The sequence below is a fragment of the Macrotis lagotis genome, chromosome 6, assembly GCF_037893015.1.
Source record: "Macrotis lagotis isolate mMagLag1 chromosome 6, bilby.v1.9.chrom.fasta, whole genome shotgun sequence".
NCBI lineage: Eukaryota > Metazoa > Chordata > Mammalia > Peramelemorphia > Peramelidae > Macrotis > Macrotis lagotis.
The window spans coordinates 62890120-62962208 of NC_133663.1; the positions used below are offsets into that span (position 1 = coordinate 62890120).

The 72089-nt window shown below is 35.4% G+C and overlaps 1 protein-coding gene across 1 annotated transcript; it reads left to right on the forward strand.

Annotated features, from left to right (window-relative positions):
• Positions 1–13252: 13252 nt before the first annotated feature.
• SCG2 (secretogranin II) lies at positions 13253–18873 on the forward strand. The gene is made up of 2 exons (XM_074192546.1): positions 13253–13315; positions 16615–18873. Exon 2 carries the CDS (start codon positions 16629–16631, stop codon positions 18501–18503), a length of 1875 nt encoding a protein of 624 aa, XP_074048647.1. The 5' UTR covers positions 13253–13315; positions 16615–16628; the 3' UTR covers positions 18504–18873.
• Positions 18874–72089: the final 53216 nt, after the last annotated feature.

The window sequence follows — 72089 nt, forward strand, 5'->3', positions numbered from 1 at the left end:
ACAAATAACAATTTGCAAATAAGCTATACACAGGACAAATTTTCTTTATATACACAGAGAGACTAGCATTAAAGGAGGAGTCAGGAAAGGGTTCTTGTAGCTGAAGTTGAAGCTAGGAGACAGAGATGAGGAAGGAAAATATTTCAGGCATGAGGAATAATAGCCAGTGAAAATGTAGTAAGGCATCTTTTGTGAGGAAAAGCAAGGAGACCAGTGTTAATAGATTGCAGAATTATGTGATATGAGAAGACTAGAAAGATGGAAGTTGGGGGGCCAGGTTATAAAGGACTTTCAAAACCTAAAAGAATATTGATCCCAGAGGTGAGGGAGTTAATGGAGTTTGTTGAGGAGGGGCAGGGGGGACATGGTCAGATCTGAGTTTAAAAACATCCCTTTGAAAGGTGAATGGAAGATGAAATGCAGTGAAGAGAAACTTGTATCAGGGGAAACCAACCAGGTAGAGTGGGATGATGAGGGCATGTACCAGATTGGTAGCAGTGTCAGGGAAGAAAAAAGGATCATATTCTAGAGATATTACAAAGGTAAAATTGATAGGTCTTGGCAGGAGATTGTCTGTGTGTGTGTGTGTGTGTGTGTGTGTGTGTGTGTGTGTGTGTGTGTGTGTGTGTGTGTTTGTGAGAGAGAGAGAGAGAGAGAGAGAGAGAGAGAGAGAGAGAGAGAGAGAGAGAGAGATAATGAGGAGGCAAGGATGAAACATATGTTATGGGTTTTGGGGACTAAGAGGCTACTCTTCTTTAATTATTGTGGATTCTTTGCCTAGTTGCACATATTATTACCTATGCAAAAATAATAATCTAGTTCTTATAATTGCCAGCTAACACCCTTTCTCCCTACTTATGCCCTCTTAATTATGAGAAATTTAATGCTCAGAAAGTCATTTAAGTTATAGTAGCATAACTATCCAAGGACAACAAGAAAGAAAAGAAAATATTAGAAAAGAACCTAAAAAATGTAAGAAGTAATATTATCTTAGAATGGTTGATTATGTAATCACATGGCTTTAGAGCTGGAAAGGACCTTAGAAGTCATCTAGGCCTCCCTTTTATAACCTTCATTTTTTAGATGAATAAACTGAGGTCCAGAGGAGTTTAAGTGATTTGCCAAAAGTCACAAAAGTAGTAAGCATCAAAGGAAGGATATTTGTGTTTTCTAAAAAACATTCTATTTTTTAAAAATTACATATAAAATAATTTTTACATATATTCTCCACTTGACGGCATCTCCTCAATATTCATTTTTTTTTGCCACCACAAAAAGAACTGCTATAGTATTTTTGTACATATAGGTCCTTTTCCTTTTTAAAAAAATCCTTTGGGATACAGATATATAGTAGTGGTATTTCCATTTTAGAAGTTATATCCAGTTTTAAAACACTGTATAGATCCAAATTGCTTTCCAGAATGGTTGGATAAGTTCACAACTCCATCAAAGGCTCATTTAGGATCCCAGTTTTCCCACATCCCTCTCCTTCCCACATTTGTCATTTCCTTTTCTATCTTATTAACTAATTTGATGGGTGTGAGGTGGTACCTGAGAGTGATTCTAATCAATTGTGACTTAGTGTATTTTTTCCATATACCTGTAGATAACTTTTATTTCTTCACCTGAAAATGGCGAGATAGGAGTTTGCTATTTTTTTTTCTGAATTTTTACAAAAATGTTTCTCTTTTAGCTGTTGGTTCAAGGCTAAGTTCTGCTGAAACAGGTAGGGGGAAGGAATCTCTTCAGGAAGGAATGTGATATAAGAATAAAAGGTATCAATAAAATGTAATTAAGTAAAATAATTAAAAATAATTAGACAAAAAATAAGAATACCATAGGAATCTTTGTAACACTGACTTTTAAGAGAATTAACCATCTGATCTAACTGGGTTATATAAGATTTCTGCTGGAGAAAAACCATTACATTTCACTTCCATGACTTCCAGCAGCAGACTTGATGATAACCATTAATTGTGCTTGATTTTCCTATATTTTAGTTTATTATTCCTTGATTACATAGAAACTTAATTCTTCTTACCCCTTGCTAGTTTTCCATCCTGCCCCACTACCTATACTGGCTTCCATTGTTAGATGGTACATTTATCTTATTTCTGTCTTATCTCATTGAAATTTAGATGTATTCTTAGTCCAGTGCCATGTCATTGATACCTGCATAAAGCAGTTTATTATTCAATGCAAGAAATCTGATTTTTAAAAATGGTTGGAAATTCTTTGATCAGTTAGCACTTATTACAACCATTAATAATACCCCAAACACCCATCACTGTGAACTCATGCACCTTCTCCCTATTAAGGTCTTCTAATTATGAGGAATTTAATGTTTATTTAGAAAGACATATTTAGTTATCCTCAATCCCTTAAAATGCAGTACAGTTTATTTCCCCACAACAGCATTGAAGCTAAAGTCCTCAATAATCTTTGTATCATGAAATCTAAAGACATTTCCCAAGTCCTCTCTTTCTTAGTCTTCTCTGCAGATATTAATGTTGACCTCCATCTGACTACGCAATTTCATCTGCCTTGGCTTCAGAGATAATACGCTGTCTTAATTCTCCTCCGATCTCTCTGACCTATCTCCTTTCCTGGTTTCTCACTCTTTCAGACCTCTTAAGATGAATATTCTCCAATGTTCTATCTCTGACTAACTTTAGTTTTTGCTATATATTCCATACTCCCTTCCTTGGCACTTAGCAGATGACTCACAAATCTCCATAAAGGTCTATATCTTCTCCCCCCGCCCATATACAATTCCACATATGCAATGAAATATAATAAAATGTAATACAATACCCATTTACCTAACACCTACTATATATAGCACATGTTGTACAAAATATTGGGAGTACAAATCAGAAAAGTCTCTGCTCTCAAGCACCTGAGGAAACACACACAAGGAAACTAAAAAGCTGGAAAATTAGGGTGATGGAGTAGAATCCAAATAATCAGTTGAAGGGAAATGCTTAGGCTTCTGAGTTCTCTTTGTAAGGAGAATATGGGAAGAGAATTTTTTTCTTTACCCCCAAGCCTGCTCTCTCTCTCTCTCTCTCTCTCTCTCTCTCTCTCTCTCTCTCTCTCTCTCTCTCTCTCTCTCTTCCTCCCTCTCACCCCACCCCTATTTGTAGGAAGATGGTGGCAATGGAATTCATAGGAAATGAAGAGAAAGCTGGGCATTTGAGCCTTCTTTATAAGAGACTTTGGGAGGTGTAACTATTTTCTTTATTTCAAGGAAAAGTTCATGTAAAGGTAAATGACTTACAATAAAAAATAAAATGCATCAATTCATATTAAAAAACAGAAACAAATGTAAGGAATATTTAGATTTCCTTTACACAGATTGGACTAAACTGTATAGAGACTCAAATCTTCAGGGCTGCTGCTGGGGCACAAACCAAGGATCTTGACTCTGTCCTCTGTTTCTTATACTGCCATAGACAGTGATTTCAAGTGAGAAGCTGACAATCAGATGATTTAAGAGTTTGTTCCAGGAAAGAGCATTGAAAGAAGGACTATAAATGATCATTCCAACCCCTACCCCCCTTCTCAGCAATCTCCTAATTGGCCTTGGGACCCAAACTGCTGAGATCTGGGAATTAATCAGAATTTTCAGATCTTTGAGTGAGGTTGGATTCCTGATTCCTCAGCAATGAACTCATCTGCCTATCTTCATTGCTGCAAATATGCCAATCTCTCATATCAGAGAGACTTACAACAATGAAGCCTTGCTCTAGGGCCTCATGAGGACTTGGCTGAGCAAAAGATAATAACTAATAGTGATGCTTCTCTGAATGAATAATCTCAGATTGCTGCTGTTATCCTTCTCCTGTACCTCCCTCTTACCAAAGTGTACAGAAGCACAAATGATTAAAAGATGAATCTGGCTTTGAGCTTGGGAAGGAATCAGGCTGACTGTTTTGAGGTGCTCCCTTTCATTCACGTTGGCTGTCTATTCATCTGTTCCTTTCAGACTTGGCAGAGGATGACTCATTGTCTTCTTCCCCCTAACCATGTGTGTTTTGCCTTTCAATTCGGCTGTCTGACGCCAAGCAATGCTGAAGTCATGGCAGTTTGAGCCAGCAGCCTCCCTGAAGAAACCTGAACATGTCTGCATTGGAGAATCGGAGCACTTACGCAGAGCTGCTATAGATTTGCCTTTTTCTTTCTAATTGAAGGTCAATAATTGCAGGGTTCACAAAGGCATCTAACTCAGAACAGAGAAATCAATTCTTAGCACATCAGCACAAATGGCATTATTTTTTATCTTGGCTACAATTTTTGAACTGATATATGGTAGACCCTCTTTGACTGAATCTCCAGGGAAAGGAATTAAGTAACAATAACAAAGATGCTCTATATTCATTGAATCCTTCATGTTTTTCAAAGCCTTTTCCACCTACTGTCTCACAAGATTCACTTAAGAATATATGATGGTTATCGGGGCATTGTACTTTTAGTGTAGGAATAAACAAAACTTCTAATGAACATCTAATTAGCAAGACATGAGTTAAAAAATCAGCCCATTAGTCAGACACCTATCACACACACATATATATATATATATATATATATATATATATATATATATATATACACACATATATATGTTTTTGCAAGGCAATGGGGTTGTCACACAACTAGGTAATTATTAAGTGTCTGAGGCAGGATTTGAACCCAGGTCCTCCTAATTCCAGGGTTGATACTCTATCCACTATACTTATCACTTATTAAGCACATTAGGTTCCAATATGTTGTTCACACTCTCACCCCTCCATGTCTTATCTATTGCCCAGTCTAACTGAATCTACCTTTGCAACATCTCTCATGTATGCCTTCCAACTTTTTCCTTGGACACTATTACATTACCCAGGGGCATGCAAGTCTTCATCATCTCTTATCTAAATATTTTAATAACCTATACTAAATTCTTAGGTTAAAGAGAAAGACAAAAAGAATCCCTGTCTTCAAGGAGTTCACAAGGAAGAGACAACATGTGTACAACCATGGATGTATAACATATATACAGGATAAATGAAAAAATTATCTCAAAGGGAAGTCAGGAGCATTAAAGAATGCCAGAAAAGGCATATTATAGGAAGTGAATTTTGAGTTGAGACTTGAAAGAAGTCAGGAGGCAGAAGTGAAGAGAAAGAGAGAGACCAGACAGATGACAGAGAATCTGAGGCAGAGGAAGCCAGTGAGAACTGACAGTCAGGAGGAGTGTTTGGTGAAAGGAACAACAGGACTGTTGCTACTGGGCTATAGAAGGAGAAGTGAAAGAAACAAATTTTTATTATCAGTTAATATGTACCAGATACTATTCTATGTGTTTTTACAAATATCTAATTTAACCCTAGAATATGTGGAAGGGAAGAAAGTGTAAGATGATCAGAAGGTAAGAAATGAATCAGTTAGAATGGACTCAAGAGAGGAGTCTCTCTTTGATCCTGAAAGGTATTAGGGAGTCCCTGTGTTTCATTGAATTTGGGAATAACAGGATCAGATTTGAACTTTTGGAAGATTGCTTTGGTATCTTAGTGGAGGATAGATTGGAGTGAAGCTACCTGAACCAAGGAGATCATAAGAAGGTTATTAAAATATCTATATATGAGGTTCTGTGTATCCCCAGGTAGTGAGTGTAGGAGTGAACAAGGAAAACCTTGGAGGGCATACATGAGAGATGTTGAAAAGGTAGAATCAGTAAGATTCAACAATAGATAAGACATGAAAGGGTGAGAGAGAGTGAGCAAAATATTAAATAGTCCCTACCCATGTTCAGACATACACATTTCTACTTATAACTCTGAGGGTAAATAATAGTTTTCTGTTTAACTGATAAAAGGACTGGAGGTCAATCAAGCCCTAATCATATAACTAATAAGAGGTAAAACAGAATCTAGGTTTGATACCCTTTTACGTTATGCCACCTTTTGAATTAAGAGGAAATTTGTAGTCAAGGGACATGTATTTGAACTCTAGCTTCCAGACTTATTGCCTTGTGTATTCTTGGGAAATTCATTTAATTTTAAGAAATCATTGCCTTCAGATATGATGCCACTGATAGCTTATGTAAATGGAATAGATGAGCTCTAAGGTCCCACCTAGTTTCATCTCCTATGATAATAGAATTCTAAAATGATAATAAACTTAAGATTTTTTTTGACATTTTAAGCAATGCTTTAGGTATCATTGAACTATCCAAATGGAATGTCCTGTAGACAACAAGGGAGTGTGAAGAGTTAAGTGCAGGGTTGAGGCTGGAGTTGCAGATTTCAATAATGTTCACACAACTTTAAACTATATGATCTATAAATTCCCTGAATTTAATATTTCTCAGGTCCAGTTAATACCACAGAAAAACTTTAAAAAATCATTATCAGTACTCTGATGGAGCTGTCAATATTGGTCATTTACACTTTTATTTTATGCAATTCTTGTCCACATCAAAGATGTAGGTCTATTGATAACTATTGCCCCCTCCTGCCACACTGCTATCCCCATAGTGGCTGGCTAGTGTTGTCAGGCTAGTTTGCCAGTGCTGCTAGTCAATACCATTGACTACAATAACTTCTTGTTGTCCTGATCTCTCACCCTCAGGTACAGTCAATTGGGAAGGAAATGTTCCTATGGAAGTAGTTATATCTATGGCTTCATTTCCCCCCTCCCCAGCTTTGTAGCATCTCAAAATACATCTCAAGACTTCAAGCTTATGTCTTTCAACTTAATGGGGCTAGTCCTTGGTAATATTCATACAGTTCATAACTGGCACCCAAACTTGTAGTCTTTCTAGCCTGGGGAGAACCAAGATATTTTAGTTTCTATTGGCATAACTTCAAGAAACTGGGGTTACTTCTATCCTATGACAAAGGTGTCAGAATGAGGCTTTAATTGAAAAAACAAGTATTATATAAATGACAGCTCTAAATACTTCTAAACCATAAGTAAAGACTACATAAATAAGGACCTACCAATAGCTTCCATAAAACAAAGTTTCTCTCTCCCTCTCTCTCCCTGTAATATATATATATATATATATGTATACATAAAAATAGGATACACACATATAAATATACACACAATATTCTTTGAGAATAAGTGGACAATTCCTGCAGGGATACTTTTGAAGATGGGAGAAAAGGAAAAGTGTTATAATTTCTAAATAATTATGGCATGAGCCAGCTACATATCTAGCAACTACGTGGCAAAGTAAATGGAGCATTGGGTTTGAAATCAGGAAGAAACATCTTTTTGAATTAAAATCTGACTTTAGACACTTAGCAGCTGTGTGACCCTGGTCAAGTCACTTAACCCTGTTTGCTTCAGTTTCCTCTTCTGTAAAATGGAAAAGAAAATGCCAAGAAAATCCCAAATAGGGTCATGAAGAATTAGACATGACTAAAATAACTGAAAGAGAACAATAAGAATGAGGACAACAAATTATGGCATCTAGAAAATGAGCTTTTAAATAATGGTGACAATATATGATATATAAACCAGCCAGTTTCTGCAGTAATTTGTTCTGTTCGGCTGCTCGTAGAGGGATGGAAGCAAAAAAAACCAATTTGCTAAGGTCTTGAGATAAAGTCTAGTTTTGTTTGTAAGCAATCCTAACCTTTAATAACCCCAATTATTCAAGGTGGGAAAAAGAATGAATTACTCTTTCACTGACTTTAGTATTAAAAGACTAGAAGACTATTCAGATTCAGACCCTCCATTCTTGGAGACTTATAGGGAATCAATTAATTTTAATTTCCATTGGAAAGTTATTAGAAGAAATAATTTTTATTACAATAATCTTTCAAGGATACCCATGAAATCAAACTATGTAAGCAACCAATTAATTTTTTTGTACCTATCAGTTTTGATGCATCCAATGCTGCTGGAATGGTGCCTGGTGGCCTCACATGTGAACTGCAGGAATTGTACCTAGTATAAGCAATACTGATCAATGAAAACCAATGTCCATTCATATGGCATAACCTTAGTATTATATCTAAGGTATCTTCCTCCCCTATTTTCTACCACTTGATGGGTTCCTTTTTTTAAGATCCAATACCAGAGTTTTGGACTATTATTGACCAGGATCAAATGCTGTATTCTTATAATGTATCTGTCTTTTTTCTCTTGTACTTGTCCAGTCCCCAATCCTGCCTCATTCTAGAATATTAGACTGGTGCCAGCCTTTGTCTTAGGGCATTGACCCTGGACAAAGTTTTTTATTTTTGATTCTGGAAGAACAGGGCTTTCATACAAAATGTTATATTTGTATGATATTGTCTTATTAGCAGGACCATATTAGTCCTTGATGATTTTTTCTCTGCAGGAAAAAGCCTGAAATATCAACTATTCCTATTATACAACTTCCACATCTAGGTAGCTTTGTATTTCTTTTATCTAGAGTACTAAATGTGAGAGAGATTGAGTGACTTTGAAGAATCAAGTAATGAGACAATGGAAATCCTGAAGACTGACTATAACTTTTCACCTTGATGAGTGATACCTACCAGTTTCTAAGTTTCTTGTTTGAAGGGAGAAGGGCAGTGTCAGATGGTAGTGGGGAGAAGTTGCTAGAGTGGAAAGTACATTTTTATTGAAGTATGTAGTGCTCTGCATACAGTCAAAGAACAATGATTTTTTAAAAAATTGAATTGAATTCAAAGAAAGGCAGTTTAATATAGTTATAAAGAATGATAAACCAGGAATTAGGAGGTCTAGGTTTGATTTCTGGCTCTACAACAAATTTGCCTTGTGACCTTGAGTGAATTATTTCCCAATTCTTAACTCCAGCTTTCTTCTTTGTTAGATTAGAGGGCTAACTATTACTATGGTCCTTTTCAAGCTTCAAAAATTCCATCATTCTATGAGAAAATCATTAGTTATACTGAAAATTCAATTTATAGAAACATCATGTTAGGGTGATGGGAAGAGTGAAAATGAATTGAGAAGTTTGGTTGAGGCAAAGAAATTTGCTTCCAGAAAGTAGTCAAACATTCTTCTCATAAAATTGTTTGTTCAGGAGTCCAAAAAGATCCAATAGAATAAGAGGAAAGAGAGACCCTGTTTCCCCCCCTTTCTCAGTGCAAGGTGGTTCTAGAAGAATCCAAAGGAATTTCTTTGATAAATAAAGGGAAACCTCTACTTTATTTAATTCTGTTAGTTGCAAAGTAGGTACTCATCTGAATTGACAGAAGGAGTTTCCTCACTGTTTCCTGTCAAATGAGATTGCAGATACAGGTAAAAACAAGTGTTTCTCACTTTAAGACCCATATAAAAAAGTCACATAATTTGTTTCTGTCCCTTCCCATAATATGTATATCAGATACCCAAAATGTAAAGACAAAACTTTTTCTTTCCCAGAATTCAAAATGAAGAGAAATAGAAAACATGCAAAAAGTATAAATAATAAAGATTACTTTTAAGTTTTATATAGATATGAATGGTAAATCTCAAATTCTAGAAAAATTTTTTGAAATAAAAAAATCTCAATTATATATGAAGCCATATTTACATGCATGACTGCATATATTATATACATATATCTTTATACACTCACATATATACATGTGCATGTTTGTATATTAATACCCATATATTATCATTTGTTTATAAATATAAATGCTGATGAGAAAGTTGGTGAAATAGAGTGTATGTTTATACATAGAAATAGTACACATACAAAAATGGTCATGTATATATTGTATGAGTTGTATGCATATATATGGACCCATATGTGTGCATATAATCTGCTCTGAAATTTTCTCAATGTCAGACATGTTCTGTGCAGTTTATGTTTGAATATGCATAGCGCACATATGCCTTCTGAACACCATTATCAATGTCAGTGTCAGATTTGTACATGCTGGCAAATAGATAAGAAAGGTGGTTCCCTATATTCTCTGATTTGAGTGGAATTTATTAAATATTTTTCTTCCCTTAATAATTCTTTCAAAAAATAATACCCATCTTTATACTGTCATAAAAGTAATGAAGTGGTTGTGGGGAAGAAAATAGAGATAAGGGATAGAAGAGAAAGGAGAAGAGAAAGGAAAAAAGGCAAAGAAGAATGAGAAAAGCGATTGGATGAAGGAGAAAAATAAATTATCTATCAATTCACCCATTTATTATTCCTGTGTTGAAGGAAGTGTTCTCCTCAAAAATCTCAAAAAGAAAAGTAATTTGCTATATGCCTTCAGTTTCCACGAATAACAATTCAGAATGATTAACAAGAAGTAAAAAAATACACAATAGGAAAGTATAAGCTATTTATGGCAGTGGAAATTGAAATGGAAAAAACTTAATTTGGAAATATAGCAGTTGCAATTTCTTTCACTAAAAATAGAATACATGCTATTCTTAATTTTCATACTTTTTCAATGTAACTTGAAGTAAATCTTCCCCTCCCTCTTCAAGAGTAGTTTAGAGAACAGCTTCACTGAAAAATGAGAGGAAAAAAAGAGGTATAACTTATAAGAGAAGAACTTGGAAAGCAATGAACATCTTTTCCCCCTAAATCTGTTCACTGTAACAATTTAAGGATATCCAGGATGGAAGGATCTAGGGAAGGGAGGGAGGGGAAAAGATGATAGAAATATGGAACATGAGAAACAGGAGAAAGTGTGAAAGTAAAGAAGAGAATGAGAAAGGAGGAAAACAACCTACCATATAGTTATCCATGAAAATATTCAAGCAAAGACTAGATCATTGTTTGTCAGGGGGTATCATAGAGGAGATTCTGGCAGACAGTGGGAGATGCGAATGAATGAATTCTATTATCTTTGTCTACTCTAAGAGACTATGATTCTATGGAAGAGATTTCAAGATAGGGAAGGGGGAGAGTGTGGAGGATAGGAAGGAAGGAGAGAGCTGAATTTTGTTGAGTTTTCTAGTGCTTGATTGCTTTCATGTAAATATAAATTCTGATGAGAAAGTTAATAAAGTAGAAGAAAGAGGATTTGAGAGGAAAGAACTTGATTAAAGGCAAAGTGGGTATACAAATGAGAGCAAAATTAGAATCTAACAGAAATATGAAGTAGAAAAATGGTCAGTGCAACAAAAGGAAGAAACAAAAAACATCCCTCAGTTTCTAATAGAGGAATAGATCAACAATTAATTTGGATTTAAATTGCAAACAACTTCTTTGATTTTAGCAGTCTCCAAACAGGTTATGTGAGTGAAAGTCCTTGCTCAGAAATAGAACATAATTAGTTTGAAAATGCTCAATACACAAGCTTTGCTTTCTGAGTAACTATAATAGCTAGCAATTTAAAGATTTCAAATAGGGATCTGGAATGTCAAAGAATGCTCTTAAATGATTCTTTTCATCTTATTTTCTTTGATGAAATAAAGCAGGATTATCCTGGGCTTGTGATATTTGCTCTGTAACAAATTTTTAGTCAACATAAAAGGTGATTTTCAGATATATTACATTTGAATTTTTCCTCCAGATGGATTCCATTGAAGAAAAGTAGTTGTGGGGAATGCTGTAACATTACTATTACCACAAATGCCTATTAGTAGATATCAGTCATTTAAATCACAAGGTTAGCAAGTATTTTCAAAGTACTTACTATGGATAAAGCATTATACTAGGCATTCTATTTTGACATAGGTAAACTGATCACTTATATTTTAATACGTGGAAAATAAATTGAACAAGAAATGAATGAGAGAATATAATATATGAAAGTCATAATGACTGACCTAAAAGATATTAGAAGATGGTGAGTTCTCAGGTGGCAAACCTGCCTTTGGGCATCATTTTGAGAAATAATGGTGAGAAGAGGCTGAATATTTTCCCAGGTTTACCATAGTGTGATAGAAAAACTGGGTGTCATTAAATGGAAAAAAAAAGACAATGCAAAATGCCTTCCAAAAGGATTAAATATTACTGCAGCCCAACTAAATTCTAGGAAACACTGTTCTTTATATATTCTGAATGTATTTTCTCAGAACAGAAAAGTTCTCTATATATTTCCTGTTCAATCTCAAGTTGATTTATATGCCCCTGGTCCTTGTTGAAAGGATCACGTATATCAAAGGTGACAGTTATATGCATAGTGGTTGTAGGAGACTGATTTGGTTACTATTGCATTCTTTATAAAAAGAAATAATTTATGTGGTGATTTCTTCTTTAAAATGGCTTTCAATTTCCATAAAACATTTAAGTACTTCATCTACTGAATAAAACTAGACAAACCTGTAGTTTTACATGATTCATATAAAGAGCATAACACTTGCATGTGTCAGTAGGAAATAAAGATTATAAGTAGCAAATTCATATACTTTTGCTTAGTTGAATTTGTTAATATGGAGGTAGTCATTTGGTGGTTCCCCCTTATTGCACTATTATAACTGCACACCATGTTTGAAAGGAGTAAGTAACAATGTGTCTATTCCCTCTTTCCTTCAGTGTTAGAATAATCCTTAGGTAGATTTCTTGCTTACCTATTCCTGAATTGGAAGATCTGGTTTTTGTTCTTCAGGAAAAATCAAAGTCACTTTATTGGTTTACAACATTTTTAGTTTTTTTTGGAAATTAGTCAATGTAAAATACAAATTCAGGTTGATGCAAATCCAGGACTGCATATAATCATGCATGTGGATGATTTAAATCTTTAAAAGACAAGGTAACTTCAAGTTTGATAAGAAAAATGATTTTTTCCTTGAAGAATGTTCAGTTCAAGATATGAAGAAGTGTATGAATAATCCTTTCTTTTAGTTTCATTTCGTAGTGATAGTGTGAGAATAATAATATATTTTCTTTGTATTCAAGGAATGAATACTTGCCTTTAAAACTTTCTCATGAGGAAAAATATCAATCCATAATAAGTTACCGGAAAAGCGGTAAGATTATCAAATAACTAACTGTAGTTGTCTGACAGATTTCTTTATTTTTGCCAAGGGATGCTGCACATAACATTGACTTTAAAGGGTTAGTGGAGGTTTTTCTGCTTTAGATCAAATTGAATAGAGGAAAACTGCAATTTTCAACCCAAAAAGACAGGTGGCGTAAGCATACAACAGAATTAGACTTGTTTAAACACACACACACACACACACACACACACACACACACACACCACACACCTCCTCAAATGATTATTTTCTCTACTGTTCTTTGCCAAGCTCACTTGTGCTTTGCTTGTGTGACCGAGTACAGTGACGTCAGTGTGGCAGTGCAGAGTCAGGTGGTGTTCTGTATAAGCAGAGGGAGCTGTCCGGGTGCTGAAAACAGTCCGTAAACTCCCAGCTGACAGGAAGATCATGCTGTAGATGCACTCGGCTATCTAAATAACAGGTAAGGCTGTATTTCTATTTAATGTTATGAAAAGTTCTCTGTTTTCTTCTGTGTTTCTAGGGAAATATGAAAAGGTTGGTCTAGCATATGCATTTCAAGTAGTAGTAACTGAATAACAACCTGCTGCACATTTGACCATTATGAGAATACTATTATTCTGATGACGGAACCTCTCATTTTTGTCATATATGATTAGGGTAGTGGTCAAGATTCAAAGTAAATTGAAAACCCATGAGAAATAAGAAGGGATTTGAAAAAGTTAAATATCTTGATGACAATGTTCTTATTTCTGTTAAGCTTTAAAATTCTAATATTCTGTTATTTTTGTTTTTATAGAACCAGTTAAAATCCTAGAAATGTTATTAATATATTTAATGTGCTAAATGGCATGTTTCCTAGGTTACAAATATAGTTTATCAGCATTATCAGACTAGTTTGCTTTTTTTGCATCTATCTTAGAAGACCTTAAATAAACCAACTATGTAGAATCCTCATTGGGGTGACATACCCTGAAAAGAGCTCTCATATTGCTTTCTAATTTTAATTCTGGGAGGTTAAGATGAAAGTGCCAATGAATTTCTGGGTAATCTTTAGTTTCTTAAAGGACTATTCATTTGAGATAAATTTTTACATGATATTAGACATTCTATGGAAATATTTTTTAAAGTGGGTAAAAATACTAAAACTGTTGTTTCTATTGTTGAGGTTTAAATGGATGATTTAAGGATCATTCCATTTGTTGCTCAAGATCTTGACCCAAACAAGGATTTCTTTTTCCTCAGATTCAAGCTGATCAGATTGTTCAGTTGAGATGAATAGAAATACTAGGGAGTAGAAATCTGAGTACCAGGCTAATACTATGTGATGTAAAGATATAAAGGGAAATGTCTTTTGATCAGCTAGCTGGGTTTGAGATGATTTAATCTGAAAATAGACAAAATTCTTTTAAATGACCACAATGAACTTTTTTGGTTCAGTTTTCATTATTTAAGAAGGACACAGAGTGGGAAGGTAGATTTTGATTCTTATCCATTGACCAAATGGAATCTGCAAAAAAAAAATGACTAATGGTTAAGTTGTTAAATGTTAAACATATTGCAGTACTTACCCAAGGGAAAACCATAAAAACAACAATTAAGGAAAACACAGTACCCCGAAATGAGCATTTTAAAGAAACAAACAGTTCTAATTTTAAGTATGTCAGAGAAATATAGTTTAAAAGGAAATGGAGCCGAATTAGTTTTCCATTATATTATGTGTGCAAAAAGTTGAAACTGATACCTGAAGTGAAATTAAGCTTAGATAATATGACAAAGTTCTTATAACCTAATTTAGTTTAAATCCATGATTTTTTCATAATGTACTCAATGATAAAAAAGACAGTAAATATTTCTATTTAGAAATACTTTGCATGGTGATCATTTTACTTTTTACTTTAATGAAATAAATAATAACCTAGACACTGAAATTAATTTGTAAAGATATAATTTAGATGATCAAAATCAAAGAAGTTCTTATAAAGAACAAATTGAACAATCTAGGGTAGTTAGGATGAAAGTTGTCTATAGGCTAGTCAAGATGAAAGTCATTCAGGAATCAATGCCAATCTCTCACAATGTTAGGCACTGGTCAGCAGAAAATTATACACATGTATCTTGTTTGACTGGTTCACCTGTTGCCAAATCAGAACAATTTTTCCTATAAGAAGAATATTGGATTTTCTACCAGATGCCAGAAGCAAATAAGGCAATCCTTCTTTATATTTATTTCATGAGACTAAAACTAAGTATTGCCAAGTATTAGAAGGAAAATGTTCAGTAGCAGCAGTGATAAAATCTAACATTCTAATTTTCATATCAGATTATAAGATCATTAAATTTAGTAAATTTAGTAATGAAATATTAAGAATGATAAATTCAATGCACCCTCTTTGTTCTACCTAAATTAGGAGAGAAGTAGTGGTTATTTTAAGAATTTTAGCAATATGAGTCATTCAAGAGGATTTTTTTCACAGGTCCACACCAAAATAGATAGAGACATTGAACAAACTGGTTTTGTATGCTTATAAGGACAAAAATAGACTAGTTAAAAACTCATGCTTCAGCTGGAGCATCTGTGATTATTTACTATGTCGTATTAAAAACTGCTGAAATAATTTGAAGTAAAGTAAAGAAATGATGGTTATAGTTAATGAGTCAATAAAGATAACAGTGACCTCATTTGAATTCCTATGAAGTACAGAGAAATATATATTCACATTTTTGTCTTTTTAAAAGTAGAGTTTTTAAAATTTAAACTTGTTTAGTTGAGATCTGAAAGGTACATATTATGAAGGTAACCAAAGCTTTAGTCTTCCTAAATCATGTGTAAGACTTGGTACTGATGTGAGAAGTTATTGTTGGAATGGAAAAATATTTGCATAAGGGTCTTATTCATAACTGCACTTAGCTTGGACTTGTGATACTATGTTATAATAGGCTATCATATTCAGGAATATCACTGTAACACTGGCTATATTATTCCAAGCAAATTGGTTTAAAAGTGAAAAATCCATTAAATTAATCATCTATTTGGTCAATACAGTCTCCAACAGTTGATTAAAATGATTATTTTCAATGGAGTGATTGTTTTGCACAGTTTAGACACATCAGGGTGAAATTACCTGTAAATTCTTCTTTATGATTGTCATTATCACTCTTTGTGACCTTTGTAATTGTTGCAGCACAAGAAAAATGTTTGTTTCTTTGGAATGGTCATTTCCAAAATTAAAAGTTTACAGTTATATTTTTAGTGTATATACTAGAGATGCTTATTACAGTATATTTGTTAATTGGTATATTTGCTTGTTTGTTTGTTACATGGTCTGAACCTGTGATTTCATTTTTGTAGAGAATACCTCAACATAAATTCCCTCTACCTATGCAGATCATCAACTTCTTAGAAAGTTACCTGAGGCAGTGAAAGTTTAGTTAATTTGTTTTTGTACAGATCAAGTAGATGTGTCAGAAACAGGACTTGAATAAAGATCTATTAGAACCCAAGGCCAGCTAATTCATTAAGTTATGCTGGTTTCCAGGGGTTTTTTCTTTATGGGGTTTATTGCCAAGAAATATCCCTAAGGCTTTATTAATTTTTCTTGAAATTCCATTGATACCCTTGATTCATTTGCAAGACTCACTTAGAAATACTCTTATTTTTGGCTGTCAAAATTTATTGAAAAGGGAGCTATTAACAAAAAAGGAACTTGAATTTCCCTACTTTGATTTATTTTTGTTAATTGTTCTTTTCTTTCCTTTAAGGAAATCATTCAAACATGACAGATACTAAGATCTGCTGGCTTGGAGCAGCTTTGTCTCTCACCTCCTTAGCTTTCCTAATCTGTTGTGCTGATGCAGCTTCATTTCAACATTACCAACTGCTTCAGAAAGATCCAGACTACAGATTAAAAAACTTTCAAAGATTTCCTAGCCCTGATATGATCAAGGCTTTGGAGTACATAGAAAACCTTAGACAACAAGCTAACAAGGGGGAAATCAACCCGGAATATAATTCGTACCAGGGAATTCCAGTTTCCCTTCAACAGAAAGAAAGTATTGATCAAAGCCACTTGCCAGAAAATTTAAGGGATTCATTGAACGAAGATGAGTCACATTTGTTGCAAATATTACTGGAAGCCTTGAGACAAGCTGAAAAAGAGCCTCAGTCTGCTCCCAAAGAAAACCAACCCTATCCTTTAAATTCTGAAAAGAACTTTCCGATTGATTTGAGTGACGATTATGAGACCCAGCAGTGGCCTGAAAGAAAACACAAGCATGCCAAGTTGCCACGAATGTATGAAGAGAGCTCCCGAGACAACCCTTTTAAACGTACTAATGAGATTGTGGAAGAGCAATACACTCCCCAAAGCCTTGCCACTCTAGAGTCTGTGTTCCAAGAACTGGGGAAATTGACTGGGCCAAACAATCATAAGCGTGAGAGGGTTGATGAGGAGCAAAAACTATATGCAGATGATGAAGATGACATCTACAAAGTTAACAACATTGCCTATGAAGATGTCGTTGGTGGAGAAGATTGGAACCCAATAGAGGAAAAAATAGAGAGCCAAACTCAGGAAGAGGTAAGAGACAGCAAAGAGGAGATTGACAAAAATGAAGAAGAGATTGATGATGAAATGAAGCGCTCAGGTCAACTTGATGTACCAGATGAAGGTCTTAGGAAAGAAAATAAGGATCAGGTCTCAGATGAAGTGTCTAAGCTAATAAACTATTATTTGAAAAAGTTAGTGAATGGTGCAGGAAACGGGAAGTTCAGGGTTGGAAAAAATGAAGAAAAGAGAGCAGCCAAGTTTTTGGAGAAACAATTTGATCCTCAGTCAATTTATCAACTAATTGAAATATCAAGGAATTTACAAATCCCACCAGAGGATTTACTTGACATGCTCAAAACTGGAGATAAGCCAAATGAAAGACTGGAAACTGAGCAGGAACCTGAACTGCCAGATGACCTAGAGGAAGTCTCAGAAACTGATGTAGAACATCCTGATTTGTTCCAAAATAAGATGGTCTCCAAGGGTAGCTATGGAAAGCAATCTGGACATGGTGTGACAAATTCCCTACCTGAAGGTCTTAATATTGAGGACATTTTAAATCTTTTAGGAACTGAGAATGCAGCAAATCAGAAAGTTCCGTATTTTGCCAACCAGTTTAATCGAGAGAATATTCTTCCTAGGCTCCCCTATGCTCCTGGAAAAATTAGAGGACAACAAATTCCCAAAGCTGCTTGGATTCCAGATCTGGAAAGGAGACAAGTAGCATATGAAAACCTGAAGGACAAGGATGAAGAATTAGAAGATTATTTAGCTAAAGTGTTAGCTAAATATCCTGAGGTTATGAATTCAAACCAGATGAAGCGGGTTTCTCTCCCAGGCTCCTCAGAAGATGACCAACAGGAAGAGGAACAAATTGAACAGGCCATCAAAGAGCATTTGAGCCAGGTGGGATCTCAAGATTCTGATAAACTGGGCTCTGTCACCAAAAGGCTCCCTCTGGTTACCCAGGAAAATGATGAAACCCAGAACAGGCAGTATCTAGATGAAGATTTGTTGCTGAAGGTTCTGGAATACCTCAACCAGTCAAAAACAGAAAAGGGAAGAGAGCACATTGCTAAAAGAGCAATGGAAAATATGTAGGCTGCTTCTGTTACTTGCCCTGCCTTCCCCCATTTGCCCCAAGATTATTTCTCTTCTGTGTGTTGCCCTTTTCTCCTCTTCATTTGTATTTTCTCTAAGTGATGTATAGGCAAATGGCTCCAGGCCATTGGAGGGTTTGCCTAGCGTATCCTGAGCTCTTCTCTTGTTTATGGATATGTGTATATGTTATGACTCCTGGATAGAAATAAATAATGTCAATTGTTTTAAGAAAGAAATATAATATTAGTTAATATTACATCTCAGAAATCAATGTCTGAGGTATTGTTAATGGCTACAGAAGATGAAGTGTGTTCTGATATCTTGAAAATTTTCAAAACTAATTGAATTATTTTGTTACTGTCTGTAGTGTTTTGTGGAGTACTGAAGAAAAAATAAAGCATTAATATATATATATATAGTTTTATTTACAATGCTTTTCTATTGTGTGTTTTACTGTTGACCAATAAATATTATTTCTGGTTAATGTTGTTCTCTTCATTATAGTTAATTAAAGGCTTATGGCTCTGGGGCAGAGTATCCAGCCTCCTCTAAGGACTTGTAGAACCTCTAAAAAATATGGAAAACAATACTCTTTTCAGTTAATCTGAGAAAGATATTGTAGATTTATATAAGCATGCTGTCTGCTCTTAGGACAGCATCTCTGGATTTTATGTTCTTTAATTCCTTTCTATTCAGCAATCAGAAATGATCCCAGGTCTTGAAAAACTTGGTAATCCCAAGGCTATATACATCTATGCTAAGAGAGGTATATCTTACTTCCTATTGAGTAGCATGAGTTTCCTTATTTATTTGGAAAAGTCTCTTTTTTTGATCAGCCACAGAGCCAGAAATCCTTATTACCACAGTTATTCTTTTAGTTAAGGCGTTATGTCCATAAGAATCATAAGGTTAAAATGCATATTATCTAGAAATGTTAAAACATAAGTAACTTAAAATATAATAGTATGGATTTTCTGTCATTCTCTCCATGACATAGAACAGAATATTTTAAAGGAAAAAAGGATTTTAGTGGTGCTATCCAAAGAGTTCTGGGTGAGACTCTAGAGTAGGAGATCCTAGGAAGATGGTTCTAGTAATGAAACTTCCTTTGGGAGCTGGGCAGGATGATAGGTGGGGAATGGAGAGAAGGGTGGTTCTGAATTGGGAGTAGGGCAAGTATAATATCAAAAGTGAATATTTTTTTAAAAAGTAAGGACTTGAAAGAAACTTTCATTACTTTTGTCCAGGATGTCTGAAATCATACAACTTTATGGAACCACAGAATTTTTCTTAGAAAGTTTTCCTCAGAGTGACTGATCTATGCCCAAGAAGTTCCCTTCTTTCTCCTTCTTCCCACCATCCCCCCATTTAGGATCTATATAAAGACTAGTTCTCAAATTAAGGATCCTAAACCAAAGTGGCAAGCAACACTTGAAACTGGAAAAGTTGTTTAACCCCATTGAGACTGCTTTTTCTTGAGGGACTGGGGTAAGGGCGCGGCATTCTTCTTTCAATGCCTCCAAACAAAATAATATCTGGAAATCTGGTGGTGGGGGGGAAGAAAGGTGATTTCACAGAACAAAACACACTATATCTTTTTTCAACCCTACTCCACTTCTGCATCCTTGTCAGGGTTTTTTTTTAATAACAAATTTCAAATGAAATGTTCTACATTGGATTCTCAGATCAGATGTTGAGTTTCAAATAAACCGAACTGGGTTTGAAAACCACTGGGCTTTATTTGTTTCCTAGCACAAAGTCTCTTCTTGTATAGTTCCATAAAAGAAGCCCAAGACGTGGCAGTTAATGCAGAAAGAAATAGAAACAATTTGTTTACTTTCCCCTTGTACACTGAAGCAAAAGAAAATGTTTGATTTTAAATTTGGCTCACTGGGATGTTTTGACTAGTAGCATCATTGAGAAATGAATCAGATATGTTCCACAAGCATTTGGTAAAGTTGCTATATGTAAAGCATGATCCTAGGCTCTGAGGATTAAGTGCACACACATACACACACACACACAAACACAAGGAGTGTATATTATACAAAACATGTTATTATACAGGAAACAATGCTACCTTGGAGAATATAAACAGGATTCAGTAACTTGTTGCTATAGATACCAATTGTCTGAAAGGTTGATAGATCCAATAAGATCATAAAGCACTTTTTTGCAAAACTATTAATTAGCCATTTCAAATGTCACACCATGCACTGGAGAGTGTCTAGAAAAATAACCAAGTTTCGTATTTGTCCCAGTGCCCTCACTTTTCAATGTAAACACCTTTTGCAGTACCAGCCTATTCTTCTTGTTGCTTTAATCACAACCTGATCATTTGGTTATTAGATCATTGGACTTTTCAATATCACACAATCTCCACTAAAGGAAAGGAAACATAAAAGAAGTGGGGAACCCAGATATTCCTAGTCCAAGCTAGCCCTTTGACACTAACTCTCACATGGGAAAGATTGCATGGATAAAAGATTTCACCTTTTCCTCACCATATACTAAGTCACATTTTATAATTTGGAGAACTACAATCAGGAAGTTCAATTGGAAACCTCCCTTCTTTATATAAGGTCAAAGAGCTTCAACATTTCTTACTTATAGAAAATCAGAGGACTCTCTAAAGATGAGTCATGATGACTTCAAATTTCCATGTGACAGCCAACAGCAGAGAATACCTGGACATGCTCTAGTGCATGTTAATGGAGGACGACAGGTAATGGGGAAAAGGCCCTCTTATGAAGGCATTATTGGTTCAGCACCACTATAATTATCTTTCTTCTTCAAAAATACAATCAGAGCTTCAAAGAACACCATAGTAGAATCTCTTGATTCTTCCCATTAGTTCTCCCTCCTCCAACTTTGTGCTTATTTTGCATATATCTTGGGTTTGTTTATCTGTGCATATGTGTTCTTTTCAGTAGAATTATAGACCTTAAAGGTAGGGACCCTCATTTTTGTCATTCTCTACCCTGAGTCTTACTATCACAGTGCCTGGCCTTTAGTAAATATTTTTTTGAATTACACTGCATTGAAATCTACTATGGTTTCTAAAATGGAAGACTAAGATAGAAGTGTTATATCTTTAGTACTCACAAAATTTCTAATACTTTGGTTTCATGACTACAATTTAGTGATAGTTAAGGATCTACCCATTCAAGACTCAGAAACTTCTTTTCTCAATATTTCAGCTTCCATGACATATAAAAATCACACTGGACAGGACAACAATTTTGGAGAAAAAAATAAAAAAAAAATTAAAAATCTGGAAAAGTAATATTTTTCCCCTCAAAGAAGAAAATAGTGGATGAAGTTTGGCAAATGGAAAAGTGATGCTTGAATTTGATATGGGAGTCTGAATTTTGTATTTTGACTCTGAATCATAATCTGAGTCATAGTCTTTGCCAGGAAAAAGTTGGTGATAAAGTATTGTACTGCTAAATGCCCATTTCAACTGTGAATCTTGTGAAATTATAAATCCAAGGAAGGAAATGTCCAGAGAGATTACATGTATATGTATATATATAAATATCTGCATCCAGAGAAAGAAATGATAAAAAGGATATATAGTATAAATTTACATATATATGTACATACACAATACATACATACATTTACATGCTTATATATTTATGTGTGTGTGTGTGTATGTGTGTGTGTGTGTGTGTATGTTTAATGGTAGCCAGGTGGCACAGTAGATAGAGCTCTGGTCTTGGAATTAGGAGGCTGGAACTTTGAATCCAGCCTCAGATAATTGCCACTTACTAGCTGTGTGACTTTGGGCAAGTCATTTAACCTGAACGCCTCTCATCCAGGGCCATCTCCAGTCATCCTGATTCATACCTGGTCACTACACCCAGATGGCTCTGGAGAAGAAAGTGAGTCTGGTGAATTAGCACAGCATCCCCTCACTTAAATCCAATTTATGTGCTTGTCATGGCATCACCTCCCTGATTTTGTGATCCTCTTTGAAAATGAAGGACAAACATAATGGTGACCATTTCTAGGCAGGGGCAGAGGTAGGGAAGAAGAAAAAAAAAGGAAAAAAATACTTTCATGATAATTTTGTAGTATATTTGAAAGGAAGAGCAAGGTGTGCATAGTAGATTTTCAGTTTCATATGGATTCTTCTTTTTATTGTTCTTAAGTTATGGAAATGTTTATTTTACCCCATCATTAAAAATGAAATAATTAAAAATATATTTTTTGTATATATACACACTTACATATATATGTGTGTGTGTGTGTGTGTGTATGTGTGTGTATTTGAAGTCAGAAAGACACATAATCAAATATCACCTTAGATACTTATGAAATGTAAATCTAGGCAAGTTATTTAGCCTATCTATGTTTTAGTATCCTTATTTATAAAACTGAAGTGGATGTATTAGTTATTGGTCTATATTGTATGAATTGGTTCTAAATTTATGATCCAGTGATCCTAATCATTGTGACATTGTAACATGTGACCATGTTACAGTTTTTTGAGTTCTCAAAGTCTAATTTTCCAATTGGCATCGTGTGACTTTTTCTAGCAGGCATGAAGCATTTAGATCATAGAGATAACCCCGGCATGGCAATCATTCTGAAGGGCATAGCAAGGAGAACAAGGGTAAAGAGATTTAATAGTTGAAGACACTGTGCAATTTAACTGGTCAAGTATTGAGCTAAGTTTGGGGAGAGAAAGAAGTGAGATCGTCTCACAGGAAGAAAGGAAACAAAGATTTATTAAGTACCTAGGAAGACTTAATAAGTACTACTCTGCAGGTACTGCTAAATAGCTTTAAAAATTTTACCTCATCTGATCCTCACAACAACCCTGACAGGTAGGTGAACGTGAGGAAGGTTTGAGCATGAAGAGTGACTTGGTCAGGGTCAATACTAGTAAGTATCTGAGACTGAATTTGAACTTGGGTCTTCCTGACTTCAGACCCAGTGCTCTGTCCACTACATTGTTTAGCTGACTGCTAATAGTTAAGAAAGAGTGAGGCACAGAAAGATATTCTCAGGTTCTTTTGCAGGATAACCATCCATGTACCACACCCTAAATGTAGCTGTGACCCAAGGTTTTGAACTAAACTGGTTCTCTCAATGATTTTGGTTCAACTATGATCTCTATGAATTTGACTCCCAGACTTAAATATGGAGTCCTAGTACCATACTAGCAAGTCCCTACTAGGTAATTCCACCTGGTTGGTAGGGATCTCAGAATGAACAGGTGTAAAATATAATTCATTATCTTTCTCTCCTCCCTCAATCTAAATTTTCTTATTTCTATTAAAGCATCTTAACCTTTTAACCAGGCTCACAATCTCAGTCATTCTCACTTCTTCCCTTTCTCTTACTATTCATATCCAACAATTTGCCAAACTTTATTGACTCTATTTTTGCTTTTCTTTTAAATTTTTTTTTGCATGGCAATGGGGTTAAGTGACCTACCCAAAGCTACATAGCTAGGTAGTTATTGAGTCAGAGGTCAAATTTGAACTCAGGTGCTCCTGACTCCAGGGCCGGTGCTCTATCCACTGCGCCACCTAGCTGCTCCTGGATCAAGAACTTCTTGACCCTACCTTCTAGCTCCCTCTCAGTTCTGGGGTTAAATCCTTTTTTTGTTGTTGAAATTTTGGTCATTTTTAAGTTTCTGAGATTGGATTTGAACTCAGGTCCTACTGATTCCAGGGCTGGTACTCTATCCACCTAACTGCCCTTTATTGACTATTTTCACAATATCTTTTACATTTTTCAATTTCTTCAAACTCAAACCTTCCTCATTTCTTTCATAGACTATATAAAATCCTTCCTTAAGTTTCTCCCTGTTGCCTTCCATCATCCAAGTAGTGGTCATCTTGATAATTCTTTTTTTTTTTTGTCCAGTATTCCCCCCCTTTAATTTATTTACACATTGCTAAAATATCATTGTTTAAGAGTAAACATAATCCCCCCCCACTAAAATATAAAACCTTATGAGAAATATAGTAAAAGAAAGAGGAAAAAAATGCATTTCAGTCTGTGTTCTGATAACAATAGATCTGTCTTGGGTGGATCACTTTCTTTATGGAAAGCCCATCATAAAAGTTACTTCCGTATTTTCCACGGTTGCTGTTGCTGATTGTAATTCCCTCCATCCATTCCTCCCCACTACCATTTATTATATTTTCTCACTCCTTTCACTCTGTCCTTCTTCAAAAATGTGCTGTGGGGCAGCCAAGTGGGGAAGCCAAGTGGCGCAGCAGACAGACCACCCAGCCCTGTGTTCCCAGACAGGCCAACCAATCCCAGCACCTTGCAAAAAGTAAAAAAGAAAATGTGTTATATCTGACTATCCTCTTCCATGATCTACCCTCTCCTCTATCATCCACATTCCCCCCTTCCCTTGCCCTGTCCCCCTTCTCTCCTTTTTCTTCTAGATGTCTATACCCTATTGAGTGTGTATGCTATTTCCTCTCTGAGCCATTTCTGATGAGAATGAAGGTTCACTCATTCCCCCTTGCCTTCCCCCGCTTCCATACCATTGCAAAAGTTACATGAAATATCTTTTATATGAAATATCTTAGCCTATTCTACCTCTCTTTTCCTTTCTCCCAGTACATTTCCCTTTCACCTATTGACTCCATTTGTACAAAATATTATATCTTCAAATTCAGTCCTCTCCTGTGCCTCATCTATAAAAGCTCCTTACACCTGCTCTATTAAATGGGAAGGTTCATATGAGTATTATCAGTATCATATTTCTGTGAAGGAATACATGTAGTTCATCATCATTAAGTCCCTCATAATTTACTTTTTGTCCACCTTCTCTATGCTTCACCTGAGTCCTGTACTTGAAGGTCAAACTTTCTTTTCAGTTCTGGTCATTTCAACAGGAACATTTGAAATTGCCCTGGTTCATTGAAAGTTCATCTTTTCCCCTGAAAGAGGATGTTCAGTTTTGCTGGGTAGTTGATTCTCGGTTGCATTTCAAGCTGTTTTGCCTTCTGGAATATTATATTCTAAACCCTATGAGCCCTTAATGTAGTTGATGCTAAGTCCTGTGTGATTCTGACTGTAGCTCCATGATATTTGAATTGTGTCCTTCTGGCTGCTTGTAATATTTTCTCTTTGACTTGGGAGTTCTGTAACTTGGTTATAATATTCCTGGGGTTTGTTTTTTTATCTCTTTCTGGGGGAGATTGGTGGAGTCTCTCAATTTCTATTTTGCCCTCTGCTTCTAGGATATCAGGGCAATTTTCCTGTAGAAATTCTTTAAAAATGAGATCAAGGTTCTTTTCCTGATCATGACTTTCAGGGAGCCCAATAATTTTTAAATTATCTTTTTTTGGATCTGTTTTCCAGATCCATGAGATATTTCATATTTTCCTCTAATTTTTCATTCTTTTGGTGTTGAACTAGAGTGTCTTGATTTCTCACAAAGCCATCTGATTCCTTTAGCTCTATTTTATATCTAAAGGATTTGTTTTCCTCAGAGAGCTTTCTCATCTCCTTTTCCACCTGTCCAATTCTGCTTTTTAAAACATTCTTCTTGTCAATAACTTTTTGAATTGTTTTATCCATTTGACCTAAACTGGTTTTCATGTTTTTCCTGCATCTCTCTCATTTCTTTCCCCAATTTTTTTCTTCTATCTCCCTTACTTAATTTTCAAAATCTTTTTTTGTCCTCTGTCATAGCCTGAGCCCAGCTTTCTATATTTCTTAGATGCAGAAGCTTGGACTTTCTCATTTTCAGATTGAGTATTTCAGTCTTCCATGGGACCAAAATAATTGTCTATGGTTAGGTTCCTTTTCCCCCCATTTACTCATTTCTCCATCCTGTGCCTAGTTTGGGGGGTGCTTCCATAGCTTTTGAGTATTATTGGGACTCCCCCCCCACAAGGACCTCAGTGACGAGGCTCTGACTGTTCTCCTGTTCTCCACAAGCTCACCCCTCTGCCACAGGACTATGAGGGGGGTCCCTGCTCTATGCGGGGACTAGACTGCAACCGGGATCTGAATGTGGTCAGAGCCCCAGAGTCCTGTTCCAGGGACAGAGGAAAGACCTTAGCAGTCTCCTTCCACTCCCTTACCTTCCGTGGGCTGAATGCCCTGGAGGAAGCTGCCTGGAGGCTCCTGTTTGGTGGCTCCATAGGCCTGCTACTATTTCCTGGGATCTGGCCTGCCCCTGCTGCTGAGGGCCTGGGCTTTGTGCTCACTTTGACAGAGGTCTCTTTTGTGATCTTCCAAGTTGTGCTTGGTGTTCACTGGGGTGCAGGTCAGGAAACTGCTTCAGCTGCCCAGAGCTGGCACTTCCAGGTGCCCTAGGGCAGTTTCTGGGAGCCTGAAGTTCCTTCACTCTGGTGCCACCCCTCCAACCCCATGGAACACAGTTTTCCCTCTATTTTCCAGGTTACCTTGGGCTGGAGAATTGTCTCACTGGATCTTTCTGTGGGGTCCCTCTCTCGAAAATTTAGTCATAATTATAAGTTTTTTGAAATATTTTGGATTAAGCTCATAAGAGAGACTCTTCTCCTGTTGCCATATTGGCTCTACCCCCCCCCCAATAATTCTAAAGCATATGTCTGACCATATCACCTTCATTTCCAAAACAGTTTTAGTCCCAAGTCATACTCTTTTTGCCTCTAGGATAAAACTTGCAGCTTGGCAATTAAGTTTCTGTGCCATTTGGTTCCAGCCTATCATTCCAGATTTACTATACAATTTTTTTCATCATACATTTTATGCCAAAGTCATACTAGCCTACTCCTTGTTTCTCAAAGTCAGCATTTATTTCTCCTGTCTACATGCATTTTCACAGATTTCCTCTCATGCTTTCCTTTTAAAATCTATAGCTTCCATTACAGCTCAAATCAAATGCCATCTCTTAAAGCCTTTCTTAATCTTCCATAGTCCAATCAATTAGTTAACAAGCATTTATTAAACACCAATGCATTATCAGACATTGTGCTAAACTTTGGGGATATAAAGAAAGGCCAAAGATATTGTCCCTCTTTTCAAGGAGGGGGAAACAATATGCACATACATAGTTGATTTCTATGGTCTCATATTTAACAATCATCTCTTCTGAATTGTGTGTACACACAATTACATGCCTTTTCAATGGCTATTTCTCAAGCATGGAATGTTTTCCCCCTGACTTTCTTCAAATCCCACCTTTTGTAAAGGACTTTTCCTGGTCTCCTCCTTACCCATCCCTCCCAACTTCTTGTGGTTCTCTTCTGAGATTGCCAAGGGTGTGCTGGCAAATATTTAGCAATTGGCTTTCTGAGAACACGAGATGCATTGTAAATTTTAATATAAATTATTGACATTTTCTTCATCATTTTATTAAGTCTATGAGACCAGTAAAACAATGAATCAAGTCCTGCATAAAGATCCCTAGGGACTGCATTTTGATTTAGAAAACCACATATTAACATTATCTATGTTCTGTTATGGTTTTATTTATTTTGTTATTTTGTTTTGTTATATTTCCCAATTTCATTTTAACCTGTTTCATCTGAATTACTGAATATTCCAGGACAACATGTCCCATGGGTAACATATATGACACCTCTATTGTAGAGCTTCAGATGTCTTCTTGAGATATTGCTCCACTATTCTGTGATGCTCTTTCCTGGGTCTTGTATCTCTGCTCTCTTTTGGGCATGGATCTTGAAAGGGTCTAAAGCCTCTAGTATGCACCAAGTTATTGCAAGAACATGTGTTTGAACCCAGGTCATTTGATTCTAAGTTCAGTATTCTCTGCTTTTCCTCCTATGGTCTTTTTCAACTATTACATTAAGGTCTCCTATACCATTTTTCTTTTCTTTTTTTTTTTTAGATCTTTCAAGGCAATGGGGTTAAGTGGCTTGCCCAAGGCCACACGGCTAGGTAATTATTAAGTGTCTGAGGTCGGATTTGAACCCAGGTACTCCTGACTCCAAGGCCAGTGCTCTATCCACTGCGCCACCTAGCTGCCCCTTCCTATACCATTTTTCAAAGTGAAATTTAAGAAAAGTAAATAGTGACTTAGATTACTATATTCCTGATGTGGGTATAGAGTCATCCACCTTCTCCTCCAGAAAACATCACAGTTGCACCTAGTGCTGAGACAACTCCACTGGTCCCTCTTCCTTAATGGGACAAGGAACCAAGTGGGAGCTGTCAATCAAAGATGACTGGGCACAGTGAGGTTTTAAATTTAGTACAAGCATTGTCAAAAGTTCCAATTCCCTGATTAAGCAATTCTTTTAGATCCAGTACTTTTTTAGCATTACCAAATTATAGTTATTTTCGTATTTTCATCAATATAGGGGAAAATTATAGTCATTTTCCCCCATAGTAGGGAAAAATTACTATTATTATAAGTGTTATGGAGATTAGTCACATGCTGACATGAGTTGTGTTAGCTTGGAAATACAGTTACTATGGGTAACACTGTTTAGGCTGGGACTATTATTTGTGACAGTTAGAAGACCAGCAAGCCCTATGGGCTTTGATCACAGAGAGTTTGAACGGGGACAGAAAAACCATTGGAGTTTTTCTAGTAAGTTTTCAACATTTTGATGTGAAACAAAGATGAAAATTTGTCTGCTAGTGTTCGGACACGATCTAACTTCTGGAGGGTTCAGATAACACATTTCCATGAGGATTTTTTTTCGTGAGCCAAGGACACTAATGTATTTGCATTTCATTTGTATATAATTTGCATATTGCTGATTTTCCCTGGGCTTTCTATTTTTAGGCATTTTTTCCAAATAAAAATATATTATTCTTTCTTAGGGATTTGCTACTTTTGAGTGCTCTCCTTTTTGCCTCATCACTCCATAATAACTGTCAGTTTCTCTGGACCATAAATGTACATTGAAATATTTTCATAAAGGTATATGAAGTATATTAATGTGTATATCAGAATTCTGTGATGAAGATGTGACAGAAAAATATAAAACCAAAACCAAGTCAAGGGAAATCAGATCTTGGCCAGGCCATAATAAAATGAAGGTCATGTTAACTTGACATAATCAAGCATGTTTGCCACTTTGAGTTTTCATATTTTTGAAACTATGTTTATTGTTTTGGAGTAATCCCATCAATAGCAGATTTCTCTGAAATCAGTTCAGTTCAACAGATATAGATTCATAGTAAGAGTTCATGCATTTCTGCTTTTCAGAAGGATATCTTGAAACTTCAAATTAATGTCATACTTTCAAGTTTCCAAACTCTGCTCAGTGAAAGAAATGGCTTGTGTAGTGAGTGGGAGGCTAGTCCTACACATTGCACCATATCTTTCTTTTGTGATTAGCACAGTGCTAAAGAACGTTATTTAGGGACATTCAGTATTTTTTTTAATCCCTTTTTTCCCCCTTTTTAAGTCTTTTTTATTCTTGGACTCATTACACACTTGAGCTGACTTTCCCAATGAGTCTGGGTTGATGACTACTTTGCCTCTTGCATTTTTGGTTGATGGTTACTGCAACAGTAACAATAATAAGAATAAGTTATATTTATATTGTGTTTTATGGTTGCAAAGAGTTTGACATACATTATCAAGTTTCAGGAAATATGCTGATCGAAAAACACTTTGTGAGCCTGGGAGTGCAATATAAATCTCATTTATTGTTAGTCTTCCTTCACTGAAGTCTTACTCTGGTGCCTATTCAGGGAATGGAGGGAACTCTAAGTTCTTGAATCTAATAGTTAGGCCCTAACAAATTGGAAAATATATTTTCTAACTCACTGACTCTGCCCATGTCTGAGACTCATTATAATTATCTTCAGAGAGGTTCTTCACTAAGTTGACTCATGGTAATGAATTTTGTTGGCCACTTAAACTAAGGTTTAGGAAGATTATGATTTACATTGCTGGAAGGATCCCCTGCAACAATGAAGACTTGATGGATCCTTGATGTATTGGAGCTTGTTATATGGGAAGCAGAATGGTGTGAAAGAAAGAACACTGGACTTGGAGTCAAGGGACCCAGGTTCAAATGTCAGCTTTTCCACTTCCTGCCTGTGTAAACATTTAATCTATCTGGACCCCATTTTATATACTCATCTGTAAAACAAGGAGCTAAATTAGATAGCCTCTGTGGTGACTCAGCTCTAAATCTGTTGTCTTTTTGTCTTATATGAGCTTTTAAGCAAGTACCATTGCTTTAAGGACAGGAGAATGGATTATGCCAGTAGTATGTTTCAGAACTACCCAAACACTCAGTTAAAAATATATCTACAATGTACAAAGATCTATTCTATATACTCTAAGACCAATAAATATAATTACATGAGCCTATATTCTTATAGAAACAAGTGAAAGAATGGCTTCCTCACCCCATCCTGTCTTTCCATTTTTATGAGCTTTTAATACATTCTATCCCAGTTTGCATTTATATGCTCATGTCTTCTCCTACAGGACTGTAAGCTCATTGAGCAGAGGGGAAACTTTTGCCTTTATATACCTAAAGTCTAACATAAAAATGGCATGAGGCAGTTTATGCAAGATTGCTAATTAGGCACTTCATGTTTCACTCTGCACAGGACTTTAACTGATCAGATAGCTAATCTTGACTTTTGTTTCAGGGTCCTCACTCTTAGATATAGACACTTTCCTCCTTCTGCTCTTAATATAACCGCTCTGGAAGATGATACTCCTGTTGCTCATAGATGTCCAGGTCCTTCCAACTTAAAGTACTATGAGGAAAAGGAAAGGAAAAACAAGATAAGCAGGTCAGTTGGGGGCCTCTAACCAATTTGTTTAAATCCCCTGGCACTAGCCACAACCCATAGGAATGGATTGCCATGATACCAGGTAATAGACACTGAATAGATTGGCCATTTAATTGGATGCCTGAGATTTGGGATTGCCATTTGGTAGTGGGGCAATAGTTTGTGATGCCATTTTTTCTGTCCTGTCTGATCCAGGCCATTTTCCTGGAGATCAGAAATATCACAGATTGACATGGACCAAGAACTCAGGCTTATTTTAATGTAAATGTCCCAATTCATGTGGAACCACCCCATGTAGAAAGGAAAAGCTGGTGCCTTGAAATTGAAGTTGGTTTGGAATCTGCTCATCCTTTTATGGATTCTGCCAAAACATGTGAATCCAAGATACTCAAATATATACCACAAAAGGCATAATGAGATAATGACAATTCTAATTTAATTTGGCTCTTTGCCCTCCTCCTCCCTAAGGATTACACAACAACAAACTAATCAGCAGGTCCTTTAATAATGAATATGAAGCTCTATGGCATGCTTATTAAAAATCACTGTATATAATTCTAAAAATTGAGAGGTATCCACTACCAAAGGGAAAAAAAGGAGCCCCTTTTGCTGTCCTAATAGTGTATCAGAGTGGATTTACATTACGGGGAAGGAAAAGCATTTTTCTTTAGCTGATATCCCACAGTTCAATTGTGCACCAACAGGTTGCTATGGCAGCCAGAGAATCAGGGTTATGGTAGTGAACCTTTTGACAATGTAGGAGTAGAGTGATGGTGTTAGTACATCAGAATTCATGAAGCTGTGTGTCTGTGTGTGTGTGTGTGTGTGTGTGTGTGTGTGTGTGTGTGTGAGAGAGAGAGAGAGAGAGAGAGAGAGAGAGAGAGAGAGAGAGAGAGGTGTTTGTCTCAACCTGTTTTTTTGCATAATAAGGTGAAAATATTTAAAACACTTCCAACTTGAGTATTTTCAGCATTAGTTAACAGCCTTTCTGCAGTGTTGATACCCTGGCACCATAATCTCTGTTCTTTTTTCTTTGTTGTTTAAAATCATGTTTGCAATTAAGACTCTTGTTATTAAAGGAAACTTACCTATAGTGAAGAAAAGAAGAGGAAGTAGGAAAAAACCCAGAAGGTAAAAAGAAAAGAAAAGGCTATTTTTAGCCAAAGCAGATAGGATAGAAGAGAAAGCAAACTGGATTTGGAGACCAAGGATCTGGATTCAAATTCTACTGCTATATACTACCCATGTGTAACAGAAAACAAGGCTATTCAACTTTCTGGACCTGAATTTCCTAATATGAACTAGATCAACTGAAGTTATTGATTCTATAGTGACTATTCTAATTTTATGTAAAGCCATGAATAATCTATGTTTTTAATTAAAGTGTGAAAGAGTTGCAGTGGTACCTCCTTACAATATTATTTCTTGTGTTGTGGAGTTCTGTCTAATGTGCTGACCATGGAAGCATGTTTGGTATATACGGTACTCTTATACTATATAGATATATAATATGTCATGTGGTAGAGTGGTATTACTATATCATGTTATAATGTTATACTATATAATATATGGCAACTATATGGTGTTATATATAATATTGTAATGTTTAGATTTATGCATATGTACATTATATGTATTTGTTTATGTATGCATACATATACTGCATGGCATAATGACTGGGGAATTGTCCTTAGAGCCAATAAGATCTAGGTTCAAGTTACTTTTCTTTCTCACATTAATAGACTGTGTGACCCTGGAAAGCTGCTTAATTCTTTTTTTTTTTTAAAGATTTTTCAAGGCAATGGGATTAAGTGGCTTGCCCAAGGCCACACGGCTAGGTAATTATTAAGTGTCTGAGGTCGGATTTGAATCCAGGTACTCCTGACTTCAAGGCCAGTGCTCTATCCACTGCACCACCTAGCCACCCCTGCTTAACTCTTTATTCTTCTTCTTGGCAACCATCTAACATTAAAAGTTGTAGAGAAGATGGTAACCTGAATTTATCAAGGGAGTTTGCTAATCATCAAATTCCCTTGATTGATAGAGGGAAGTCAATGTGGGAGCAAAAGCAGGGGGGAAAAAAGGTAAAGATTTTAAATACTCATGGTAGTTTTTAAAATTTGCATAATTAACTGAAATGTATGATCAAATGGAGTCAACAAATGCTTGGGAGAAGAAAACTAAATCAAAGATTACTTTAGCTTTCTAATCACTGTACATCTTTGAATTTGAAACCTATTAAGACTAATCATTTGTGATATTTGGAAGGGAATCGAATAGGGAATAAGCATTTGCATATCGCCTAGCATTTACATATGGAAGGCACTGTGCTAAGAATACATATGAAGTGTATGGGATGTTCAGAAGACTAGCACCTCTGGTGTGAGGGTTTGCCAGGCCCTTTTTAGGACAATACATTCACCTTTGTTGTCCACCTTATTCACTTAACTCTCATCTGTGACTCTAAGAAATTGTTGCATACAAAGCAGTCATACCCGATAAACCATCTTGGCAGATGAACTAAACCGGGTTGAGAATAGCCAACAGATCTCCAACTGGTTGGTGAGTTAGGGCGATGTCTATCCCAAGCATGTAAAGACTTCCCCTGGCAGAACAGGTCAATGAAAACAATTAGTTCCAATCACCACGAAGACAGCTGAAACAGATGCAGTGGTCTGCTTAGACTCTAATCTAGAACTTGTCAGATATCAATGACACCAAGGTCATCCAAGGTATCTTGGGCCATCACCAGTTGTTTTGTCTTATGTTCTGCCACTGGACTTCTAATGACTCAGGGAGAGTGAGAGGCTGATGATATTGAACTCTCTTTTTAACTGACTCTCATCATCTGGTGATGTCATTGGTCGGTCCTCTTTGAAAATGAAGGACAAATGACAATACTAACTATATGCTAAGCATTTGATCTTTACAATAACTCTGGCAGGTAGGTACTGTTATGATCATCCTTATACACTTGAGGAAACTGGGACAAACAAGTTAAATGATTTGCCCTTTAGCTAGTAAGTTTCTGAGGCTGGATTTGAACTCAGGTGTTTCTGATTTCAGGCTCAGCACTCTATCTATTGTGTCGCTCAGATGTTTGCCTATCAAAAATAATAGTTTCTTAGCCAGTAAGGAATAACTTGTCCAACTCATTTAAAACAAATAAAATAATATTAAATTATTGACACAATCATATTTTAGTGTATTTTCAAATCTTTGAATTGCTAACTCACAGTGGCCTGTGGTGAAACTCAAATGAGATCAAATTACAAAATACCTATAAAGCACTCTGCAAACCTTAAAGTATTATGGAAGAGTTTGTAGTTTTTGTTTTGTTGTTAATTAGCTGCTCCCACAATGTCTCTTGTTCTTTCTGAGGATTAAAAACAGTTTCAAAGTCTCAATAAATAAGGCAAGAAAAGGCCATCTTTATCTTCTTTCTGTTTCTAGATGAATAGAGATGAATTACCTCAAGAGAATCAGCAGCATCAACAGCTATCCAGGAAGTATCACATTTTCCAAGACAAGAAATAGTATATCCTGTCATTCTGAGAAAATCTGAGCCATGATATTCTTTCCAATACTAAACTCAAAAACTCCAATAGATTTGTGTTCTCATCAATTTGGAAGTTCCCTCTGTTGATATAATCACAACCTACCCATTCTTATGAAATTCTCACTCTTGTCCTCCTTTAAATTCACCACAGCGAGTCCACTCAATATATTAGAGATCATTTTCACTTTCTCATGACAGCTGGAAGAAACTAGGAAAGAATTCTGACTGTCCACCTGTTATTCCTTCCCCTTGACATTTTACCATATCTTCTTCTCTTCCTATCACACAACTGACTTATGACAGCTTTACTAATTAGGAATTTTCATAAATCCCTTTCCACTACAGAACCCTACTATCTTCACTTCAAGAGCCATATAGATTCAGTTGAAGCTACCATTCACTTTGCATTTTCCTGCTCTGAAATTTCATAGCATTTCTTAGCTGCACTAATTTCTAAGTCAGGCATTCTTAACCTAGAATCCATAAATGTTTTTAATTGATAAATGTATTGCAATGTAATCAATTCCCTTGGTAATCTTATATATTTTATTTTATGAATGTGAAAAAAAATTATCCTGAGAAGGGGGGGTCTATATACTTTATCAGACTACCAAAGGGTACATAATACAAAAAAAGTTTTGAACCTTTGTTCTGGGCCATGGGCTACATATGGCCCTCAAAGACCATTCATGTGACATTACAATATTTTATTATTATGTTCATTGATAATATGGGTTACATTGTAGTCATAAACATTAAAATCTGTATGTAATTATTGAATGCTGTGACCCAGAAGAGCTGAAAGGTTGCACACCCATGTTCTAGGCACTTATCACATTCAGCTCATAGAAATGTCTTTTTCCCCCCAGCTAGACTTTAAGCCTCTTGAGATGAGGACCTTAGTTTTCTTTGTATTCCTGATCAGACCTAGCTAGTACAGGACTTTACACACAATGGAAATTAAAGATTTTTTAGTTGATTAATTGATAATTCAGGCTTACACCAAGGATTCTGAAGACATATTATAATGAAGATCTATCTGCTTAGTTAAACCTACTTATAACCTAGTTAGTTAATTAAAACATCACATGCATCAAATGGCATAATTTTTCATAGTACTTTATGGTTTGCAAATCACATTATCTCATCTGACCCTAAAAAAATAGCCTAATGTAGGCAATGCAGGCATTATCCCTATTTTTATGGATGAGAGATTTCAGGAAGGCTGTGATTTGCAAAGTCACATGATTAGTCAGTGGTAGCAATGGGACTTGAACCGGGGGATAAAAATCAATTATCAATGGGATAACTTTCCTGTTTAACTTTCCAGACTTTAAGCACTTTCATAATTTTATTAGCAACTTCATTTTCATTTTCTCATTGGCAACTGGATAGTCAGGATCCTATCAAAGATTGCATCCTCATAGTTAAAAGCATCAACTTGCCTCTCATATGCTCCTATATTCTGAGACCCTTAGATCAGGTGCTGGATTATTTTAAGTTGGTGCATCCTTCACAATTTCCAATATATCCATTAGCCACAAAGGACAAAGCGCTAGTCTCAGTGTCTTTTGTTCTGATAGCAGCTACTAAAGTCTCAGGAACCTCTCTGATTTTCAGAGGGTGGCCAAGATAGAAAATTTCCAGGTGGTATAGTAAAAACTACAACTCTGTCATACCACCATTGAACCCAGTGGAAAGTAAAATTTAAGTTAAAAAATTTTTAGTTTTAAGATCTTTATTTGCTGAATATTATTTATGGCACTGTGGATTGATGTGTAATGAAAAGCAATTATTGTCTGAAATAACTTTTTAAAAAAATTGAGATAGCATAAAAGGTCAGAGAATTCTAGGGAATCTAGTAAGAGGAAAATGTTTTGCATGTTACCAATTTTATTTTGTATACTGCATATTATGGGTTATTTCATGGTTATTATGTTAGAAAAAGTGGATATTATTAGAACTATTGCTTTGTTACAAAGAATTATTAGTAGAAAAGTGTACTTTCAACAACTTCTAGTGAAAGATTAATGATTTTGGTTGTCATAGGAACCTAACCCCCTATTGCCCATAAATCCAACTTATCAACATTTATATTTTTGTCTTTTGCTCCATTTTCTAGTAATATTGCCTCATAAAAGTTAAGCATTGATTGTAAGTGGATTTAAAGCTAAAATGAACTAGAGATTATCTAGTCCAACTTCTTTTTTTGCTAAGGATGGAACACAGGCTCAGAGAATCTAACTGGCTTTGCTAAGGGTCATCCAGATAATTGGCAGCAGACTCAGGATTTGAATGCAGCTCCTCTTACTCCAAATTCAGTTCTCTATCCATTGCAGCACACACTTCAATTTGTAACCTCATCAACATGTACATAGAGCTATGTTTTGATTGATGTGCAGATTGAACTCATTGATACCTTCTCATCCTGAGATTCTTTCCCATCTTCCTTCCTGTACCCTCCACCAGCTCATAAGAAAACTTCTTCTAATTTTATTTTTTGAATGTGCCACTGAATAGTTTTCATTCTTACCACATGACTTTCTTTTCTGATCCCAGATTTCCCCAGTAGTATTTTACATACTTCATACATATAGATATCACTAGAAATGTGCTCTAGTTTCTGTTCTCATCCTCATCTCTCTATTGCTTTTTGGGTTTCTTCTTGATTCTTCAGATCCAAGATATTAGGGGTGGCTAGGTGGCGCAGTGGATAGCGCACCGGCCTTGGAGTCAGGAGTACCTGAGTTCAAATCTGACCTCAGACACTTAATAATTACCTAGCTGTATGGCCTCGGGCAAACCACTTAATCCCATTGCTTTGAAAAAACAAACAAACCAAAAAACAAAAAAACCCCCAAACAACTCCAGAGTCTAAGATATTCCAAGATTCATGAACATAGACATCATCAGGAGAATATTGTTGCTTCAAGAATAGGTTTTCTTTCAGGGAATCAGCTTGGGATCTTTGAATTATCCACCTCCCTAATGCAATCCACCATTCTCCTTTCCTCCCAGTTCATTCTAGATCCAATTCATTGTCTCTCTGCTAGTTCATGTACTAGACATGGTTAATGACAGAATAACTCAAAGGACCCATGAAACAACATCACATATTTATGATTTAATAAAATTACTTTAAAGGACTTTTAAAAAGATTTGTTGGGTAGTGTGGAAATATATTTGTTTATTCTTAGCAGGTAATGCATTTTTCTCTACATTGTGAACCAAAAGAGATTCCAGTAGCTGTCATGTAAGAATGAAAATAGAGCTAGTGAAGTGGGAGTATTTTTATGAGAAAATTTTGCCTGAGGATTTCAGTGTAATCTATTGATTGCATGTTAGAGATTGTCACTCATGAGAGGGACTGTGATGTATTGGGGAAAACTTTAGGTTTGGGTTTGAGTACTGGTTTGACTATTTATTAACTGTACAGCCTCAGGCAATTCATTCAGATTCTCTACCCAAATCTTCATACATTAAATTGGGATAAGAATATTTTTGCTATCTATTTCAGGATTATTCAAAATAATGTACTCTATAAATCATAAATGCTATGTAATGCTATTATTGTGCATTTAATCCCACCTCTATTTATTAATCTTCTACTTTATGCTAGGCATCAGAAATTAAAAGATATAATAACTAGAGAACAGGCCTTGGGTCCAGGAAGACCTGGGTTCACTTCTTAGTTCAGAAACATATTGTGACCCAGAGCAACTTTTGACTGTTGAGGCAGCTAGGTGGCACAGTGGACAGAGCACTGGCCCTGGAGTCAGGAGTACCTGAGTTCAAATCTGGCCTCAGACACTTAATAATTGCCTAGCTGTGTGACCTTTGGCAAGTCACTTAACTCCATTGCCTTAAATTTAAAAAAAGAAAATAAAAAGAAAAGTATAGGAATGGAGCTACAAATGGTGATATTCAATGTAGAAGGTGGGGTTCTCAAGCAGAAGGAAAACTATTTCCTGTTCTTTCAGACTCCCTTTTTTGTACTCTGTACTCATTTTCTTACCTTTTTGCATCCTGCCCCTTCTTGCCCTTTGTTTGGTGTACAAAAAAACTTTCTAAGACTCTACTACCAGTTACTGATAATTTAGAATGAGTTTAATATGTATGTCTGGAAAATGAAGGGTAGCCCAAGGACAACCCAGGATCAGGTACATTGATAACCTTGAAATACTGAGAAAATCAATGGTAGGTCTCCTACATGTTGCCATTATGGATGGCACCTATGGTCTTTTCTAACTCTAAAATTCTGTGATTCCATAATGTTGAATAGATCCTCTAAAGAGGAAAGGCATGAAGTAAAGATTGCAAAGGATGAGAAGGGGCATGACTTGGAAGGAGGGCATGCTCACATTTATGTAATAAGGGATCCTTCCAATTTCAAAAAGTTTGCTTAAGGCAGTGATTACTATGTTTAGGAACCTTTGCATTTGAAACCTCAGAATAAAATGAAAGGATTAATATAATGAAAAAGAAATTCCTGCATCAGTGGTCAGCTAGATGGTACAGGGTAAGATTTGGGGTAAGGCACTGTCTTGGACCCCTAGGATGCTATTGGGTTTCTACTTTTTTCCATCACTACACTATCCTTGGTTTTCAAGGGCATTAAGCAAACAAGTCTTTTTTAAAACCACAATTTGCCGAGCAGGTAAGTAGTACAGTGCATAGTATGCTGGCCCTGGAGTCAGGAGGACCAGAGTTCAAATCCAGTCTCAGACACTTAATAATTGCCTAGCTCTGTGACCTTGGGCAAGTCACTTCACCCCATTGTCTAAAATAAATAAAAATTTAAAAAGCAACAATTCAATTTGCAATCTCATCTGTATACCGGATTCTGGTGAAATAATTCTTCCTACTAATGGAAAACACTTCTTGCTCTGTGAGTTAGGATTTTAGGGAGTTATTTGGGACACTGAAAATTCAAATGACATATAGGATCTTGCAACCTATATTATCAGAGTTTGATCTTAAAGCCAGGTCATCTTGATTCTTGTATGCAGCTCTCTAAACACTACACAAAGTACTGCTTCTCAATAAAGTCTTCTAATTTCAGCAGTAAAATAGGCTCAAAATAGAGTTAAACTCATTGTTATTTCTTTCACGGTCTCTATTGGATAGTCCTTGAAATTTCCAGGTAGCTAAACCTTTTTTTCCCCTTGGAATTAATCAGGAATAACCAAGTCTACCTTGGCAGGCTTTTTGTGGTTTATAACATCTTTCCTGGGAGATCTGAATCATTGAGAGAGAAGGGAGCACTAAGTCTTTCTTGTTTAGCTGTAGGGAAGTGTCAGCCAACAGAATCTAGAATAAAGCCTGCTTTTCAGGGAGCTCAGTAGAGCTAGGGCACAAACAGATGAAAGGATAACATTTTGCTAAGTTACCAAAACAAACAGGATTTGACAGAGAGGTTACAGAAGCCCGATTCATAGAGACTTTTTTTTTCTGGACTGAACATTCCAAAGATACCATTCAATGAATTTGAGTCAAGAAAGGCTAAATGCTGTTTGTGTCTTGGCACTAGACAGAGTCACCTTCCTTTGACATAGGAAAAGGGCTGTGAAAGAGTAGGGGCATGGTGAGACCTAGAAGTTTCTAGGAAGTGAAGGCTAAAACATCTGGTAGTCAATGTCTGTCAGATTAGGATCAACTACTGACAAAACCATAGAGTAGAAGTTTGGCTTCCATACTTTAATGTATCTGTGGCACTTTTTAACTCTTTCAGGTGACCCTTTCCACTTGCGGCACTCTTCTTTTTTTCCCCTTAAGTACAGTGGTGGGATTCAGTTGGTTTACACTGTTTTGGTAGAACCAATATCTAATTTTATGATGAGTTTGGGGAAACTGGTTATTAAAATGACACTTTTCTCTCTAAGGTTAGCCCTTGGGCAGCTATCCAATGTGGAAATCACAAATTTACATTCCTTACTCTTGTTTTACGTTCAACTGTGCTACAGTGTTTTCTAAGCACCCATGGTAACGTTCATTCCTTCCATATGTGAAAAAAATTGATGGAACAATGCTTGTAATATTTATTTATTCATTTCTTAAAACTCATTATATCTTTGATTAAATAGTACATTTTAATTTCCTCATTTTTGTTATTTCAATAAACAAGCATATAATGTATAGAAGTAAAGTGCCTAAAAACCAGGGGGTGACAAGCTATCATTTATTTCTGTTTTCTGTTAGACCCAAAGTCCCCCCAAGTATATTATGAATGCTCTGGTGTTCCCTAAGTGGTAAAACCAATAGGAAATTGGGTCAATGAACTAATAGAAATATAGATTTCAAGGGTTATCAGGCTGCACATTTCAGAAACTGTGGAATTGGAAGGAAAAAGAGTTAGAATAGATAGAATGAGTTTTGGTTTTGCATATGTTCCAACATTGGCTGCTCTGATCAAGTGGCTGCTTTCACTCCATTAGGATACACTTGCTTACTGTGAGTAATATAATATAATCTAGTTTTGTGAACTTCTTTTATGGTTCTTATTTGATTGTTAAATACATGAAATATTAAACTACCCTTTGGTATATCTTTTTACATACTTAATAGTTGTTCATTTATTTAAATCCCACTACTGCCTAAGTGAAACATTATTTAAGGAAATAATAAACATTTATAACTTGTTATGAATTCAAGTTGTTATGATTCTTGTACTTCTTATGTCTTTAAAAATATTTGTTGTTTAAATCTTATTTATTACTGAATGGAATGGTAAAAATATTATCAACTAATATAAGGAATTTTATCCTACAAGGAACAGGATGTTCTTTCCTGATATAGGTAGTCAACTCAGCATAAGATGAGGAATCCAGAGCTTCAGGTTCTACTGTGACTTCAATCAAGTTGTTTTGCCTCATTGGGTCATGATTTCTACATCCATAAAATGAAAGAATTGGACTAAGATGATCTACAAAGTCTTTCCCAGTTCTTGCATTATAGTTTATGCCCAATATGAATAAAAATATACCCTTTAAATGAGTTGGGAAAGAGAAGGTAACCTTTATTTTTAATGTTACTGACATATTTTGCTTTGACAGAAGACAGTTTCCAACAACCATCCAAAGAAATCCTCCTACAAAGTACATTTTCTTAAAATGGTTAAGCAAAAACTATTTAACAGTGTGTGCAAGTGTTAATAAATGCGACTTTACCCTTTTGTCACCATAAAGAGTGGTTATATCACCAAGGAAGAGATTAAATGCTAAAGCCAGTGCATAAGGTTAAAATCATAAATAGCCAAATTTATTCTTGAAAATTATTTAATTGGAATTAGAGCTTTGTTATTCAATCCTTTTTCAGTTGTGTCTGACTTTTTGTGACCCCATTTGATGCGTTCTTGGAAAAAATAGTGGAGTGGTTTGACATTTTCTTTCTTTCCTTAATATTAATTCCTTCCCTCTGAGATTATCTCCAGTTTATCATATATATATATATATATATATCTTGTTTGTAAAAAGTTGTTTTTATTTTATCTTTCACATTAGACTATGTACTCATTGGTAACAGGTTCTTTAAAAAAATTTTCTTTGTATTCTTAGAGCTTAATATAGTATGTATGGCATATAATATGTGCTTAATAAACTCTTTTTTTATTTGACTGATTAGTAATATCTCCGGTATTCAGCTATCAAGGAAGTGTCAGTTGGAATTACCATGGATCAGGTCTGATAAATGAACAGCACCAGTGAATCTTTTCTCAGTGGGACAATAACTTCTCCACTCTCTTGATGAAAAGTGTTTTCTAACAAATATACAGTCCATCTGGGAAATAATCTTCTCTATAGGAACCTGAAGAAGGAAGGTATCTGAAAATTACACAGTCCTGGAGTACATGGTAAGCATAAATGCTAACAGAACCACAGAGAATCAAACTCAGGAATACCTTATAATAGGTGATCAATAGTCATCTCTTGAATGAATGGATTAGTATTAGAGAGTTCCATCCCACTTGGCTTCTGTTTTTCATTAACCCATTAAAAGAATCAGTAGTGTTAGAGGGAGAAAGGGTCTTAGAGATCTTATTGTCTGTTTTGACTAGAGAGATTATATTATCCTAAAAATAAATTTTTCCCCCTTCTAATTAAAAAAATGGTAAAAACTAAGAAAATTTAATTAGCTTTGCTTTTCTAAATGTTACTCATAAGCACACCCACTCTCTCTCTCTGTCCCATATTTTTAATTCCTAGAAATATGCCCTAAATTCAACAACAAACATGAGGTGAAACAGATATTTCTATATTATGGCATGATTTAGTTATGTTTATGGCTAGAGAGATATGTGATGACTCAGGTTTTGCTGAAACAAAATGTAAAATGTTGGTAAGATGTTTGATTTGGGGGGTGGGCATCCATTCTCATAACAACTGAATTCTTGTGATATGGGTTTCTTTCTCAGCCCTTATAGATCCTTCTAACCTGAGGGCAGTTATTCTTTCTGAGAAACCACACTAAGAACAGACTTTTAATAGGTGCATTTCCTCTTGTTGATAATCCTCTCTGGTTTGTGATGAGAGCAGAAAAATAAGAATTCTTAAATATAAAATAAAAATATAAAGTATTTTTTAAAAAAATAATAATGCCTCACAATCAGTCCCATAGTATAACATAATTCCCAAGTTGTTTTCTCTTTGAATTTCAAAAGGAACCTCTTGTGTAGGAAGGGAAAGCATTATTCTTGTGCCTTTATGAATATTACAAAATGATTTTTAAATGATGAAATAAGCTAGAGAAGTAGTCACTTAGTCAAGACCTCCTGTCCAAGAGTGGTAGAGTTAGCATTCAGCTAATCAGCTCTCCAAACTTGTAGTCCATTGTTCTTTCTTGGTTATCCACTCAATGAAAATGAATATTTTTCTGTATTCACAGGTTTCTGATTCTACTCTAGGGGTTTTTAACCAGAAGACCACACCATTCAATTTTATAGATTCCATGATCTTGGATAGAAAAAAAATATTTTGGCAACTGTTTCATAAAATGGGTTTCCTTTGTAATTTTATGTTTTATATAATATGTGAAAAATCATTATTCAGAGAAGAGGTAGAGGGATCTATGAATTGTTAAGAACACTCCCTGATAGTGGAGTAACTATTGTCCCACTGAGAAAAGTCTCACTGATGCTCACTGACAATTTTCATTGTCAAACCAAATATCATGTAATTCCCCAGTTTTTATCTTTGTCTCTTCCAAAGGCTCCCTGTGATGAAGAAAATACAAACCCATCCTTTGGTCAAGGTCTGGACAAGGTCAAGTTTGGCTTATTTCTTACCTAATTCCCAATCCTGTGAAACATTTCCCCTTTCCTCCTTGCACTCTTCCCCTTGCCTCCGGCACCTTTTCTTAGCATTTAAAAAAACTACTACTAAAAGGACACCAGTCAAAACTTTCCCTCCTGGGAGATCTAAGACTAATTCTTTGCCAACTAATGACAATTGAGGGAAGGGGAGGAAAGAGTAGATACAGAAAGAGGTTTTCTTCATCAAATACCATATTCTTAGGTCTTGACCTTTCTCTATCCCCCTGGTTCTATTCTATCCTGTTTACTGAACTTCAGCTAGCATGGACAGCTCAAGGGTGTAGAATGTGCCAAGCACTTTACAAATATTATCTCACTTGATCCTGCAAGGATCCCATTTATAGCTGAAGAAACTGAGGCCAAAGTTAAGCAACAGCTGCTGTCTGAGGCCATATTTGAATTCTTTCTGAATTCACCCCAGTTTTCTAATTCTCAGCTTCTTAGCACATATTATATTCATGTGAGTTTATGCCTCATGTTGTGTGTCTCTGTATCAGTTTAAAATATTTTTAAAAAATCTCTGTGGGTTCTCTCATGAGGTCATCAGTTGCTGTGTTTGACTCTTCATGACTACATCTGAGTTGGTTTTTTTTTGGCAAAGATACTGGAGTGTCTTTGTCTTTGTCATCTGTCATTTCCTTCTTCAGTTCATTTTACAGATGTGGAAACTAAGGCAAACAGGGTTTAATGACTTGCCCAGAATCACATAGCTTAGAGCCTGAGACCAGATTTGAACTCAGACCTTCCCGACTTCAGGCTTAGAGTTCATAATGTTCTTACTCATGGATTTAAGGTATGTCTGCTTAGTTCATACTACAACCCTCTAGTAGTTTTTAGTCCCTGTGTTTTTTCCTTATGAAAAATAACATCCCTTCCTGTATGGGGTCCAAATCAAATGAGATCATATATGTACAATGATTTGTTAACCATAAAGAGCCATATTCGATAAACTTTTTATTATAAGCATAGTGCTATGAAAGGAATTTGGGAGAAAACAATACTAACGAAAAATCAGTGCCTGTTGTCAGTGAACTTGTTTTCTACCAGGTAAGCTATAGAAATGTCAACTAGTATTTTATCTCATTCTTGTGGTTTTTCATCTCATTCTTGTGTTTTTTCTGAATCACAAGACTATATATTTGGAAGGGACCACAGAACTCATCCAAAATAATTTATCCTTGAGCAATCTCGCCCTCTGAAATTCTATAAATATTAGAAAACTTTCTTTTTTTTAAGGCAATTAAGTGACATGCTCAGGGCCACAAAGCTAGTAGGTGTGTGAGACTTAATTTGAACTGAGGTCCTTACTTCAGGACCATTGCTCTATTCACTGCATAATGTAACTACCTCATCACATTTGTTTTGAAATTTAATTCATGTATTTATATTTATATCATCTACATTTTACATCATCCTGCTGAATCTTTATTCCCATGAAAATGAGAGGAAAAAATTAGAAAAACCATCCAACATACTGAAAATGTCAGATATATATATATATGTATATATATATGTATATATACATATATATATATATATAGTATTCCATACCTGGAGTCCTTCACCTCTGTGAACTGGAGAAATGTGTTTTTTAGGGTCTGGCTTGGTTATGACAATTGGGCAGTATTCAGTTTTGATTGTTATATTGTTTCTGTTGTCAATGTTATTTCCCAGGTTGTGTTTATTATATATCAGTATGTATGTGTATATATATATATATATATATATATATATATATATACATATATATATATAAATGTTTCACTTTATTAATCACATTTCTTGTTTCTTATAACACAGTAATATTCCATTGTATTTTTGTACTTCAATTTGTTTAGCCATTCCATCACTGATGGACATCTACTTTTTTTTTCAAGATAATACAAAAAGTGCTATTGTTAATATTTCAAAATTTATGGGAACTTTCTTTTTAAATTTTTTTGTTATCTCCCTGGTTTAGTAGGATCTATGGGTCAAAGGGTATTGATATATCAGACACTTACTGCACAAAATTCCAAATTGCTTTCCGGAATGGCTGTAGCAATTGCAGTTCTGCCAATGATACATTAATGTAGCTATCTTTTCATAATGCCTCCATCAAGGATTATTCCCATCTTTTGCTATTTTTGCCAAATTTGAGAGCATGAGGTAGAACACTGGGGATTTTTACAAAATTCATTTCTATTATTATTAACACTTTGAAGCATTCTTTCATTTGATTGCTAGTAATTTGTAATTCTTTTGAGAATAACTTATTCTTATCCTTTGACCACTTATTTCTGAGGATGAGCTACAACATTTATATAATGCCTTAATGTGTGCAAAAAGGCTTTACACCTATTATCTCATTTTATTTTCACAACAGCCTTGGGAAATAGGTGTTATTATTGCTTCCAATTTATTAAAGAGGGAACTGAGGTGTAAAGAGTGATTTGTCCAGGGTCACATAAGTAATAAGTATTTGAGGTTAGATTTGAATTCAGTTTTCCCTGACTGCTATTTCTCTAGTCATGATCCACTTTGCTGCATAGTTGCCTAATTCTTTTTGGTTTTAAATATTTTTGTTAATCATCTATGTTTCTTGGCTATATACCTTATCAAGACCCTTAGCAAGAGATATTTGATATTCTTCTCCCAGTTTTCTTCTTATACTACTTGCATTATTCTTAAACCTATTTTAAATAATCTAAATAATCTGTTTTATATTTTGCAACTGTCTTTATCATCTCTCCCCCCTACCCAGAGCTGTGAACAGTACTACTCTTTTAATTCTTTTATTATCTAGTCTATTCTATTGGCCAACTTTTTTATTTTGTTATCACTACCAAATAGATTGGATAATTGCTTCTTAATAACAAGGTCTGACATTTGGAAATGTCATTCCCCTTCATTCCTGATATTTTTCATGCTTTCCTTTGATATTATAGAGCTTTTGAATGAAATTTGAAATGAAATCTAAATGAAATTTGTTATATTTTATATTTCTACAAATTATCTTTTTGTTGGCTTACTGATATAGCAATAAATCTGTAAATTAACATAAGAAATATTGTCATTTTATTATATTGACATGACTCACCTATGAACACTGAATATTTAAGCTTTCATTTGTTCTCTAAGAAACATTTTGTAATTGGGTTTATAAAGATATTGAATGAATTTTAGGAGACTGACTCCCCACTATTTTCTACATTTTATGGTTTGTTTGCTTTTGAAGGGGACTTCCCTTTCTCCTATTGTTCTTGGAATGTTAAAACTATGTAGAAATGCTGCTGATTTTTTTGGGTGAACTTATTTCATAGATTGAAACTTAATTAAAGTTATTGTTTCAATTACTTTTGTTGTTAATTCTATAGGGTTTTCTAGCCAACCCATCATAGCATTACCAAATAAGGATGGATTTGTCTTCTCTTTAACTTTAGTCTTTAATTTCTTTCTCTTTGTTTTTCCTGCTATTGCTATGATTTATAGAACAATGTCATATAAAGGCAGGGAAGAGCATATTTGCTTTACTCTCCTTTTTTTTCCTCAGAAAGTTGTAAATTCTGTGAAGAATCTTCAAGAGGCAAAACTAGAACTTGCAGTAATCTTGGAATTTTAGTGGTCAGTGTTAGGGAACTGGGTCTGATGTCAGAAAAAACTGAGTTCAAATACTAATTGTGTGTTCTTGGGCAAGTTACTAAACTTCTGTCTGTCTGAGTTTCTTTGTCTATGGAATGAAGATAATAACACCTACCTCCCAGGGTTGTTGTGAAGATCAAATAGAATTTTTCTTTAGAGCTTACCATATGACCTGGTACAGAGTGGGCATTAATTCATGTTTATTTCTACTCTTCCTTTGAACTTTGTTTCTTTACCTCCTCCCTCTCACTTATATCAAATACCAAATCAATTGTCAATGCTGCCTGATTCTGCTCCATCTTTCATGTTCATCTCTTACCCAAACTCCTATTTCAAACTTCCTTATCCAGACCCTTTTCTTCTCTTGTCTAGACTAATGTAATAATAACTTTCTAACTGGAATTTCAGACTTTAGCCCCTTCCCTCTCCAGCCTATCTTCACAACCCCATTGTATTCATTTTCCTAATGAACTGCTCTGACTATGAAACTTCTCAAAAATGTTTTAGTGGCTCCTCAGTCTTTCATTTTTCATTTATGCTTCCTGTCAGGACTTGTGACTTCACAGGTCTGGAGAACTCCTAGGGAGGTAATTCTCTCTACCAATGCAAAATGGCAACTGTTTTTCAATTTAGTCTTAGCAAGTTCTGTAGGGTCAATATATGTCAGAGACAATAGTTGAACCCTGGTCTTGCTGGCTCTCTATCTATTATGGAACATTGCTACTTTCTTGTTACTTATAAAATATAAATGTTATAGGTAAGTTTATGATACATATAAGTGACAGTGTAGGAGACAGGCAAGATCTAGAAAGAAGGAATGAATAGTTCATAGATAAAGGTGCATAAGTGATGAAGCATTCTTATGGTACAAGTGAGGAAATATCTTGGGAAAATGGGTTTGCAAATATTTGCACAATCTGTGCCTGCTATCACTCCAGAGATTCCACATGTTTACTTGGCTATTCTGTAAAGTAGTCTCTGAAAGGCCTTCTCTGTTCATATACTAATGTAGGTATTTTAGTTATAATTAATTATGTGATCAGATAAATTATTCAGTGCTGTCCATACTCTTTCTTTCTTTCTTTCTTTCTTTCTTTCTTTCTTTCTTTCTTTCTTTCTTTCTTTCTTTCTTTCTTTCTTTCTTTCTTTCTTTCTTTCTTCCTTCCTTCCTTCCTTCCTTCCTTCCTTCCTTCCTTCCTTCCTTCCTTTCTTTCTTTCTTTCTTGTTTTTTTGCAAGGCAATGGGGTTAAGTGGCTTGCCCAAGACCACAGCAATTATTGTCTGAGGCTGGATTTGAACTCAGTTACTCCTGACTCCAGAGCTGGTGCTCTATCCACTGCACCACTGAACCACCCTTGTCCATAAAGTTTCATGTACTGAAAAGGAAGTCTCTAGTCAAGGACTACATTCTCAGTTCACTTCTCTGTTATCTATAAACTATACTTCCTTTAGAGTCAGTTTGCAAATGAGGAGCCAGAATTGGGGACCAATACTCCAAAATCCAGGCCTGGAGAATTCTCAAAGGATAGTTTGAAAGAAGAAACAAAACCAGACTATCTTTACAGCTACCTCCTTCACCAACTCAGCAGAGGATCTTCTGATTTTTCAGACTTATTTTTGACTCATGATCCAACTCTTTTTTTCCTGACTGCTCTTATTCCTTGAATATACTCATTCGATAATTTCTTGAATGTTCTCTCCCTCTCCCTGTTCTCTATGTCCCTGGTATTCCTCATTTATAATAAAAATGAATTCATCTATTAAAAAGATCAGGGATTTAACCTTTTCTCCAATTATCAAAAGGAGGAACACCTTTTGCTAATAATTGAATGTGAATCTCATTTCTTGTCTCTGACACTGAAAGTACTTCTAAAACAGGAGGTCCTAGCTTTCAAAGTCATGTTCAAGGAACTACAGTTTGCAGGAATAATGTGTCAAAAACAAGCACTAGCCTTTAACCTATCAGTTTAATTTGTTTGCCATTTCTATCTGGGAAGGTAGGTCAAAATTGACTATTTCTAATTTTAAAGGGATAGAGAAGCTTGTTTAATGCTCAAGGCCAAACCTGCACTTTGGGTTTTCTATCTTCTTTATCATCTTTTCCCTTCAGTAAGCAGAGGATGACTTGGCTTTACCCCTGCCTCATTCTCCTAAATAAGGTATATTTTGACTTTCAATTCAATTCATATCTATGAAATGAAGTAATATGGAGACTGAGAATTTGAATCTGAAGACTCCCTGGAGATTCATGCCTTCTAAAGAGAACTATAATCCTTTTCCAGCACCAGTATTTAGATATCAATGTTAATGTGTTATAATAAGGTAAAGAGTCATTCATTCCATCATTTCTTCTTCCAAATGTGTCTAGTACAAAAATAGAATAATTCAAAATATTTGAAATAGCAGGCAATGATCACTGTTATCTTCCCTTCATAGTTATTTGAATTCTTTGATCATAAGTTTATGCATTTTTTCAGAATGAAAACAAAGTTCAAAAAATTTTGATTAAGATGATATTTATAGAAAAATTTTAGAAATTTAAGACCAGGAAGAAGGTTTATTTGTACAGAAAATATTATAGGATATTTGGAGGAAAGACCTTTGGAAGAGAGTAAAAAAAAGTCAATTTTTAATGTTTCCAGATATAGTTTGAAATGATGATAAAAATGAGAGACTAGTGGACAGGACAAGATCAGAGATCAAGAGTCTGGTGCTGATGTCAATATGCCCAGGTAAAATTCCCACTTATCAAACAGCTGAGTTGGCAAATAGGGTTTTTTTGGTTGTTGTTGAACTGCCTGATAGCTTGAAGTATCCAAATCTGTCAGTTGTTTCAATATCATAGAGAAATGGCCTATGAATTATATTGGTTTGCTAACTTCTGGGACATTGTTGACTGAGTCTCAGACTTGGTCACCTTTTTTTCAACAAAAGAAGCAAATAGATGGCAATATAAAGGAAAGAATGCTGATGTTAAAAGGTGGAGAGAGACAGGATTTGGAATCTTGCTGTGACCATGGATATTTAATAAGCCCTTTCAACTTCAGTTTTCTCATCAACAGAGTGAGAATATTTAGAGGAATTGTGAGACTTTGGGAAGATAGCACATTTAAAAATTTTGTCAAGTCCTTCACAAACATCAGTAATGATTATTACTATTAATATTCCTCAGTCTTTATTAATAAATTGCTACTATAGCAGGAGTTTTCTGGAGCAGGCAACTCTTTCTGCCTAAGTAATCAGTCATCTTTGACACAGCCCAAAGTCCTGGGAACCACCAGCTAGGATTTTCTTTGTCAACTCAACAAGATGCATTCCCTTCAGCACATGTACTTGAAAGGGACCAGAGTTTATGTCCTTCTCTATGATCTAGAGAAAGGATGGGGAACCTTTTTTCTGACAAGGCCATTTAGATATTTTTTTGGTTTATATTTTAATTTCTTTTTTGGTTTTGGCAAGTCAATGGGGTTAAGTGGCTTGCCCAAGGCCACGCAGCTAGGTAATTATTAAGTGTCTTAGGCTGGATTTGAACTCAGGTTCTCCTGACTCCAGGGTCAGCGCTCTATCCACTGTGCCACCTAGCTGCTCCCATTTGGATATTTTTAACATCATTCATGGTCCAAATAAAATTATCTACTTAAAAATTAACCTTCTATATTTAGTCAAACATTTAATTAATTCATCCCTAAAAACCTCCTAGATTTAATATACTTTGAGTCCTGCCTGTAGTTGCCATGGCAGTGACAGACCAAATGGTTATACTGATCTTATAAAGCAGCCAGCTGGGCATTCTTCACCCTGGTCCAGAGTCAAGACAAAAATCAAGAGATTCCCCTGATTACATTGCCTTTTGGAACCAAGAACCAAATGAGAACAGTTAATCTTTCATGAAAGATGCATCATGGCCCAATTCCCTCAAAGATAGTGGTATTACAATATTTAAACTGTGTAATGGATGCAATTGTCCTTTCAGTGTGGAAGAAAGAACTCTCCCAAATTTCCTAGGAAAACATGGGGAATGTCAGGACTTCAGATAATTAGAATTACCAAGAGTAGATTCAAGTGCCTTTACTGAGGCCAGAGGAACTATCAGCCCATCATTCATTGGACATGTATTAAGAGCCCACCATTGTTCTCACCTTGACAGGGGAGACTGATACAACAGAAAAGTCCATCTTTGACATTTTAGACTGAGTGACCTTCATGAAGCAAATCACTTACCTTTTTCTGTGCTTCCAGGATTTCCTTTGTAGAACAGATATTGATTAGCATTGGTAGAGAGCAGTTTCTCAAGAACAAAAATATGGGTCTATCTCCTGTCAACCTACTAAATGAGGAAATATTTAATATTGTACTTTTAAAATAAATTCAGCCCCAAATTTCCAATCCCAACAAATTACTGACTGGTCTACTTGGTCTCTTCTGGAATTTGCTGTTACTAATTTATTAGCTGCTGGAAGGGTAAAACTCCATTATTTTAATATCCAACATAGACTATGTCTTCACATAGTCTATGTTAGGTACTAAATCCAAAGGAAAAATAGCTTTTGCTAAGTGGACAGCTTGCTATTTCTCTTTGTGTATATTTCTACTGTTCCTCCCCAAACCACTCCCATATGCATATAGGGGGCATAACCTATGTCATTTTTTTCCTATAAAATATTGTTTTTATGCCCAGCAGGTTCTTTGACAATGAGTCAAGCCACTATCCCTGAGGTCTGAACTCAGGTTTGGGGTTTGAAAGATGCTTCACATTATAGGAAGCAGATGGTAAAATCCTCATTTTGTCCTTTTTTTGTCCATTTTCCCAGATGCACCATATTTTCCATGCTATTTTAAGCCTTCACATTACCTGCTGAAAGCTATCTTCTAACCAAATTTACCCTCATTCTTCACTGTGGGAGTGACCTAATAAAAAATAATATGAAGAAAGTCATTACTTAGATAAAGAAATGAAGACTTGGATTCCCCTCAGCTATGGTCATGAAAAATAGGCAATCCTTCCAGTAAGAGAGTTATCTTTTTATGGTGGATGTGCTTTTTTTTTGCATGCTTAAATTATTCTGTACTGTTCAATAAAAACCACGAAATTGCCTTCTTTGCAATTACTTGGGGGAAAAAATGTTCCATTATAAGATATTCCCATAAGCCCTGATCCAACAGCATCATTTCCTTTTCATCTGTTATTTTTTTCCAGCTATTTGACCAAGCCCAGAAGCTGAGATGTAAGTACATCTCACTTAAAAGCTTCTCAATGGTCTATTTTATATGCATTGTATTAGGTACCTAGGCTCTGAAAACTTAGCTTGAAAAATAGTTGTCCTATTTACTACACTTTTTTTCTTGTAAATTTCCAGGCTCTTCTATTAAATACCAATGTTTAATTCCTTCAAACATTAGACTCATTCTCAAGATGTTTGCCCTTTCTTGAATTATTCGATGACCTGAAATCACTGCAAATGAAAAGAATAATAGTAATGATATCTTGTATTTATAGGAGAGTTCAAAGCACGTAAATAACTAATTAACAGCCTCCCTACACTGCAGTGAAAATAATAGGAAAGGTAGCTTCTATGTGTGTACATAGCTTGTAGAGAAAACTGAAGAACAGGGAGACAGTACCTTGTAGTGTATAATTCCTGGTCTGGGTCTCAAAAGAGATGTGGGTTCAAATCTTGTTTCATATTCTTAGAAGTCGTGTGATTCTGAAAAAAACTATTTTTCTCTGAGCTTCAGTTTCTTCACCTATAAAATGGGGATAAAAAATAGTATCTGCTTTGCAGGATGGTTGAGAGATCAGTGAGATAATATATGAAAGGTATTTAGCATACCTTGATGGAAAACATGGTTATGAGTTATCCTGTCAATTGCCCAGTGTTGACCTTTGTCATAAAACATCCAGTCTGGCAAAATATAGTGTTTTTCATAATCTTGCCATTGAACATAGGAAAAACAGTCCTCTGGAAGAAAAAGTAATTACATGACAGCATGTTATTTAAGACTTAAGAAAGGCTATAATCTTATTAATTGGGGAGGAATGACAGTGAAACAGATTGCCTGTCCACTATATGCAACTCTTGTCCATGTAGGTGATTTGTCCAGGGTCATCTAATACAGTTTCTTGGTTTCTTCTGACATCAGAAGACACAGTAGCATTTTCTGACTGTTCATTTGTCAGTCCTTGATATCATCATGTGACCAGCCTATCTTCTTTTCCAATTATACATTTCCTTGAAGGCTCCTGTTCTTCAGAATTCCTCACTGCATAGATTTTGCAGCTTGTGATTTGCCACAGTGTGCCCCTATGTTGTCCTTTATATGATGCTCATATAGCAACATGGATAGAATGTGAGTATGGACAAATTGGGTCTTTGTTGCCATGGGAACCTTGGAATCATTAAAGGAACTTTACCAGTGTCCTGAGAGCCATCTAGGTCAGATATCAGCAAATGTTTCAAATAAAGGAATTAGCTTGTTGTTGCTTTGTTGGTTGTCTAGAATTAGGGAAATGATGGAGAAATAAATTATTGGTTTTTCACTCCTTTCTCTCTTCCTTTACATATAGTGTATCCTTCCTTTACATATGGCTTGTAGAGAAAATTGAACAACAGGGAGACAGTATTTTGTAGTGTATAATTGCTGGTCTTGGACACAAAAGAGATGTGGGTTCAAATCTTGTTTCATACTCTTAGAAGTTGTTTGACTCCTCAGCTCTCTCCCATGCCATACTCTCTCCTCTTTTCCTCCACTCTACTCCTTGGTGAACCACCTCAGATCTATACAGTCCTCCTCTCTTAAATTCCTAGCTCTCTTGTTATATCATAAATTATGTCTTGCCAGCCTTCAGCCTGAGGTCACTCCCACCATTTATTCATTGCCTTAGTTCCTATAGATGTGCAGCTGAACAAAGATGGAGAACATAAATGGGGTTCTGACTGGGCCCACTACAAATTTATTATGCATAACCTCAGCTGGACCTTCACTTGGCTGCTAGGCAATCCAACTATATCTCCCTTGTCAACTTACTATCCTACTTTCCACAGTGACTCTTCTGAACCTTCTCATCCCTCCTCAAACCTCTCATGATTCCCCCTTCCTCTACTCTTAGCTGAAAATCTTGCCTTATATTTTACAGAAAAAATTGAGACCATTCATCATAAACACCTTGTTCTCCACTGTTCTCCTACTGCTCTAAGGACTTCTATCACTCTCTCCTCCTTCACCCCATCTCATATAATGAAGTGGTCTTTCTCCTTACCAAGGCTCACCACTTTACTTTTCTAGTGATCTCATTACATTCTTACTCTTCCTGAAGATTCCCACCTCTGTCATCTCTTCTTTCAGTTATTTTGCAAAATCTCCCTCTGTATTTTTTAGGTTTTTGCAAGGCAGTGGGGTTAAGTGGCTTGCCCAAGGTCACACAACTAGGTAATTATTAAGTGTCTGAGGCCAGATTTGAACTCAGGTACTCCTGACTCCAGGGCCGGTGATCTATCCACTGCACCACCTAGCTGCCCCTTCTATTTTGCTTATTGTTTTCTACCTACAAATATGCCCAAGTTTCTCCTATCTTGGGAAAAAACCCTTCACTTGATCTTTCCAGTCTTGGTAACTATCATCCTATCTCTCTACTGCCCTTAGTAGTTAAACTTTTTGTTTGGTTTTTGCAAGACAATGGGGGTTAAGTGATTTGCCCAAGTTCATACAGCTAGGTAATGATTAAGTGTCTGAGGCTGCATTTGAACTCAGGTCCTTTCACTCCAAGGTCGGTGCTCTAACCACTGCACCACCTAGCTGCCACATAGTTAAACTATGGGGCTATCTCTAATAGTTGTTTCCACTTTCTCTCCATTCACTCTCTTGTTAACCCCTTAGAGTCAGGTCTTTGATCCTATCATTCCATTGAAACTGCTCTTTCCAAAAAATAATGACCACTTAATTGCAAATCTAATGACCTTTTCTCAGTCCACATTCTCCTTGATCTCTATTGCAGTCTTTGATAGTCTTGATAACTCTTTCTTCCTTGATACTCTCTTCTCTCTGGGTTTTTTGGGACACCACTCTCTCCTAGTGTTCTCTGAAGATCCTCCTCCTGATAAAAATTTCTACCCATAGATATCCTTAGAGGTTCTGCCCATGGCACTTTTTTCTTCTCTCTCTCTCTACAATTTCACTTGGTGATCTCATTAGGATTTAATTACCATCTCTATGCTGATGATTCTATAATTTTCCTTTTCTTCTCCAATGTCTAGATGGATCTCTAATCTCTTATCTCCAACTCTTGTATATTTTGAACTAAAGAGTAGATTTTTTAAACTTTCTCTCTCTCTCTCTCTCTCTCTCTCTCTCTCTCTCTCTGTATATATATATATATATATATATATATATATATATATATATATATATACACACATATAAAACAGAGCTCATTATTCTCCCTTTCCCCATCCAAATCCTGCCCCTATCACCATCTTCCCTATTATTGTTGAAGACAGCACTATCCTCCCAGTCCACCAGGCTCAAACCAATCAGTTGAGAAGGGCCAATGAATTTATCTTTGAATCATTTCTTGAGTTCACTCCTTTCTCTCTTCTGACATTGCCCCCACTCTAGTACAGGCCATCATCACCTCACCCCTGGTCTGTTACAATAGCCCCTAGCAGGTCTACCTGCCTCCAGTCTCTCACCACTCCAATCCTTCATTCAGTCACCAGTGATTTTCCTAAAGTGATGATCTGATCATGTCAGCCCCTCAATTCCCACTGCTAAGTAAACATCAGTGGCTTCCTATTCTTCCAGGACGAATACAATATTCTCTGTTTGTCATTTAAAGACCATCAAAACTACTAGCCCTTTCCTACCTTTTTTTTAAATTTATTTTTAAAATCTTAAAATTAAATACAAAATAAGAAAAAACTATTGTCATGCATTCAGTAAAATATGAGAGGGTGCATATATAAAGCATTGTTTCCATTTCAAGAAAGTCTATATAATAAATATTACATAGTGTGTTTAAAATTGCCCATCTTTTTTTTTTTTTGCTCTTTATATTCTCTGCTGTGCACTGTTTATTTTTTCACCTTCCCTTGTTCCCTCCCAGGTTGGCTTCAATTAAACATAGCTTGCCTTCCTTTCTAATTCACTCTTTGATCCAATGACACTGGACTCATGGTTGTCCCACAAATAAGATCCACAATCTTTAAACTCTGGACATTTTCTCTGGTTATTCCCTAGACCTGGAATGCTCTCTTTCACTGGGATTACTGACCTCCCTGATTTTTTTAAGTCTCAACTAAAAGTTTATCTCCTATAGGAAGCCTTTCCCAACTCCTCTTAATTTTAGTGCTTTCTCTTTTTCCCCCCCTTATTTATCCTGAGGGTAGCTAGGTGGTACAGTGGTTAGAGTACTGGACCTAGAATCAGGAGGACTCATCTTCCTGTATTCAAAATCCAGTCTCAGGCACATATAAGCTGTGTCTTCCTGGGTAAATCACTAAATCCTATTGGCTTCTGTTCCCTCCTATGTGAAATGAGCCGGAAAAGGAAATGGTAAACCAATCTAGTATTTTTGTTAAGAAAACCCCAATGAAGTCACAGAGTCAGACATGACTGAAAAATAACTGTACAACAACAAATTAATCTGTTATATAGTTTACTCTTTATATAGTTGTTTGCATTTCTTCCCAACTGTCTTCACTCAGATACATTCCTTGTGCATGCATGTAATGGCCTCACCTCCTTCATGTCATGGTTTTCTTCAAGAATAAAGACAAACAACATTTGTTTGCATGTTGTTTCCCCCCATTAGATTGTAAACTTCTTGAGGGTAGGGATGCCTTTTGCTCTTTTTGCATCCCCAGTACTTAGCAAAGTGCTTGGAACATTGTAGGCACTTAATAAATGTTTACTGATTAATCAATAGACAATGTGTATCCTTTGTACATTTTTTTTCTCAGAGAGAACTTTTACCTGTAACAGTATTGATAGCATGGATATCTGTGGCAGGAAGTACTGAAGGCAGTGGGGGATCATTCAAGCTTGAAGCTTTATATTAGAGTTATCCCTTCTATATTGTAGGGATTAAGGATGCATAAAATTCACCTAAAAGTTTTTGGTTCTCCCTTTTTACCAGAGAAATCTGAATTTTTTCTTTTTACTTTATGGGGTGTTTACTTATTGTAAAATTTTGGTTAAATATTTGTTCATAGACTTGACTTCATCTACAGGCCATTTTCATGTTTTCTACAGCTTCCATATTCCTCCCCTCAAATTCCCATTTAATTTCTTATGCTGACCCACAATATATCAAAATCATGCTTGGAAAAGTTACATTGTGGAAGGGATAACTGTAATCTTTACCTCTTTCATCTCCCTTACTCTTTATATACAATCATTTGTCAGATCCTGTTGATTCTGTTTCCATGCAACTCTCATATCCATGCTGTCCTTTTACTCTTTCAGTAAGTGAAACTATTATGACCACTTTCCTGTATTTTTCTAAGACTTTCCTTCAATATTTCTAGAGATAGGAGACATTTTTGTCTCTCTGTACATAGTTTAGAAACATCTAAAATAATTAAAAGTTGTATAGTATAGTAAAAATAAAGAGTTCCAATATATAGGGTTTGAATTTCAACTTCTTATTATCTGAGTCACCTAGGGCTAAGCATTTAAAAGTTCTTATGTGAGGTTATATTTGCAATTTCTATATTACAAAATCTTATAAATGCGATAAGTTACATTTGGGTAAGTTATGCATTTCCATCAATAGAAATCAGAGTTGGGTCTTGACTCCAGATCTCCTGATGGCCAATCAACTATACCATCTAAAATATATATGAAAAATATACAATTAATATAATACACACACATATATTTTTTCATCTGTATGTTGTAACTTTAGGAGACCAGAAAAACTTTCTTTTCCTTTAAATATCTCCTTCACCTGCTCAGTAAAGCCTGATAGTTTGACTAAATCTAGTACCCTGCCAATATGCTTTGCCAAATGTGATAAGAAAAGCAATAAATGGAAAATCACTGAGATACTGCAATGCCATAACTTTAATCCATAGTGGTTTTGTGTACCAGCTGTAGTAGATGAATAACCATGGCTGGGCCATGATCAAGTAAGCTTTCACTGATTTATTTAACTGTGCACTTCTTGGCATTATGAAATTTCTTTTGACTTTCTTTGTATTTTATTTTGTAGAATTTATTACAATGTTTGCATATAGTAGACACTTTGTTTAGTTGCATCTGATTCTTCATGACACTATGGACCACAGCATTCCAATATTACCCATAGGATTTTCTCAGCAAAGATATTAGAGCAGTTTGTTATTTCTCCATTAAGGCAAACAGAAGTTAAATGATTAAGTCAATTAAGGCAAACAGAGGTTAAATGATTTGCCCAAGGTCACCCACTAGTAAGTTTCTGAGGTCGTATTGAACTCAGGTCTTCCTGACACTTCACGTAGCACTCTATCCATACCTAGCTGTCTTCTAGTTGTAATTTCTAATTACTTTTTGACCAACTGACCATTTGTTCAATCAGTTGATGAGTCAATAACTATTTATTTAAAGATGGTAGATAGTATAGAAAGCTGGCCTCCAAGTTAGGAAGACCTAGGTGAAGTCCTACCTTGTACACCAATAACATGTTGACTCTGGGCAAGTCACTCAAGGTCTCAATGCCCCACACAACTCTTGAGGATTTTAAATTGCAAAGTATTCCTTGATCTGTATTAGTAGAGGGATTTTCCTGACCAGAGTTTCCTATACCAATGAAATCACAGCTCAGATTTCGAGATTCTAGGGAACACAACGACATAAATGAGACAACCTTTGGCCTAAAGGGGCTTACATTTTACAGGAGAGGAAAAAAACATGTACGAAGAAATATAAATACAAAGGAGAGACAAGTAATTTTAGTGCACGAGGGAAGCACAATAATAATTGGAGAGATCAGAAAAGGCCAAATATAGGAAGTGGAACCTAAAATTTGCAGGGAGTAAGAGGCAGAGAAGAGGTGAGAATATTTCAGGAATAGGGATATATAAAACCTATGTTGATACATGGGGTGGGAAGTGGACTTTTAAGCACTGAAATAATCAGATTTGACCTTTTCGGGAATTTTTGACATTTTCATAGCATGTGTGAGATGTCATTCCAAGACAGAAAGAGAAGTTGGAGCCAAAATATGAATGGTTATAAATGCCAAAGGAGTTTGTGTTATCCCAGAGGTGATGGTAACTTCCTATCTTTTGAGCAGGAAAATCAAATGGTTTTAAACTGGGGATGGGTCTTCTTGGATCCATCTCTCCTCCTCCTTGTGGCTAAATGTGTTCCTTGTTGTAGATGTTTGTCCTTCATTTTCAAAGAGGAACAATGACATCAAAAGAGTGATGTCTTGGCTTGCAAGTGAATTGGATTTAAGTGAGGCAGCCTCATTCTCTCCTCCAGAGTCACTGGAGACTAGTAGCAAAGACTTAAATCAAGACCACTGCCACTGGCCCTAGATGCAGTGGGAGATCTTGACCTTTTGGTTTTTGTCTTTCCCACATCCCAGTTTGTCTGAGGCAATGCCCATTCACTAATAGCTAATAGCACACACTTGTAAGATAGTTATCTGTCCTTTGAGTTGCAGTCTGGCTATGGAAGACAACAAAATTAACTATCACATGAAAATTCAATCTGTTTCTCTGACTGCTGGGTGATGAACAAGAACACTATTATGACCAAGGGGCTGTCAATGAGCCAGAACCTTTTGAAAATTCCCCACACAAGGACTGAACCCCAAGTTCTCTCTGTTTATAGACTTCATAATTTTTGATGTTTACTATATTTCCTTAAACATCAAGTATTACAAAAAACCCCAGAGATTTTCTCCTTTGGGTTTTCAGATTCCCAACAACAAAGGCATCTTCCTTATGCCAAAGGCAGAGAAGTTAGTTATAATGGATCTTTCTGCTTTAAAGATAATTAAAATGTGAAGGAAAATGTTTTGTGGCTCAGAGGTACATTGGATCATCATTTTGTAAACTTGATCTTTGACTCACTTTAATAAGTGAGTGGTTTTTATTTAAGTAATGCCTTAGCTTGTGTCCTTGGTACATCTTGAATTCTTTAAGAAATCAACTTATATTTTCTTTTTGTTCTGATGTTTTTGCTGTTTTGACAACTAAACTCTCCATTTTTGCACTGCTCAAACACAAGGCTATTGCCAATGAAAACAACGAAATCCCTCTCGTAAGTCTCATTAATGTTTCTTGGTTATCTATTTGCCATTTTGTCATGCACCACTGACAATTTATGTCATGCCATCAAAATTAATGGAACAACTGAGACTCTCCCAATGGCAACTTAGGGCTAACTTTAAATCAAACAGCATGTCAAAAGCAGCCTAGTGTGACAGACTCCCTCAGGATGAGGGCGTCTACTGGTTGTTCCATAAACTCTCTGTAAACAAACAGTAATAGCAAATAATCAAATTGACTTGAGAAAAGTTTTTTTTTAAAGGTTTGAGCAACAAGTAGTATGGCATAGTGGGAAAAAATGATATATAGGAGGCAGAAGACATAGGTACTTACCCTTGCTTTCCCCATCAATTAGCTGTATAATTTTTGGACCCTATTTTTGGGTCCTAGTGTCCTCATTTTCTATAGGAGAATGTGAGGTAAGCTCATCCTTAAGACTCCTTCTAGCTCTTAGATTTTTTTTTAGTTTTTTTGCAAGGCAAATGGAGTTAAATGGCTTGCCCAAGGCCACACAGCTAGGTAATTATTAAGTGTCTGAGACCAGATTTGAACCTAGGTACTCCTGACTCCAAGGCCAGTGCTTTATCTACTATGCCACCTAGCTGCCCCTAGCTCTTAATTTTAAGTTGTGACAAGTAGCTTCTTATATAAAGAGTAGTATTTTTTTTAAAATGTGTAAACAAATGGAAGTATCTTATTCTAGAATAGAATCTTATTCTAGAATTATTCTAGAATTTTAATTGCTCTGATTTATTTTTAAGTATGTACTCTAACTATGGGCCCTGTGATGGGTCCCTCATCTGAAGACAAGGCATGATAAATTAGATAAGCTAAGAGGGTGAAAAATGTTTTGCATTTTTTTCTAGAGTTTTACAACTTTAGAAACCTAAACTGTAGAGGAGTTATAATCTGAAACAATGGAGAGAGAACTCATTCCAAAGAAATTAAGCCATTTTTAAGTAAAAATAACTGTTAGAATTCATACAGCACTTTAAGGTTTACAAACACTTTGTAAATATTATTTTATCTTCATAACAGTGCGTGAGGTGGGTACTTTTATTATTTACATTTTACAGAGAATGAAAGTGAGGCAGACATCAGTTAAGTGATTTGTCTAGAATCACAGAGTTAGTGTCTGACATTAAATTTAAATTAGGCTGTCTTCAGAGCCATATAATGCAAGTACCTAGAGGCCAGTAATGTATTGCATCCACCTATAGTATGTGGTCAATTCAGTCATACTCTATTTTAGAGAGATAGTACAATGTCAGTGAGTAGGGGATGTTTCATTCTTTTATTTGTATCTTCCACACAGTAAAGTAGTTGGAAATACTAGGTATTGGTAAATACTTTTTTTTTTTGGTAAATACTTATTGATGAATGGGAGGAATATTTGCAGAATACGTATTCATTCTTTTTCATTTGAATTTTCTGTGTCATCCTCAGGTATTCAAATATAAAAAGAGTCAGTTTGATGGAAAGTTAAGATTGATAGCCCTTAATTGTTCAACATTCTTTATCTTGGCTTCATAACCTACTTTATCTTCCTTGTTTCTTTTGTCATAATCGTTATATCAGAATTGTGTCTCTTGCAAGTTCCCCAAATATCTCCCTACCCCCAGCACCTTCTTTTCCCTTTTAAATTCATTCTTTTAAGTTTGTGATCAGTTTGGGTTTTCAGTCCATAAAGTGAACACCATCAGTTGATTGACCTCTTTGTTGAAGTTTCCAATCAGAACATTCAGGGATATAAGTAGAAGCTGTGATTGAGACAAATGGGGTAGCTGAATGTAGTTGTGTTATAAAAGGAAACAAATCACAAGTAAAATTCCATTAATAATTCCTTAAAATTCCTTTAGAATTACATGATAGCATCTTTGAATTAAAGACTGTCTAGAATATTTGAATTCAAGACTGTCTAGTCTAACCCTATCTTAAATTTTTTTCTTTTAACAAATATTTGTTGTCTCTTCCTTCTTCCCTGCCTTCCTCTTTCCTCTTCCTAACCACCTCCTCCAATCTGTATTAACTGTTTGCTATGTGTCAGACATTTTTTCTTAGTGCTTGGGAGACAAAAGATAATCCCTGCCCTAAAGAAAGTTTACAATCTCTTCTATTGGTGCAGAGAAAAAGAAAACCCTGGAAGCAAACATACAGAATGAAGCAAAACAAATTCCCACATTGGTCATGCCCCCAAATGTGAGTCTCATTCTGTATGTCCTCTCTCGGGAGATAGGTGATATTCTTCGTTGTCCTCTGGAATCACCTTAGAAATGTTGAAAAATTTATCCTGCATTGCTTGGCCTTCCCCTCTATGCCATGGAAAAATTCCTCTACCCCTTTCAACTTCATTTGGTGTGTTGTTTTGCTCTTTATAAAGTATTCTTTTTGAAGATGGGAACTGTCTCTTTTTCTTTTTTGGTAGGGAATGTTTCATTCTTTTATTTGTATTTGTATTTCAACTTTAGCAGAGTGACATTGTTTTCAGTTCTGTCTGACTCTTAAGATCCCATTGGTAAGTGTTCAAGGCCAGATTTGAACTTAGGAAGATGAGTCTTCATGACTCCAGGTCCAGCACCATATCTACTGTACCACCTGGCATATAATAGGTGATTTATATTTGTTTATTGACAGACTGAAAGTCCTACTCATTGGATAAGTATAATGACAAACCACTTAGGAGATTCTTCTACTGTTATATTTTTACTCACCTTCTCAACTCATTAATGCTTTCATAAACTCCTTCAACTTCATTTACCCTCATTTCTTAACTCCCAAGGTGTTACCAATGTGTCTTCTTTATATTTCCCTACCAATTACTTTTTATTCTGCTTGAGTGTTTCTACATTTTTTTCCCTCTCGAGAATTTTCCTTTTTCCCCTTGATTCCTTCTTCTTCAAGTTGGGCTTTTCTCATCCTTTAACTTGAGTTCTCTTTAGCTCTAGCATATTTCCTCCTTAAATTACTTTAAAGCACTTTGCAAATATTAAAATACTATATTATTGTTTTCTTAAATCTTATTCCTCAATTCATTCTCTAGCTTTTGTCACATTTCAAAGACCTCCATCATCTTATCTTCACAATACCTTGTCCTTCAGCTCAAAAACCTCCTCTTACCCAGTCTCTCATGCATACCTTCCCTCAAGGAAGCCAGTAGTGTATGAATTAATTATATAGCTGACTTTTAGGGGTTTTTTGGTAAGGCAAATGGGGTTAAGTGGCTTGCCCAAGGCCACACAGCTAGGTAATTATTAAGTGTCTGAGGCTGGATTTGAAATCAGATATTCTTGACTCCAGGGTTGGTGCTTTATCCACTGTGCCACCTAGCTGCCCTTATAGCTGACTTTTAGCATAGCTTTAATTGCCTTGTACATACCAGTTCTTAAACTGTATTATAAAGTAGTAATTATCAAAACAATTTGGTACTGGATAAGAAATAGAGTGGTAGATCAGTGGCATAGATTAGATACCTGATAGTAAATTACAAATTAATATTATATCTTATAGTAAATGGCCATACTAATCTAGTATATGATAAACTCAAAGATCTAAGCTTTTGGGAACAAAAACTCATCATTATGGAAAAACTGGAAATCAGTTTTGGCAAAAACTAGATATAGACAACAGCTCACATGGTATACCAAAATAAATCAAAATAGATAAATGAGGAGGGCATGGAAAAATAGTTTATCTGTCCTATCTATGAACAAGGGAAGAATCTAGGACCAAACAACATGGAGAGAGTATTTGCAAAATGTGAAATAAATAATTTCAATTATATAAAATTTTTAAAAATTACACAAACAAAAGCCATTATTTAAAATTAAAAGGAAAGTAGAAAACAAAAAAAATGCAGCGGTTATCTCTAATAAATCTCAATTATATAGAGAACTGAGTCAAATTTAAAAGAATATAAATCATTCCCCAATTGATATATGATCAAAGGATACGAACAGAAGTTTTTGGATTAAGAAATCAAAGCTATATGTGTTTGTGTGTGTGTGTGTGTGTGTGTGTGTGTGTGTGTGTGTGTATAGTCATATAAAATGCTCTGAATCAATATAGAGAAATAAACATTAAAACAACTCTGAGGTACCCCCTCACATCTATCAGACTGGTTAATCTTTTTAAAATGGAAAAAATGATAAGTGTTGGAGGAGATGTAGGAAGACTGGAACACTAATGCTACTGTTGGAGGAGTGGTGAACTGATCCAACCATCTTGGGAAGCAATTTGGAACTATGCCTGGAAAGTTATAAAATTGTACATACCCCCTCGATCCAGCAATATCATTGCTAAGTCTAACCCAAAGACATTAAAAAAAGAGAAAAGGACTTATTTATGCAAATTTTTTTATAACAGTTCTTTTTGTAGTGGTTGTGAATTGAAAATCAAAGAGATGTTCAACAATTTGGAATGGCTGAACAATCTGGGTGGTATATGAGTGTAATGGAAAACTACTATGCTATAAGAAATGACAAACAGGATGATTTTAGAAAAAAATCTGGAAAGACTTACAGGAAACTGATGCAAAATGAAGTGAGAAGAATCAAGAGAACACTGTTCATAGTAACAGCAATATTGTGGCATTAACTGTAAATATTTAAACTTTTCTCAGCAATACAATGATCCAAGACAATTCCAAAGGCTTCATAATGAAGCAAGCTTTCTTTCATCAAGAAAGAACTGGTATTGTTTGAATGCAGACTGAAGCATGCAGTTTTCACTTTCTTTTTTTTTTCAAGTCTTCTTGTACAAAGTTACTAATCTGGAGAAGCTTTACATGATTGAACATATATAACCTATAACAGATTGCTTATCATATTAGGAAGGAAGAGGAGAGAGTAGGAAGAATAGAATTTGTAATTCAAAACTTTAAAAACTCAAATGCTAAGAAATTTTTTGAAAATTTAATTGGGAAGAAATAAAATAATATATTTTTCAAAATAATCTTTTACATATCTAGAGGGAAATGTTAGCAGTTCTCATTGGAAGAGAAATCAACTTGAGAATGTATTCCCAGTGCTCAGCACTGAATAGGTTTAATAAATATTTGTGGAATCTCAAGAGTGAATGAACAAAAGAATATGAATTTGACATACCTGCTTTTTTTCTGTGTCTGAATATAAAGACCTCAGTCTGCAGGATGAGCAGGTTTTTGGTTAAAAATTCTGGAAGCCCTTTTGAGGTAAAAATTATATTCTTTTGTTGACACTGTGAAACAAATTCTGGTTAACAGAGTAAAAGTTGTTTTTCTTTTCATTCAGCCAGTATCTTGGGTTCTCTAGGCTCAAGACATCATGGCCAGTACCTGTTGGGAGTAATGCAAAGAGTGACCCAGGTCAATTAAAATCCTCTTGCCCCAGCTCCTTATAATCTTCCAGAAACACTTTTAGAAGGAGCTAGCTGTTGTTTTTAATGGTAAACACAATACTCTGACCATTTAGTGAAAATCAAATAACAAGCAATCAATGGGAAAGGGTGAACAAGTGTAATCTTCCCTTGCAGTTATAATTTGCTCCTACATCCTTTAGATAATCTCCTCTGAGTAGGAGGTAGGATCTAAAAGATAGTTCACAAAGGAGGAAACAAAAAATGTGAAAAGGAATGAGAACAAATGTGTAATAACTAGGGGTTTAAGGAATTCCTCTAAATTTGCCAACTCATTAATTACTCAGATATCCCTTGTGAGCCAAAGAGAGATAGAATTGATATTTAGCTACCAAAAATGAAAATGAAATTTTAAAAAGCAATATAACTTGCATGGAAACATCAATCCCAAATGTATTAATCTCAGCAGTAGATTCAACATGCAATTCACAGACAAGAGTGCAACACAACCTTTATTTGAGCTAGATATTGATGTGGGGGAAGGGTCCCAGGTACCTTACAGAACTTTTTGCTTGCATGGGCTCCCTCCTGGTTTGGACATTCCTAAGTGTGTACAGCATAGCTACTTAATGTTTCTAGAAGCCAACTCCTAATTGCTAACTTATAAGGTGCTGTGATTGTGCTTGGTATTCTACATAGAGAACATGAACATATATTCTTTCCTTTCTTTTCTTTTTTTTCTTTTTAGTTTTTTTTTTTTTGCAAGGCAATGGGGTTAAATGCCTTGCCCAAGGCCACACAGCCAGGTAATTATTAAGTGTCTGAGGCCAGATTTGAACTCAGATACTCCTGACTCCAGGGCTGGTGCTCTATCCACTGTGCCACCTAGCTGTCCCATGAACATATATTCTTAACCAAGACAAACTAAGGTATCATTGTCTTGACTCTTATGGGATTACTGAGAACCATATAATTCTCTTCCTGTCTAGAAAAAAAGAAAAATAGTGGTTGGTGGATTTCAAAAGTAGGATCTGCAAGTATTTAGAAAAGAAACAAAAACAAAATTTAAGTTAAATATAGTAAAGAATTTTGTGACAATGAGAGATAGGCTAGAGGGAAGGACCTTGAGAATGATAATCCTCTAAAAGGCATTATTTTGAGATGACTAGCATCCCTTTCCATCAAGTGATCTTACCTCATATGCTTGTCTTGGCCTGTCTCGAAAGGTATGGACTGAGATTGTTTTCCTAGAGAGAACCTACTGTGGTTTTCTCAAAAGTGGTCCACAACCACACTAGTTCTCAAGGCCTAGAGGATTCATTTTTGTTATCTTTTTTTAAGGGGATAACAATGCTAAAGAGAAAGTATTCTGGATTTGGAATAAGAAGAACTGGGTTTCTATTTACTATTTCTTATCCATGTTACCTTTATTTTTCAAATTCCTTCAATTATCAGGTTTTAAATTTTGTATTTAAAAAATGAGGGCATTAAAGTAGATGTTCTCTGAGGTATGTTTCAGTCTCAGATTTATGATATCATTTCCCTCCAAACAACTTAGAAAGTGCCAGAGCCAGAGTTGGCACAAGTGAACAGACAAATTCATCCTAGGGCCAGCAAAGTCTCAAAAATTCCTAGTTTTTCTTGTATAAGTTTCTAGTCTTAGAACTCTCCTGAAATTTGGGATTATGGGTAGAGGAATGCCAGTGATCATTACAAAGAATAACCAAGAAAGCACCTGTACCTAATTTCTACAGGTGCAGGAGCTTATTGTTAAATTTTCAATGTGAATATTTATGCCTTGGAAACCAGTAAATAATACAAAATTGGGCATGATTTAATAGTCTCTTGATTTTCTAGATTTTGGGAGATGATGTTAATGATAAAGATAAAACTTTAAAATATGTCCATTGTACTATTTCTCCCTGCCCCCTGCCACTTGTTAATCATTTGTCAGCATGCTACTGATTATAAACCTGTGTTGAGTTTTCAAGAATGTACCATGTAGTAAGGTAGAAGAATGCCTTTGAACAATGCCTAAACGTCACAACTCTGTATTACATAATTATCAAAATTTCACTTTGGCTTTCTGTATGGCAAGAATATCAGACTATGTGTTTTATTCATTTTTGTCTGTGTTTTCTTTCTCAACATGACTAATATGGAAATATGTTTTGTATTACTGAACCTATATAACCTGTATCAAAATCATTTATCTTTTCAGTAAGGGGGGGGAATGGAAAGGAAAAAGAGAATTTGGAATTCAAAATTAAAAAAATGAGTGTTAAAATTGTTTATACATATAATTGGAAAAAAATTTCAAAAAAGATTATTTTTGTATCACTTCCATAGCAAAAGAAATAGCACATCAGTAAGAATTTTGCAGGTTCTACTGAACATACCAATATGAAAGAAATTGTTCTTATTCTTTAGGAATGAAGTTTTGGATATAGGAGATATTATAGCTTGGCTGAGACATTGTGAAGTATTCACAGTATTTAAAGGCTAGTCATGATTTGGACTTGAAAATACATGTGAGAAATAGAACTGTGACAAGGTCTGGAGGGGGACAACCAGCTGCTCTTCATTTTTGTTGGTATTTAGGAAGCTAAAGACATGCCATAATAGTGACTCTACAAATCACCTAAGATAGCGTTAAGGATAGTATGTAGGGCAAAAGGATGGTAATGTCTGTAAAAATAGGATTGGTATTTAAGTTCTGAAGGAAAAAAGAACATATATCTCTGATCAAGAGCATCTATGAAAAGAGGAGGAAGACCCAGCTGAGGTACTTCCAGTGATTCAAAACAGACAAACAAACAAATCTGTCTAATGAAATGTAGTCAAAAAACTTGAGCCTATAAGTCAGAAAGAAGAACAAAAAGAAAAATAGATTCCCTCTGAGGCCAACATTTTTTAAAAGGTACAATAGCAAGAAAGCAGCTGGGAAAAGATAATTCCTTCTTTATAAAAGATATGACTTTAGACTGCTTCAAATGAAATGAACTTGTCTGACTTTCATAGAGGAGGGAAGGAGGAACAGCTAGGAAAACTAAGGAAAGGAAAGGGCAAAGAGTAGGAGGACATTAATTCTAGTATAGAAGGCTTCCAAGACAGTCTTCAAGAAATAGAAATAGGAGGGATAGTGGGCAAGGGTGTGTGTGTGGGGGAAGGATGATGGATTTCCTGGAAAAAGTAGCATTCACTGAATTCGAGTGCATTCCCACTCTTCCTATAGAGATGACTGATGATGTGGACGACGTAGGAAAATTGGAATGAAGAGGAAATAAAGAGGAAAATTTGGATCAGTTCAGCTCTTAAATCTTTCATCAGTTCATTTGAAATTCATTGAGAAGGTCCTCACTATTTAAAGATAGGAATATTAGGAATGATATTTATAAGCATCCCAGAATGGAATGCTTCATTAGCTTGTCATTTATGATAATGTCGGAACAAATGTTCAAGCTTTGTTTGGGATAATCTTTTTCAAATGTTTATTTTATTTTTTTCCAGTTACATTCAACAATAGTTTTCAACATTCATTTTTTTAAGATTTTGAGTTTCACATTTTTCTACCTCCCTGACCCTTTCCCTACTACAATGCTTAAGAGAATTTTTGGAAAAATTATTTTTAGTTCTCTCTACTTCTCTTTGTCCCCTATTCAATAAGAATTCAAGAAATATAATACTCCTTATTTATATTTCTCATAATATTTTAGAGAGGTCATCTCATCTTCCTACCAATCATTGAAGATCATATACTGCCGTGGAATAAGTAACCTGATAAACAAAGCTTTAAAATGAAGGGGAGGAAAGTGCTTGAGAAACTATCATTCAAATGAACAACCTGACAAAATAATTGTTAAAGTTAATTTTAAAATAATTATTTGTAGGACCACATATTCAGAGCTAGAAAGAACTTTAGAAGTCATTTAGACTAATCTATTCATTTTACAGTAAAGGAAACTGAGGCCTTGGGAAGTACTTGTCCAAAGTAACACAGATAATAAGTATTAGAGTCATAATTTGAACCCATGTCCTCTAAATTCATATACAGGAAGCTTTTCCTTGTACCAATGCTGAAAAGCATTTGGAAAGATGTTGATAACTGAGGGCACTCTATTCTATATAGGGTGAGAGAACATGTACCTCATTTGCATAGAGTAAGGAAAATTAACTTGCAAGGTACACCAAATATTTCCCCTTTGCAAGAAATACATACAATTTTGAGTTTAGTAGCTACATAGTGAGAAGTCCTTCTGTACTCAGAATCTCACAAATAGTTTCATATAATTAAACTCTGTAATCATTTTCTAAATAACTATTATGTATAAAGCACTTTCATCCTTTATTTAAAGTTTTTTTAAAAATCAGGTTACTTGTTCCATTGGAGAACGTGATCTTTATTGATTGATGAATGGTCTGTCTAAATTATGATGAATACATATTATGATGAATATGTATAATGGGTACAAAATTCTTAATGGGGGGAGGTGAGGGTAGATGGAAAATCTCTACTCAAAAGGAGTTTGTATTCTAATAAGAGAAATAATGAGCACATATAAAACATATATGATACAAACATAAAGTTAATAAATATAATATGTGCAAAACAGATGTGAGGCATTTTGGAAGGAAGGGTACAAGAAGGGTACTGTGGATCACACGTTGGTCCAGAGGTAGAAGTAGGCTGGTTTCATAAAATAACATATATATATATTATATATAATATTTATTCATGTAGGCATATATGTATACCACATGATACAAACATATACTATATGTGTGTACATATAGCTCTTTGAACAGTATACATACATATATTATAGAGACAATAGCAAACTACTGTCTCTGTATCTCTCTCTCTCTCTGTGTCTCTACTTAATGCAAGGGAAAGATGAAGAGAATTGTGAATGTAACAGAAAGAATTTGGGTGGAGATGTAAATTGACTCTTGAGATATAAATTGACTTGAAGTAGAGAATTAAAATTGTAACAGAAACAATTGTAATCTTCAAAGCTGCCTGGGTAGAGACCCTTCCCATTCTTGATGTATCATTAATTCATTGTTTAATGTAAAATCTGTATCCTGATCTCCTTAGGCTTTACCCTCTATTGAATTCTGGGTCCAGCATAGGGGAAGAGAGTTCACCTTTTGCCCTCTGGATGAGAGGGCAAAAAAACAACCTGAGCTGGACTCCAGCTCAGGGCTGCCATAGTCTTCTCTGACCCTGGCCCAGCCAATGCTGCTTGGCTATTCTTCTCTCTCTCTCTCTCTCTCTCTCTCTCTCTCTCTCTCTCTCTCTCTCTCTCTCCCTAGCCCTTCCTATGTCTTGTAAGCTTTTTAATTAAAACATTTTTGCTTTATTTCCACTCTTGCTTTTCCGAGTCTGAATAATGATTCCTCAGAGGCAGAACTGAACTCAAGTAGCCAGCAACTACATACTTACAGAGAAATATCACTTAAATTGATAATGAAGGAAATGAAGATGAGATGGTAATTGACCATAATTTATTTTTTCTTAGGGATGTGAGTACATGTATACAAACACATGCATACATATACTCAGATAGATATGCATATATCTATATCTATATATCTATCTCTTCATCTCTCTCTCTCTCTCTCTCTCTCTCTCTCTCTCACTATCTGTATCTCTATATATCTTCATGCAGGTACATTGCAGATTATGACTTGGTTGGTTGCAAATCATTCTTCCTTCCAACAGTGGAGATCATAATTTTCAGTGCCTCAGTAGATGATCCTTATGAACTATTGTACTATTACCTAGTAACTCACCTGGTGAAAAT

Excerpts from the sequence above, each read along its gene's own strand:
- SCG2 (XM_074192546.1), top strand. The coding sequence starts at position 16,629 with ATGACAGATACTAAGATCTGCTGGCTTGGAGCAGCTTTGTCTCTCACC.